Here is a 72,089-nt window from a genome sequence, read left to right as displayed (position 1 = left end):
AGTGACCTCCAATAACATCTTGGTGAGGCTTCTTCCATGACCATATCCTTTTCCATAGATAGAACCACACATTGTAGCACTCCAGACAATGTTCTATGGTAGAGCTAGACTCGGATGGATTCAAAACACTGACTCCAAAGAGGAAATTGCTTGAGCTAGTCCATAGGAATGTGATCTGAGACTTGCTCAAAGTCCACAAAGATGAACAGTTCTTCATACCACATCTAGGGAGGATTGGGTGGGCTAGGTTCTAAATTCTTAGTAACTGCATGGAATAATTGGGCATCTAGAAAGTCATCATCTACTCTAATCAAAGATTTTCTAGAAAGAAGCCGAGAGAAGAAGTCAGCATGGCTGGAGGTCTATGGATGACCTTGAAATCAAATTTTTATAGTAATAGAATCCATTAGGCTAATCTTTTTATGACATTTTGCTACTTGGCTACTAGATAGACCAAAGCAGAGTGATCCACATGGAAGGCAAAGGAATGTCCAAGTAACTAATGACATAATTTCTTAACAAAATAAATCATTTTGAGGCATTCCCTTTTGGTCATAGAGGAATTTTTGTCACTAGTGGAGAGCCATCTTCTAGCATAGAAAGGTGGATGAAACCAGTCATTTGCATCCTATTGCATAAGTATACTACCTATTGCCATATTGGAGCCTGAGAGTGAGTTTTGAGCCCGGGATGTACCTAAAATTTGCCAAAAAATCCAGAATTTAGGGGAAAAATATTTAACATCGAAGGCGGCGGCTCCAGCTAGGATGATTTTAAGCACCAAGTGAAATACGACTCTTAAAAGGCACCCGAGCGATACTTGTGGATTTTTGATAATTTTTCAGACTGCCTTGCAAGTTTTTAGGAGTTGCTAGTCAATGCGAGATGTCAAGATGGATGCCCAGGATTTTTCAGAGCTCGAATTGGAGTTAGGATGGGGAAATGGCCACAAAATGGTCAAGATATGAAAAGGTGGACACTTGGGAGGCCAAAATTGGGCATGCCTTTTGAGTTTGGAACAGCCCCCCCCCCCCCCCCCCCCCCTTCAAAATTTTTAGCATATAAGATGAAAAAATGTGGAGAGAGAAGATGAAGAAGGAGGAGATGGAGGCGCCAACATCACGCCAAATTTTGTGCCCTCTCTCCTCTCTCTCATGATTGGGGGGTTGCATACAACCCATGGAACAGATCTTGGGCCTTGATTCCCCCCTGTGGGCCGAGCATATCACTGTCCTTTGCTCATCCAATGGTGGCCTGAATGGAGAATTTTGATTTTAGTCTTTCTCTCTCCTCCCTCTCTCTCCCTTAAGGGGTTGTTCTTGTGTGCAAGAGGAAAATGAAGAATGGTGGAGGAAAGCTTGTTCGGTTGGAACCGGATTGCTTCCAGATCGATGTAGACATGAAGATTGCTGATTTTAAGATGCTGGACATTGAATGAGGGCTGACACATAGTCCTGTAGAAAAATCGAGATTCCGAGACATGAAGCCTAAGTGGTAAATCAATTTTTATGAAGAAAAAATGAGTTTTTATGCCATTTGGTTGATGAAATGTTGTTCCCATGGGCTGAATATTCATTATTATGTTGTTTGCTATGAATTTCAATAGTTAATAATCAGAAAATCAAAAAATTATAAGTGATATGGCTGAAATTAATGTTATAAAACCCGTAAAACACGCGTTTAAGGGGTAAAATGGGGTTTTTGCAAAATAAAGGGGAAATATGAGACATAACATCAATAAAAACATGAAATTTTGCTTTCAAGGAACCTAAGGGCCACAGCCCATAATCAATCTTAATTTCTAATCATTTTTTACTAAATAAAATAGAGGAGAAATACCAGAATATGGTGAAAAATGGGTTTCAAATGGGAGAAAATTAGGAAACGATAAAAGAAAAATTCCAAAAAATTACATAAGTATTTGTGCAATGTATAATGAAGGTAGAGCACGAGGTTGTCCTCAGTTGACCCTCATTTCTATGTTTTGGTCCGTGTTTATCGCTTTCTTTATAAAGAAATACACATAAAATGACCTTTACACCTATCAACAAATGCAAAACATTAAACGGTAGGGTGAGAGGGGATTTTGAGCATCAAAGTACAATCTTAAATATGATTTATGTGTTGCATCATGCCTATACGACGTTGTCTTAAAATAAAGGAAAAGGCAGTATGAGCGTAAGGCTCGATGTCTCTCCTCGTTTCAATACATAAATGTTAGTATGGAAATCATGAAAAGATTGGTTTCGCACGATGCACAATGCTGATTTTCTTTTGTTTGTGCACTAAACCATTCACATTATGTACTATGCATGGTTCATGGTATTAAAGGAAAATCTCCTGAACTGCATAGCAATTGTTTTCTTAGGACTTTGACCCGCAATTGAGAGTGTGAGGTTATCCCTTATCGTAGGATAGAGGGGTGGTTTCCTAAGGGATTGTTAAGTGAGGACACATGGTATATATCTTGAATACGATAAATATAAAAGAGAGGAGTTTGTGTTTGTATGTGTTATATGTTGAGCAGTGCATCAAGGGGCCAATTCCTGTGATGTAGGAGAGCTGCAATGGGGCCGTGGTGTTTCTACCGTGAGGTTGCCTCCATATGTGTGTGATCGTGGCATTGCCAATAAGTATGGGTTCTCCCTCTGAGGAGTTTAAGGGAAACGTTGGACTATAAACTATAAACACATGAATTAAGCTTTAGGGCAGTGTGTCCTTTAGCGTTAGATTGACGCTTCTAGTCCGTGAGGCCGTGAGGGTGTTTGTGTGTTATGAGCATGAGGTCCGGCTAGTGCCATAGCTAGTGCCAGCCCATTTCAGGTCCCATCAGAGGCATATGCAAAGACATGAAAGCACTTTGTCTAATTTAGTGGAATTAGGATTAGGACCTTGGATAGCACGAGCTAGAGACATCAAAATGCAAGGTTAGTTGCCTCATTCCAATTAAAAGCTATCTTGGGAGTGTGTGCTAGCTAATTGAGGGGAATAACTATGTGGGCTAGAAGGCACAAGTGCCATCCATGCGATTGGACTTGCCATTGAAATCATAGCACTACAATCAAGGAATTGAGAATAGGGGCTTGCATTATGGTAGCTACCTTGTTGGGGTGGGTCCACAACAATGCCATTGACTGAGATTATGTGATCCAATAGAATACAACATTTTTATTGTAAATACATGTTTCATGGGATTTAGACTTAGACTAACTTCCCTGAAGAAACAAAGGTGAAGATGATGCAAGTGAAGTAGTAGGGTACCAAATACACTAAATTCATCCAAGAAGACCTGCATATGAAGTCCATTTTCTAGGGCCAAAATGTTTTCTACATATCATATTGAAAAGAAATAGGGGCATTCTTCAAGCTGAGCCACATTACTACACAGAGACACACCTTATGATAAAAGTAGTTTTAGCTTGATCCTTTCAAGCAAGTCTAATTTGGTTATAACCACTAAATCCATCCAAATCTAAGTACATCTCATGACCAACAACCTCATCAAGAATGTTGTCATGGTACAAGGTGGGAAGCAGATTTGGAATTGTTGCAACATTCAATTTTCTATAATCAAGAGAGATTCTAAGCTTCTTATTTTCCTTGTTAATAATGACAATGGGTGAGATCCACTTTGCCCGATCCAGTGGACCAATGAAGCCAACCCAGAGAATTTGGTCCAGATCTTCTTTTACTAGGTTTTCCATGTGGGGATTCATTTAGTATCTCTACATGCACACTTGCATAGCATTTGGTTTGAGAGTAATTCAGTACTAGTAAAATCTAGGATCCAATCCCTTCATTTCAAAGTAATCCCAAGTGAAAATATCTTTGAAATCAATCAAGAGGGCAATCAATTGATCGCAAAAGTCAAGCTACATGTGAGGAGGGATTTGGATTTGACTTTGTTTCTTCTAGGCCAAGGTAAATTGTGGTGAGAGGAGGGTGAGAGTATCATCTTAGACTCTTGTGACTTTATGCATTTGAGCTTAAAATTCTCTTTCTTGTTGGAGCACATCCAAAATTTTAAAACTGGTTTTATCCTTAGATTGAACAACTTTTGCCTTGGAATCTAGATTCTAGATTTTTGGGTCATCAAGATTCTAGTCTTTCATTGATTCTAGCTCCTAGGCAAGGTTGTGTGGGGAGTGTGGATCTAGGTACTAATGACTATTTTGGAGCACACCCACTAAACAAAAGGGTTCCAAGTGGGCATTAGCTACCAAGAATATATCTTCCTCATCATCATCTAAGCCATCCACCATGTTGATAGTCTCTACGAGATAACTACTCAGCAAGCTACTGATGGAGACAAAATCTTGTTTGAGAAGATCCAGATTTTATGGTGATCACTTTGGCAAATGGCAAGACAGTTATTATGACTGGCCCATGCTTGCTACAACCATGGCTATCTAAGCAAGATGTGGTAATCTTCACTTGCATGCTCCATGTTGAGAGCTACTAAAGAGATCAATAATGGCACATTGGTAACCTTCACGAGGATTGATTGGATAAAGCCAAGTTGCCACACTCTTTGTTGGTTTGCCATTCAGACTAGAATGAAGCTTACTCCTAGTTCATTAGCTGAAAATCTCTGCAAGTGGCCAGCATAATGGTGTTGACTCTGAACCCACTATCCAATAGGATATTATTCATTATCTAATTTTGAAATTGAAGAGAGATGACTAGAATGGTAGGATTGGGTCCTAACAGGACAGGCTCCTACTACACCTTCAAAACTTCTTCTTCTAATGAAAATGTAGTCAGCACCACCACATTGTGCTTCAATAGAAAAACCCAATCTAGTTAGATCATCTTTAGCAAGTGGTTCTTGAGTGTCGATACTAGACTAAGTAGGTCTTTTAGTGTAATATCCGCCCACAAATGAACTACCATCCCCCCTTTTAATAATTGAATTTTTTTATTGCATCCCCCCTATCAATGTTGTGGTGGAGATGATGTTGAAGGTGGAGATGACGATGCCGATGAAATTGATGGGGGGATGAGCACATGTGTGCTACCTTTTCTACCCCACTATCTTCTCCCCCTCCCCCCCCCCCCCCCAAATATATAAACCCCCTCTAAATCATAAGAAAAAAAGGGATATATGAATCCTTAAAGGAGGGGTTAGCAGGTCGTTGCAGGGAAGAAGAGGGGAGAGAGAGGAGAAGAAGGGAACAAGAACAGGCAGAGAGAGAGGAGGAGAGGAAGAAGAAGAAGAGGGAGAGAGAGAGAGGAGGAGGAGGAGAAGAAGAGAAGAAGAGAAGAAGAGAAGAAGAGAAGAAGAAGAGAAGGGAGAGAGAGAAGAAGAAGAAGAAGAGAATAGGGAGAGAGAGAGGAGAAGAGGAGGAGGAGGAGAAGAAGAAGAGAAGAAGAGGAGGGGGAGAGAGAGAGGAGAAGAAGAGGGAGAGAAGAAGAAGATGAAGAAGAGGGAGAGAAGAAGAAGAAGAAGAAGAAGAAGAAGAAAAAGAAGAAGAAAAAGAAGAAGAAGAAGAGGGAGAGATAGAAGAAGAAGAAGAATAAGAGGGGGAGAGAGAGAGAGGAGAAGAAGAGAGAGGGAAGAAGAAGAAGAGAAGAAGAAGCAGAAGAAGAAGAGAGAGAGAGAGAGAGAGAGAGAGACTCTCTGAGGGTTTTGAGAGAGAGGGAGAGAGAAGAAGAAGAAGAAGAGAGAGAGAGAGAAAAAGAGGGAGATAAGAAGAAGAAGAAGAAGAAGAAGAAGAAGAAGAAGAGGGGGAGAGAGAGAGGGAAGAAGAAGAGAAAAAGAAGAAGAAGAAGAAGAAGAGGGGGAGAGAGAGAGAGAGGAGAAGAAGACAGAGGGAAGGAGTAGAAGAAGAAGAGGGAGAGAGAGAGGAGAAGAAGAAGAAGAAGAAAAAGAGGGGGAGAGAGAGAGACACACACACACATAGAGAGAGAGAGAGAGAGAGAGAGACAGAGAGAGAGAGAGAGAGAGTCTCTGAGGGTTCTCTTCCTTTCCCCTCCTTAGAGGGTGACCACATGTGTTTACCCCCTCCTATTCGCAAGCCTAACCCTTCCCATCATGGTAGAAGGAAGTTGCCTCGCATGCCATCTCTCCAACAAGAGAAGGGGAGAAGGGGATTTACAAGCTGAAGTATGGCCCCAAAATGGAGGATGACACGCACTAATGGAAATCCCGCATCCCACACTGGAGCCATTGGTTTGGACAATACCAACAATTCCAATGCAATGTTGGGTATGGTTAAGCCATCTCCAAACACCTAGGTATTAACTGCCTTCTTCCCTATTCGTAAGTCATAGGCTATATCACTTTGATATGCGCAAATCACTTGAATCTATTCCTATCATTATAATTGGCATTGTGATTGTTCCTTTTTAACCCAACTTAGCTGCATACGGCCTATTTGTTAATAGCGCAATTGCAAGGAGGAACTAGTCAAGGGTTATGAACAATATAGCCGCTAAAAGAACGACACTAGAAGATTGTGCATACAAGTGCTAAGTTAAAGCATAGTCAAGGTTTACAACTAGCAGAATTGAAAAAGGAATATGACATTAAGATTAGAGAAATATAAGGTTCTAGTTTAAAGCTTGGATACTTCAAAAGTACCTAGCCTAAGGGCCCAAACAACAAGGAACCCTAGATTCCCGTTCAATGCAAGGCCTATTAGAGTCGAGTTTACCTGAGATTATCTAGCACTTATCTTATCAAGTATTTACATATTATGCCTAAACATGTTTGATTTATGGGAATAATTTCCTATTGCTTCATGGCTTGACTAGAGGCTACTACAAAAAAATAATCACAAGGGATTGGAACTCAGATGTCTTAAGATCCATTTGTTAACTATGACCCCCACTAATCCAATTCAGGGTTTGGTTATCAAACAATGCAAGTTACCTATAGAACTTACGTCATGTACAATGTTAAAACCCCTAACATATGCCTTAGCCTAAAGAAGGGTGTGTTAAGTAAATTTTATGTAAAACTACTCTTGATCCCAAGGGGGAGAGTAAATACACGATGGAAAGGCTTTCACAACTATTTCTACAATGTTGGAAAAGGATACCATTGTTTTTGTTGAGTGATTGAATAGTGTCTTGAATGCTTTTGCATTAAACCGATGGTAGGATGTGATTTTGATGATTATTCCAAGTGTTTGTATTTGATGGTAAATGCATGGTAGGGGTCTGTGATGACAAGTTGCCATGGGAATAGAGGAATGTTTTCTTAAAGGATGATAATAGGCTCATTGCCTTGTTTGTGCTTGGTTCTTAATTGGATTAATTAAGGAAGGATATTTTGAACGGGTAGATCATCTCCAAAGGTCACACCACGTTTCAACCCGAGAGGGCACTACTTGATTCACGTGCCGAAGGTCAAGTCGTGAAAAGGTCAACCACGAAAGTGTGTCTCAATCCTAGGTCATTTGGGGTCAGTGGAGCTTCGGACACCCCTTGCCAAAACTAGAATGGAGTTGTAGACCCCACCGTGAGCCCAATGTCTAGAGCATTGGAAGATCCTATTCTAGATATTGGATGTAAATTATGGTGCCATGTGATTTGGACCATTTACTTTTGTAGGGCAGAAGGGTACTTTTATTGGACAGAAGGGGATATATAATTCTCTTGTATGGGCAGGAGACAAATATTAACTTGAAGATAAGTTAAGGAACTTGTTTGTCAAGAGAACTACTTGCATTGTTTTCCTGTTTGTGCTATAAGTTACAGAAACAAACCCTGTTCCCTAAAGGGATTAATTAATGAAGTTGATTTTCAAATTTCACACATAAATGTGATAGGACCCAAGTAGAAAACTAAAGCTATGAAGGGAAGTGGGCGGGCAGAACCCCAACTGGTCTGCCCTATGACAGGGTGGTCCTAAAGAACTGGGAGGCTTCTCACAAGGTTTCACTGTCATTTGACCTTTGGGTATGGTTAGGTTAGAACCTGATTCATGTCATTTTAGGGGACCAGAATGGGACTATGCCCTATGAGCAGAGAGGTTGAGCAGCACATCCCTCTCATTTCCCATTCTCTTTGAACCAAGACCGGCATGGGTCTGCTTCGGATTGGGTATCTCTACGTAAAGTGGGATGTCTAGAATCCAACGCTAGAATACAGTCAAGAGACCTTGATCCTAGGAGCCAAGATTTTGGGTTGATCCTAGTGGGTTCATCCATGAATGTTCTGTTGCAAGGCAGACTCGGGAAACCCTAGGCAACAAACCTCCGAACATTCCATGGGAGTTCCGCGTGGTGACACTTAGATCTATTTCTCATTGGACCGCTAAAAACGTGTTTGGACAAGGCATGTTATAGTTGGTATCAAAGTAAAAACTTTGTAATGTGATTGATTAATGTATGGTTCGTATACATAACCTAAGCGGAAATAACCTAAGTGGTATGACTTGATTATCAGGTACCTTTTGCACCCACGAATGCTTGGCATGCAACAGAAGAAATTTCTTCTTATAGGCACCCGAGTTTGGTGGAGAAGGGATAGATGTCGTAGCAGAGGCACAGATATGGATTGAGTCAATGGATGACTATTTCTCTACTTTGGAAACTTCCTCTACCAATCAAGCAATGATAGCCAAACTTAAGCTAATTGGCCAAGCTCGATTATGGTGGAAGCAATGGTGCAAGGATCAAGGTATTTCTAAAGCCGCTGTCACTTGGGCTTAGTTGAAAGATGCTATACGCAGATGATACCTTCCGCCAACCTACTAGACTTTGAAGACGAATGAATTCTTCAAGCTCAAGTAGTTGGAATTAACCTTGGAAGCTTACTACTCAAAGTTTGTGACCCTACTAAAATACATACTGCCTATGGATCATAGCAAGTATCCAAGTTTTGCCATGGCTTGAACACTCCTCTGAACCACCGTCTTGAAGCAATGTATCCAATAGACTTGCAAGATGCATTATTTCGAGGAAAGCCAATCATCCAAGAACTTAATTTGTGAAATTGTGACAAAGGTAATTCCTGATATCAAAACAAGAGATGCCACAGGTGGGAGAGATAGGGCACATCCATAGGAGAAGTCCCTACCATCAATGCTTCTATTGCAATGAGCTATGGCACCGCATGTCCAAGTAGACTGCCTTAACTTATGTCCGGAAGACATTGAGCCTCCAAGAAAATGAAGCTACATAGGCATAGTCTATGGATATATAGAGGAATCAAATGAAGACAAAGACAAAGACCTAGAGCCTACTGCACCTTTCCAGGATGATTAGCAATCCTAGAAATTTTATCAACATGTAATACAAGTTATATTGGAAATAAATGAGAAATAAACATTTCTCTTGTAACTACAGTTAACCCGAGTAATATGAGTTGCATCTATTTTAAGCCTAGAACTTGCAAATGTTAGAGGTACTCTAGCAAGGAATGGCAGCTATAACTTGCAATGAATTTTCCTTAAGTGTTCTTCTCGACTAATATAGATTTGATATTGCTAGAATGACAAAGTTTGGGAGTATTCTTTAATACTACAAGCAAAGCCAATTGACCATGGACCTCAATCCAAGTCTAAAAAGAGGACAATTCAAAAACAAAGTTTTCGCGATAAAGGACCACTTCAGTCTGCAAAAAGGATCCTAGGATAATTTGGCCTAAAGAAGAAAATATTACAAAAAATGACCAGAATTCTTGTGACTCCAAGTGATAAAGCTTCGCACTACTTCTATTGTATGGAGTTAGGTCATTTCAAAAGGGAATGTCCAAAGCATCCTAAACACCGATGCTTTGAGTGCCACAACATTGGACATAACTACACCAATTATCCCAACACAACTCAATGAGAACTTGAGCCAAGAAGAAATGAAGTTGTACAAGCTTCAGTGATCCAGAATTTACCAAGAAAATTATCAGATACTTAGGAAAAACCTAGAAGATATCCATGAGATGTAACTAAATAAACTTTTCTCTTGTAATCTAGACTCAGATATATCAAATACAATAAATTGTGTTCCAAAAGACCACATGCTTATGAGTGATCAGAGTAGCGCAACGGATGCTTGTCTTCCCCAGTTCTTACAAGATGAGGACATCTCGAGTTCTCTGAGGGGGAGATGATGTAATATCCACTCGCGAATAAACTACCACCCGCTCCCTTTTAATAATTGAATTTTTTAATTACATTCCCCATCAATGGCGACGACTAGCAAAGGGAGGGGCAAACAACGCAATGATGTGGGAAAGAAGATGACGATTGAAATGATGCAAACCACGACGAGTGGTGGAGATGACGTTGAAGGCAGAGATGACAATGCCAATGAAGTTGATGGGGGAAGGAGTACACGTGTGCTACATTTCCCCCCCCATAATAAACCTCCCCCCCATTATATAAATTCTCTCCCCCCCAATCATCAGAAAAAAAGGGATATATGAAGCCTTAGAGGAGGGACCAGGCCGCTACATGGAAGAAGAGGGGGAGAGATAGAGGAGAAGAAGAGAAAAAGAAGAGGAAGAGAGAGAGAGGAGAGAAGAACACGAAGAGAGAGAGATGAGGAGAGGAAGAAGAAGAAGAAGAAGAAGAAGAAGAAGAAGAAGAAGAAGAAGAGAAGAAGAAGAAGAGGGAGAGAGAGAGAGAGAGAGAGAGAGAGAGAGAGAGAGAGAGAGAGAGAGAGAGAGAGAGAGAGAGAGAGAGAGAGAGAGAGAGAGAGAGAGAGAGAGAGAGAGAGAGAGAGAGAGAGAGAGAGAAGAAGAGGAGGAGAAGAAGAGAAGAAGAAGAGGGAGAGAGAGAGAGGAGAGAAGAACAGAAGAAGAGGAGGAGAGAAAGAGGAGAAGAAGAGAGAGGGAGAGAGAGGGAAAAATAAGAAGAAGAAGAAGAAGAAGAAGAAGAAGAAGAAGAAGAGGAGGGAGAGAGAGGAGAAGAAGAAGAAGAAGAAGAAGAAGAAGAGGGGGAGAGAAGAAGAAGAAGAAGAAGAAGAGAGAGAGAGAGAGAGAGAGAGAGAGAGAGAGAGAGAGAGAGACTCTCACGGTTTTCTTTCCATTCCCCTCCTTAGAGAGTGACCACACGTGTTTATCCCACCCTATCCACAAGCCTAACCCTTCCCATCACGGTAGAAGAAAGTTTCCCTACATGCCATCTCTCCAACGAGAGAAGGGGAGAAGAGGATTTACAAGCCAAAGTATGGCCCCAAAACAAAGGATGACATGCACTAATGGAAATCCCACGTCCGGTAGTGAAGCCATCAGTCTGAGCAATACCATCAATTTGAATGCAATGTTGGGTATGGTTAAGCCATCTCCGAACACCCAGGTATTAATTGCCTTCTTCCCTATTCATGAGTCATAGGCTATATTACTTTGGTATGTGCAAATGGCTTGAACCTATTCCTATCATTATGATTTGGCATTTTGGTTGTTCCTTTTAAACCTAACTTAATTGCATACCTCCTATTTGTTGATAGGGCTATTGCAAGGAGGAACTAGTCAAGGGTTATGAATGGTATAGCTGCTAAAAGAATGATCCACTAGAAGATTGTGTATACAAGTGCTAAGTTAAAGCATAGTCAAGGTTTTCAACTAGCATAATTGACAAAAGAATATGAGATTAAGATTCGGGAAATAAAAGGTTCTAGCTTAAAGTTTGGATACTTCAAAAGTACCTAGCCTAAGGGCCCGAATAACAAGGAACCCTAGATTCCAGTTCAATGCAAGGTGTATTGGAGTCCAATTTACCTGAGATTATCTAGCACTTATCTTATCAAGTATTTACACATTATGCCTAAACATGTTCGATTTATGGGAATAATTTCCTATTGCTTCATGGCTTGACTAGGGGCTACTACAAGAAATTATTCAGGAGGGATTGGAACTGAGATGTCTTAAGATCCATTTGTTAGCTATGTCACGTACAATGTTAAAACCCCAAACATATGCCTTAGCTGAAAGAAGGGTGTGTTAAGTAAATTTTATGTAAAACTACTCTTGATCCCAAGGGGGAGACGTAATACACAATGGAAAGGTTATCACGACTATTCTTGCAATGTTGGAAAAGGATACCATTGTTTTTGTTGAATGATTGAATAGTGTCCTAAATGCTTTTGCATTAAACTGATGGTGAAATGTGATCTCGATTATTAATCCAAGTGTTTGTATTTGATGGTAAATGCATGGTAGGGGTCTGTGATGACAAGTTGCCATGGGAATAAAGGAATGTTTTCTTGAAGGATGATAATAGGCTCATTACCTTGTTTGTGCCTAGTTCTTAATTGGATTAATTAAGGAAGGATATTTTGCACGGGTAGTGTTAGATATGATCAATGCCCCACCCTCATTAGGTGCTACCAATGATCCATGGTGCTCAAAGTTGTAAGGCCCCCATTATGAGGAGAAGCCAAATGTGAGCCCGGGCATTGGTTGAGTCCTGCCTTGTATATAAGATGAGGTCTATGTGAGCGGATGGCAAAAAGGTGACCATTGTGGGTCTAATCTTTGGATTAGACAGAGTGGTTAAGTTGGTAGCAACTCGAGGCACATTGCATCGAGGGGGGCCAGCGGCCCCCCTGGCGGGGGTCCGGGGGCAGTGCCCCTGGCCCGATGGTAAAGGGAATATTCCCTGGAATATTCCCTAGCCAACTAGTGGAGGCTCATATGGTAGGTCGGTCAGGCCGACCTAACAGCCTTCGCGGGCTATAAAAGCTAAGCCCCTTCACAGCCGTCGATCACTCATCTTTCACCCAGTCAGAGTTGTTGTTCCAGCTAGCCTTAAGCTCTTCACCTATCTTTTGTCTAGATCGCCATCTAAGCTTCACACAGTGGAAGTGCATGGGTGGACAGAGCCATCTTTGTATCAGTTGTTTGGAGTTAAAGAATTTACTAATTCTCCTCTTTTCTGTTGTGTGCTCTCTATCTCTTTCTCAGATTCTGTTCGCTGCACTGTGTAATATTTTACAGGTAGATCATCTCCAAGGTCACACCACATTTCAACCCGAGAGGGCACTACTCGATTCATGGGCTGAAGTTCAAGTCGTGAAAAGGCCAACCACGAAAGTGTGTCTCACTCCTAGGTCATTTGGGGTTAGTGGAGCTTCGGGCACCCCTTGTCAAGACTAGAACGGAGTTGTAGACCCTACCCTGAGCCCAATGTCTAGGGAGTTGGAAGATCCTATTCTAGATACTGGATGTAAATTATGGTGTCATGTGATTTGGACCAGTTACTTCTGCAGGGCAGAAAAGTACTTCTGTTGGATAGAAGGGGATATATAATTTTCTTGTATGGGTAGGAGAAAAACATTAACCTGAAGATAAGTTAAGGAACGTGTTTGTCAAGAGGACTGCTTGCACTATTTTTGTGTCTATGCTATACGTTACATGAACAAACCCTGTTCCCTAAACGGAAAAATTAATGAAGTTGATTTTTAAATGTCACACATAAATGTTATAGGACCCAATTAGAAAACTAAAGTTATCAAGGGAAGCGGGTGGGCAGAACCCGAACGGCTTTGTCCTACGACATAGTGGTCTCAGAGAACTGGGAGGCTTCTCACAAGGTTTTACAATCGTTTAAGTGTGGTTAGGTTAGAACCCGATTCATGTCATTTTAGGGGACCGGAATGGGACTATGCCCTACGGGTAGAGAGGTTGAGCGACACATCCCTCTCATTTCCCATTCTCTTTGAACCAAGTGCAACATGGGTCTACTTAGAATTGGGTATCTGTACGTAAAGTGGAATGTCCAGAATCCAATGCTAGAATGTTGTTAGGAGACCTTGACCCTAGGAGCCGAGACTTCAGGTTGATCCTAGTGGGTTTAGTTGTGAACGTTTTGTTGTAAGAGGCGGACTTAGGAAACCCTCAGCGACAAACCTCAAAACATTCCATGGGAGTGCCAAGCAGTGATGCTTAGATCCGTTTCTTGTTTGACCGCTAAAAACCTACTTTGACAAATGATAGGTAGGCATGTTACATTTAGAGAAAAAGAATGAAGATTGGACCCATGACATTTGGATGCCTGATTCTTTTGGAACCACCATTGCTCATGTCAACACCTTGGCTTGGAAAATTGACTAATTTGCTTTCAGCCTTGTGGATTGTGTGGGACTAGAGTCAACTTCTATGGACATTGCATTGGAGTGGTTCTCCAATGATTGCTTCTAGTATTGGATGTGTTGGTGTCAAATCTAGGACCAGTGATAGTCAGTACTAGGATATCGATATTCATGCAATCCCTTCCACACCTATGGATCTTAAATCTAAGGCATGCAACAACTATAGATCTCTCAACACTACTAGTTCTTTTGCCATCCAACCATTGATACTATGTGTAGCTATATGGCAAATGTCATATCATTATTGATTTAGACCACATTTGGTAACCAAGTGACCCAGATTACTACACTTGGTACACCATACGGTTTTCATGGTAGGTTTTTGAGCAATCTGTGACGGTTTGTGGGCCTTATCTTTTCTCTTGGAATTATTTGGCTTACAATATTCCTCTTCCTCAGAGTCCTCCTCATTGCTACTTTCTTCCTCTATAATTGAGTCCGTATCAGAGTCTCTAGGTTCCATTTGACAGGGTTTCTCAGTGGGATTGGCCAATTTTCTTCCTTTTACAGACTTGTCTTTGGCAAGGAACATCTCAACGTGAAGTGCACACTGGTAAAAATAATCTAGATCATTAACACAGATAGGTCTTCCATAGCTAAGGCTTTATGTAATTCCCCATTCAAGCCTTGTACATACAAAGAATACATCATTTCGACATTGGGTTGGGCATGGTAGGACATTCATCTCCCCTCAAGAGTTTAAAGCAAGCTATATATCTTTGGACTATGGTAGTACATGTTTTAGCCTATGCAATTGTTCTAGTTTCTGGCATTGATTAGCTAGAACTACAAATGGAATGCCATCTGAGCATCATTAAATGTTTCTTAGTTGTTTTCTGTTGTGAGCCAATTTGGTGCCTCTTTTCACATCAATGACTCAAATACCACCACCTTATGGATGGGATCCGCTTAGCCAAGAAAATTGACTATGCATGCCACCTTGAATTCCTAGGGAAGGCATATGAGTCCTCATTGATAAGCTAGCAAAATTTGGAAACAAAACCTATGTGGCTGAGTAGCCATTCAAGTATTAATTAAAATATCACAAGGAAGAATGGGTAAAACCACTATATTAAACATTTTTTCTACTAGCTTTTGCGGCATGATAGGGTTGATTAGTGGATCAAGATGCACATCCATAGGTCTAGGGATAGATTGCAAGTGTTGTTTGTTGGGATACGAAGTGGATCGTTCACTTGGAAATCATTCATCACTAAGAAAGGAAGTTCCCTTAGGTGAAAAAATCTAACTCCATTACTCATTCCTAGACAACCATGAGAACACACTCTGCATGTCAGTCCAGTGGACCTTGCAAGCACATGTGCATGCAAATTGACACAATGGGAAAGATCAGCATGGTTTCCATGTGTAATTGGATCCAAGTTCTAGATTTGGTTGCCAGGTGCAAAATGTTTGCACTAGCTCTATGAAACAACAAAGCCTTATCATATCTAGACTCTACTATAGGGGTATGCTAGCATTTTAGACTTAATAAAAATGTGTTGTCATGTCCCTATATGAACACAGTGTGAAAAACCCTTAAGTGCATCATCATCCAACTTTCTTATTGATTTAGGGAGTCAATGTTATATAAGTCATTAGTGTTAGTATCCATAGTATGGATAGTTTCAAAATATGGGATTTTTGGACAAGTTCAACATATTTTTGATATTTTGGATACTAGTTCTTGTAAATACCCTAAAAGAGGTGTAGAAAACTTCTAGAATAGGGTGACATGCAAAAAACAAGTGGCTTTTCAGCTAGTTTTGGGAGATCTCATGCAAAGAGAGGAGCTTTTGAATTTGCATAGCATGCGATCACAGTCTTTAGGTAGCAAACAACACTCCCAATGGGGGGAGAAGGAGTGATCTGGGAGAATTCTAAGCACATGTCCATAAGTTTACCCCCCTTTTTCGAAGTCAACAGAACCATCAAATTTACGGTTTGAGCAGTAGCAGAGAAGAAGTTAGTGTTTGGTGCACATTTTTGGTCTACCAAGGAGCTCCGAGAAATCTAATGCTTGGAGATTGCTTCGGAGTAGTCCCCTACAAGGATTTTGTTTATTATCTCAAGTTCTATCAATACTAGTCCTTTGAATCTCATCTCTAGTGGGTACAACCTTTTGACTAAAACCCCTCTAACATTGGTGAACCCGACGTTGTCAAAGAGTTTGGGGTCAAAAGTCTACCATGGGGGTAAGAGACCGTAGGGTGAAGGGAGATTAAGATATAAGCCCGATTGGCATTGGTTGGACAGTGGGTTAGGATGATGCTGATGGGAATAGATATGCCATTCGATTTAGAGCAAAGGTCCTCAATAAGCAGTAACGGCGGTATTCTCAAGTCAAAAGAGAGCTTTGGGATGTAGTGACAGCCCTTAAGTGTGAAAGGGAGTATTTAATGGGAGCTCATGTAGTGGTAGAGACTGATTGTCTACCTCTATTGGGCATGATAATAAATTGCTCAACTCTTGATATTGCCATGCTACGGTGGATTGCATATATAGAGTCACTTAACCCTTATTTTCAGCATATTGTAGGTAGAGAAAACCCTTGGCTAACATGCTTTCACGAGCAAGGTTTGAAGATGAATAGGAGCTAAAGGAAGATGAAGAGAACGATGTGATAGGTGCTGAAAATGACTTTATGATAGCAAGGAATGAGTATGCAGCTACTGTTACAGGGATTTTAGTAATAAGAAAAGAGTTTACAGCCATAGAGAAGAGATGGGAGTAGAGAGAAAGCATCATCAGTGTTATGCTTCAGAGAGAATACAATTTTTGGAAGAGTTGTATGAGGATGATTTGCTAAAAATAGGCCAATATCTTAGCCTCATCGCAAAGAAGGCTCAGTGGTCTGAAGCTGAATTCAAAAGGATTAAAAGAAAATCTTATGGGTTTTTCTTGAAAGATGGATATTTATAGAAGCATGCAAAGAAAAAGAGAGGAGCTCCATGACTTGTATTGGGAGATAGGGCTTCTCAACAACAAGTGATGCAAGAGTTTCATGAAAGCTTATGGGCTAGACAAAGAGGAGTTTGGGGCACATTTATCAAGATCAAAGAGAAGTATTGGTGGAAAAACATGTATAAAGATGTGGAGCATTATGTGGAATCATGCAGTGTTTGTCAGATGTATTCCATGGTAAAGCACATAGAGATGGGTTGCAACCGACCTATCCATTGTCTATGCATTACATATGGATAGTTGATTTGGTTACCATGCCTATAGATTTATGGAATATGAGATATCTTATGCTTGCACGAGAAGGCTTGACAAATCAAGTGGAAGGTCGAGCTCTTAGTACAAAGGCTACTCAAGCAGCTTGCATATTCTTATTGGAAGAAGTCTTTTGTAGGTATGGTTGTATTGGTAAAGTGGTTGCAAATAGAGGAGAATTGGATGTAGATGAGGCTCGTGACTTCTTTTCATGATTGGATGTCAAGATGACTTTAACTCAGCCTAAAATCCTAAAGCAAATGGCAGAAGTGAAAGAGATCATTAGTCTATCATTAAGGCATTCGGAAAGTCATGCAAGGACAGGATGAGAGAGTGGCCAAGAATGTTACCCTTTTCTTTGTGGGTTGATAGGACCACTCATAGTGCAGTTACAGAGGGTATATGTGTGCTGAATCAATAGCCAATCATGTCTATTGAGGAGACTATTGCTACTTGGATTGTTCTACCATGGGAAGAGGGTTTGAATAGAGAAGAGTTGATGGTCCTATGCATTAGATAGTTAGAAAGAAGGCTTGAAGACATTGAGACATCCATGAAAAAGCTAAAGACTACAATAATCAAGAACAAGAAGAGGTTTAACAAGCGACACAAACTTCAACCATGAGCTATACAAGAAGGGGAATAGGTGCTAGTTTATGACAGCAGCTTGGAAAATCAGCATGGTGCCAATTGGAAGATGGCAAAGTAGTGGTTTGGTCCATATGTGGTAAGGTTTGTTTTTGACAATGCTACCTATGCATTAAATGAGATGGATGGGATAACTCTAAGGATTCCAATGACTGGAAAATGTATCAAGCTCTTTAAACCTAGGGATTCTTTAGCATATGAGTTGAAGGAGTTGGACACTGAGCATGAACATGAGAATATGGAAGAAGAAGAGGTAGAAGATAAAGACATTGATATGGTAGAGGATACTTCTTCTGATACTGCAAATCCATAAGACTTTGGCACATGCTGAAGGATGTGCAGGTTAAGAGGGGGTGGATCTCATGCCACTATGTGCACACAATGTGAAAAACTCTAGATTGCATTGTCATTAGGATTTCTTATTGATCTATAGAGTCAATGTCATATTGGTCATTAGTCTCAGTGTCTGTAGTGTGGATGGTTCAAAAATACTAGATTTTTGGACAAGTTTAGCATATTTTTTATATTATTTCTTTTAAATATCCAAAGTTTTTAGACAAATTCTAGAATAGGATGACATGTAAAAAAAGCAAGGGGCTTTCAGCCATTTTTGAGGGATTTTATGGAAAAAGAAGGATTGGCAAAATCGCATGACACACAATCGCAGTTTACAAGTAGCAAACAACACTCCGAAGAACTAGGAGAAGGAGTGATCCAGGAGAATTTTGACCACACGTCCTGGTATTTAACCCACTTTTGGAGCTAACAGAAGCATCAGATTCACGGTCTGAGCAACAAAGAGGAAGCTATTGTTTTATGCACGTTTTTGGTATACAAGAGATTTATCTTCTCATGATGCAAAAATAAATTGGCAAGCTTCACCTCTATGAGTATTCTTCTACATTTTCTATTTCTTTAAGCCCCTTATCTTCTATCTCATAATTTTCTCTCTTTAGTGTTGGGGTTGAAATCAATAAGCTCTTTAACTTCTGAATTGCCTTCATATGCTGTTTACCCCACCAAAACTTTTTTCCTTTTCTTAAGAGTTGATATAAACTTTCAACCACATGAGAAAAATGTGGAATCCATATCAAGTAAAAGACAAAAGCACCCAAAAATCTTCTCACCTCAGATACGTTCGAGCACATCTCCCACATCCTACTTATGGCATCAATCTTTACTAGTGAGGACTTTCTCCCATATGGTCCGCACATGTGCCCAACAACTAATACTTCCTCCACTCCAAAAACCAACTTTTCTCCCGATAGAGTCAAATGTACTTCTTCAAGATGGCTCAAAATCCTGTCACAATCAGTAATATGATCAGCCACAAATCTTCTACATCCATGCTCATTCAACTCTTTATTCTTCTCATAGATATCACATCCTTTGATCAGCACATCATCAAGAAAGGGTAAGGTCAAATGAGGAATATACTCCCTCAAAAATTTATGCATATCATTAATCATATGCGCCATTACTCCCTCTAGAAGTATACACATCATAACCAATCCAAGCCATGTCTTCATGATAGTGATATTCTAGCTTTCTAATGCAACTTGGAACTGGTCATATCCTGAATATAAATCACCCATAGAGTAAATTGCCTTGCCTGCAAATGCTTCTGCAAATTCATCCACTATCAGGCCTGATCCAACATTCCTTATGGTGACTTTATTAAATGGTTGTAAATCCTGTATTAAACTCAAAGCACCATTCTTCTTTAGAACAGTAAACCATCGATTTGAATATGGAGCTAAAGAAGGCTCCAAAATTTGCATTTTGATTTTCTCGTTCAAAATCTCTAGCAGCTTAGGCAAATATGCCCGAGGCAATGGATTAGGCTTTAAATCCCATGGCACATGTGGTACTATAAAGATCACTATAGGTGTAACCATGGTGAGATAAACACATCCAATTTCATCTGGTTGAAACACAAAGGCTTTGCCATTCCTTGCCAACATTTGCAAGAAACAAGCTCTTTCTGTAGGCAAAAGGAAGCTTATATCACCAATTTTTAGCTCTTTTAAAGTTTCATGTGTAAATTTATGCTCTACTCCATGTGCATCCCATAAACTAGGCTATTGGGTCACTTTATTATCCAACCCATCACTTTCAAGTGGTTAAGAAAAAGCCATTGGCTTAACCTTCTTTATAGTTGTTTTGTACTTTGTATCCACCCTTACTTCAGCCCTGTCTTGTAGCCCATATTGCAGCCTATAACATTCATGCTCATCAAACTCTTGAATGACTTCATACATCTCTAAAGTTTCAACATAAATAACCTATTTTTCTACCCTACTTTCAACATTAATTGATGTAGAAATTTCAACCATTGTATCAACATCAACTAGCCCTAAAATACCTTCATTTGCAACCATCAAACCATATGTTTTTAGCTCTTTTTTGGCCCATCCTACCTATTTCTTTTTACCCTTGCACATAGTTGAAATATTCTTAAAACTGCTAAGACTATGTGATGTCCATTCCTGCAGTCCACACATAAACACAGTTTCCCCTTTCTTGGAGGCATAATTATCTTCCAAGAGGCATTGCCATAGCCTCCATTTATAGCAGTGCTGTCTAAAAACCCTTAAACTCTCATGCATTAGGTGGCATAGGATTATCCCGCAGCCTATCCCAATTGTAGGGATGATTCACACAAACAGTGAGAAACTGTATCGCCTTTGTATTGTCTTTACTCCGGGCTTGAGAGCATATGAAGAACCATCATCCAAGGTTTTTATTTCCAGCCTTGATTCTAAAATATAGGGCTACCCCAAAATCATCCTATAACTATATGAATTGTGCATAAAAAAATGATTTTCATTCATAATATCTCCAATAGTCACAGGTACATTCAAAAAAGCCACATAAAGATCCCCTAACAAATTGTTTGCTGCTCTCATGCGCCATTCCGGATCTATATCAATTGGCCAACCTCCATTCTCATACAAGCTGCATGCCATAACATTGATCTTGGAACCATGATCGAAGAGAGATATGCAAGGCGTCTCTCTTTCTCCCACTTTAACAATTGTATCTGTTGTAGCATGAGCCTAATACGTTTGTGAATAATGAATTCTTGGAATAAAATGAGCATCTTCTTCTTCATGTACTTGTTGATGGACATCCCTATCATACACAGTCTTCTCTCTATGCTTACTGCAGCCCATAAGACCAATTTCAAACACAAGCTTGATGTGTACATTCTCATTTAACCCATTTTCAACACCAGTCTCCTCCAAATCAGTAGTACATGCAACATCATATTCCCTCTAAAGTTGTTTCTCTATGTCTTTGTCAACCTGCATCGATGCTTGCAAAAATTTACCATCAAATTATCTTTTTCATTTCAACATATCAATGATTGCATCATGAAATTTACACTTTGCGATTCCAAGAACTTTGCCAAGTGTGAATTCCACTCTACTACCAAGTATGTGATATTTCAAGACCTTTTTAAGATTTGTGGTAGTCTCAAGATCCTATTGTAATCTATAAACCCAAGCTGCTTGCCCCTTTTCGTCCCTTCCTATTTCTTCTCTTGAGATACATCCTCCATAACATGCTTAGGTATGGCTTTTTCAACCTCTTTTTGCTGCTCCATTTTACTTCGTGTTATGCGTTTAGATGGGTCTAAAGAGGAAGGACTAGCAGTGTCCTCATCTCTTCTTCTCTTTTGTTCCACAAGAGTTTCTTGATTATGAACCTTAGCCAAATAAGCAAAGGCTAAAAATGAATCCACTAGTGCACTCCATCCTGTTCTCCCTCTATACTCTGACAACTTACATCAAGCAATTCAAACTTTGATTTTTTTTCCTTTTCCATGCAATGTAATGCTTGCATCCAAACGTGAGATTTTGCTTCAACCATGCCTCCTTTACAAGCTTCATCTATCCTTTCAATTCTCAACCCTTATGTGGCTGCATCTATGGCAACAAATGCTTCATTGCATCCATATCTTCCAACCTCTTCTACATGTCACTATTTCCAAAATTTGGCTCTATTAGAAGACCAATTTTTGTTGCATGTATTTTGCCATCTTTCCAAAAGACTAACATTTTCTCTTTTGCTTCATAGTAGGCTATATAATCTCACTCTTCATGTTGTAAATTGTCACACCAAATGCATCTCCTCTTGTATTCTTCTTTGTATAGTCCATAGACACAGGCGCCTTGGCTGCAATTTCAACCCCCTTTTGAGCACTAATAGCTGTAGTACTTGTATCCCATCTTAATTTCATCCTCTCTCTCTTTACCAATATATACATTGCCTCAGTTAGATTAGCCCAATCTAATTTTAACCCCATTTCAAGAGAGGCATCTTCTAAATGATCAGTCACTTTTTCCTGCAAAATAGGATTCCCAGCCTTTAGAAACAAATCAATTTTTTGACTCTCCAATGATTGCTACTCATCGGCATCCAATTGTGCATACCGACTTTCAAATTCACAAAGCAAAGCTATAGAAGCTAACCCTTTATTAGGCTTTTCAATCCAATTTTTAAATGTCTTTTTAGTTACCAATCCTGCATCTTCCAAGAAAAACTCTTCTCTCAAAGCTTTCTTAAAAGCTGCCCAATCAACATCTCTTCTATGTAACTCATCAATTGGATCATGTAATGCATGCATGGCCAAATGGAGGAAATACTGACTCTATGCATACTGCGGTACCCCATGAAACAACACCTTTTCTTCATACAACTGGATAAAAGGTAAAGAATTTTTTACCCTTAGGTTTCTTCAATTCATTTCCCATTGCTTGCAATGCATTCACAGCTAAGGAATCAATTCTTTCTACTTCCTACCAAGTTTACATCTGTTGTTGTTACAACAATTGCTACTATTGTTGTTGCTACATCAAATAAATCATCTATTGTTAAGTATCACCACCACTTGAACATGTAAGATCCCCTATATTTACACACCTATTGCTAACTTTCACATCAAATTTACCACCGTCGAAGCATTTGGGGTCAAAAATCTACCATGGGAGTAAGAGACAATAGGGTGAAGGGAGATTCAGGGAGAGGGGTAGACGGAAAAGAAGGGGCTTAAAGATATAAAAGATATAGAAGAATACTCATAGAGGTGAAGCCTATCAATTTATTTCTGCATTCTGAGAATATAAATCTCTTGTAGACCAAAAACATGCATAAAGCAATAACTTCCTCTCTACTGCTTATACTACCAATCTGATGCTTCCATTGACTCTAAAAGGGGGGTAAAATACTAGGACACTTGGTGAGAATTCTTCTAGATCACTTCTTCTTTTTCTCCCAGTTCGGAGTGTTGTTTTCTGCCTGTAAACTGCAATCATGTATTGTGCGATTTCATTGGTCCTTTTTGCATAAAATTCCCCAAAAATGGCTAAAAGCCCCTTGATTTTTTTAAACATATCATCCTAATCTAAAAGTTGTCTACAACTTTTGGATATTTACAAGAAATAATATCTAAAATATAAAAAATAGACTAAACTTGTCAAAAAATCTAGTATTTTTGAACCATCCATACTACAGACACTGACACTAATGACTAATATGGCATTGACTCTCTATATCAATAAGAAAGCTGAATGATGATGCACTCTAGAGTTTTTCACATTGTGTGCGCATAGTAGCGGCACGACAACGTGAAAGGTCATCGGAAGGAAAGACTAGATGGGAGAACCTTCAAGAACAATTTTTAGTTATGTTTTGTAGTAGTTAGTGCAGAAAATGAACATGCTTATGTAGCATATACAACAACAACAATAGATTATGTAGGCCTCTGCTCAAATAGAAATTGTTGTGTTGAATGCTCTGCAAGTAGTAGAGTGTGAGATGAAGATGTTTAATGAGAGAAATATATATGTATATTTGCATACCTATACTCAAAAAATGGGGTTCTTTGGGGTGACTCAACCTGTATGGAGCTAGTATTTTTTATATGTCAATGTACATGAATTGAAAGCCCGAGTTACTGAATTTTACATGCTAACTAGGTAGTTTTCAAGAAGAAACTTAGGGAAGAATTTTACATTGAAGATACCAATTTGATTACCACAAGACTCTCCAGGTGTGGGTTCTAAAATCCATTAAGGGTCTTATGTGTGGCTACAGAGTTACAAAGAGAATTTGAAAGTTAGTTTGAGTAGTTAGATCTTGCATAACAACAAGCTCTTGCAAGTTAGAAAATTGAATTGTTTCTACAAGTAGTAGATCCTAGGCTTCAAGAGAAGCTTGATGATTTGTTAGAGGATCATACTACAAAGACAAGGCTTAAAACAAAGTGGAGGCATGTTAAGGAAGTTGTTACTACATTGGTGAAAAAACATAGAAGAAGAGAAAGATTGTATGTATCTAGCTTGTCCAATGTTACGAGCAAAACAATTGACATATGCAGTAAGCCACCTGCTTGTGTGGCTAACCCTATGGCTACACCTACTTTTTCCATTGTTAGGGAAGATGTATTAGATGAATTGGTTAAAGGCATGTGGGATCTTCACTTGTTGAAGGTCCCAAAATTGGATGAGAAAAGACAAGAGAAAATGGGATGGGCAGCAACCTCTAAACCAAGGAAAAATGTATGTGGTGTGATAGTTTACAGCATGAAAATAAGAATTGTGCTGCTTATGAGGAGACCTTGGCATGACAGCTCATCTTTTGGAAAGATGGCAAGATCCATGCACAAGAAATAAGATTGCCTGTTGCTTTGAATTTTGGAAAGGGAGGTATGTAAAAGTGATTGGAAGACTTAGCTGTCCAAAATGTTTACTCACCTACATGTGCTGCTACTTTTGGTCTACAATTGGATATAATGCTTGGCCATTGGTGCGAAGGTTGCAATGTGGACACATGCTTTACATGCAGCTAAAAAGAGGAAAGCTAATGATAGTAAAATATCTCATATAGGGCAAGATATTCTAATATAACTAGCTGGGAATCACCAGTAGATGCATATTTAATGGATGCATATTTATCAAAGGTGCTAAACACAAATATACTTGTGGAAGAGAAATGGAAGAGAGATGAAGATAATGTAGGGACATCTAAGAGAGTGACAAGAGTGCATCATCATCCAGCTTTCTTATTGATCTAGAGAGTCTATGTCATATTAGTCATTAGTGTTAGTGTGCATAGTATGGATATTTCTAAAATATGGGATTTTTGGACAATTTGGCCTATTTTTTATATTTTGGATATTATTTCTTGTAAATATCCTTTAAAAAGTGTAGAAAAATTCTAAAATAGGGTGATATGTAAAAAAAAAGTGGCTTTTCAGCCAGTTTTGGGAGATCTCATGCAAAAAAAGGGACTTCTAAATTCATGCAACGTGATTGTAGTCTTTAGGCAACAAACAACACTCCAAACTGGGAGAAGAAGAAGGAGCGATCCAAGTGTCTCAAGGTTTTACCCCCCTTTCGCAACCAACAGAACCATCAGATTTGTAGTCTAGGTAGTAGGGAAGAAGCTAGTATTTGGTGCATAGTTTTGGTCTATTAGGGAGCTTCATGATATCTAATGCTTGGAGATTTCTTCCCAGTAGTCCAAGACAAAGATTTTGTTTATTATCTTAGGTTCTATAAATATATAGTGCTTTGAATAATTGATCTTTGTCTTTATCGTGTGTTGCTATGGATGTTCAAGGGATAACATAGCCATGCCTCAAGGGGTACACCTATAATAATCTCGAGGCCTAGGAATATGATAATCAAGATCATACCTAGTTGCCAACTATCCACATGATAGAAATCACAAATCTCTATGAGGAAAAAATAAATGTGGTTACCCATTCAGGCAAGAAGACAAAAGGAAAAGTAGACAAGCTCATAGGAGTCTCTTGGGTTGAACAAGAGAAAGTCCCCCACTAGGTGGTTGCATGGATGGCAAAAGAACTAGTAGAATTGAACAATGTCCAATAGAATGGGCATGACACTAGCTATAGGCACTAGAGGGGCCTCTATAACACTCAAGACAACCCCACATAGCCTTGTAGCCAAGAGCATTCAAGGGACACACTGCCGTAATTGCTTCTATAGATATCACACTTATAGTACAACATAGTCCAAAGATTGCCCTTTCTTAATCAGAGGGAGATTCCATACATCCTGGTATAATATACCATGTAACACAAACATAGGAGGCAACCCCTACGCTAAATGTCGTGGCCCCATTGTAGCTCTCCTACACCAAGAGGATTGGCCCCTTAATGCGCTACTCTAACAAAAAGAACATACAAACAATTTCCACTCCTATATGTTTTGAACTGTCAAGAATTGCGTGGTAGGGAGACTTGCTTGAGCTGCTGTCCAAAACACACACTGTATGCACAAGAACATAAGAAGAGAGATGGAGGCCAAAACCTTTTCTTGCTGATTTTTTCTTCTTCTTCCACACACTATACAATGTACACAAAGTATAGATAAGATACAACATAAAGGAAAATGGCCTACTAAGTCAAACATTGCATAACAGCCTACACTAATCGATTGGTGCTATATCTTTGCCAGCTGTAGGTAGGTGTAACAAACTAAATATAATAAGTGATAAGTCAGTGGCCATGTGAGTATCATAATGATCACCAACATGCTAAGTGTAGATGTGCAGATCCATCTAGCTATGTGGTCCATCATCAATATCCACATGTGTTGAGCTTGTCATCTCAACACTCCCCCTCAATCTGAACTCTATCTTTGCAACTCCAAGTAAGTTTCGAAACTTTCAAAGCTTCTCTACACCCAATGCCTTTATGAAAATTTCAGCTATCTAATCCTATGTGTTGACATATACCAAGTCAATCTCTCCTGCAAGTACCTTCTCTCTCTGAATTCTCTCTCACAAAGTGGTAGTGCAAATCAATGTGTTTTGTCCTAGCATGGAACACTGAATTCCTAGCTAATTGTATGCTACTCATGTTGTCACAATGAATGACAAAATTGAACCATCTCCTTGCACATCCAAATCACCTAATAACTTTTGCAACCATACCATCTTGCATGTTGCCATAGCAGCACCTCTATCCTCAGCCTCCATACTCGATAAAGCAACTATAGGTTGCTTTTTGCTGCTCCATGTAACTATTGCACTACCAAGGGAAAACATGAATCCACTAGTAGATCTTCTGTCTGACATGCTACCAGCCCAATCTGCATCTGTGTGTCTAAAGACCTGTACATCCTTACCTGCCTCATAAAAAGTCCATAATGTAAAGTGGACTTCACATATCTCAATATGCGCCTTACTGCATCCAAATGAGGCCTTCTAGGCAACTGCATAAACTGACTGACAAGGCCAAGAACATAGCTCAAGTCTGGCCTTGTCATAGTCATGTAAATCAAACTCCCTACTATCCTCTTGAACATAGTAGGATCTTCTATCTCATCCCCAACGTCGGCACTCAACTTCACATTTTTCTCCAATGGTACTGAAAGAGGCTTACATGCTGTCATACCATACTTGGACAAGATATCCAAGCCATATTGTCTTTGTGATAGCCATATACCATCATCACATCTGATCACCTCAATACCAAGAAAGTATCTCAACTTACCCAAATCCTTCATCTCAAACTTCTTCTTTGAGAAGTCCTTAACTTCAGCAATCCCATTATCACTGTCACCTGTAATAATCAAGTCATCCACATAGATGACTATGATGACCAAACCTGCATCTCCCTTTCTCACATAAGGTGAGTGATCAACATCAAAAATACAAAATCCAATATTGACAAGATACTCTCCAATCTTGTCAGACCATGCTCTAGGTGCTTTCTTAAGTCCATAGAGTACCTTCTTTAACTTGCACACATATGTGGGATGCTCTAAATCCTCATAACTTGCTAGCTGCTCCATATACATTTTCTTCTTGAAATTCACCATACAAGAAGGCATTCTTAACATCCATTTGTTGCAAACTCCAACCTTTGGCTGATGCCAAGGCTAACAATTGCCATCTTAGCAACTAGATTGAATGTCTCTTCATAATCTATGCCATATGCTTGAGCATAGCCTTTTGCAACCAACCTAGCCTTATACCTACTAACTGAACCATTTGCATTATGCTTGACTTTGAAAACCCACTTACAACCAATAGCTTTCTTACTCTTAGGTAAGGGTATCAAATCCCAAGTCTTATTGGCTTCTAATGTAGCCATCTCCTTATCCATTGTTGCATCCCAATGAGCATGACCAACAACATCCGCAAAACTGTGATACATTAGGCTTCTTGCCAGTAAAGCATTCTTCGGGAGTCATCCCATGAACTGTAGCTATGGGGGTTCTCTTTATAATATAGACAACATTATGAACAGCTTTAGAACAAAAATATTTTTGCATATTCTTTTCAGCCATTAACGCGTATGCAACTTCTGCAATATGCCTATTTTTTCTTTTTGCAACCCCATTTTGTTGTGGGTTATACCTACAAGTGAACTACCGCTTTATCCATGAGTCCTCAAGAAGCCACTAAACTCATTAGAGAGTACTCTCCCCTCCATTTGATCTCAAGCGCTTTGCTTTCAAGACTATTTCTGTTTCAAAAGCTACCTTGAAAGATTTGAAGTGCTCAAATACATCACTGTTTTCCTTCATAAAATATATCCATAGCTTCCTTGAACAATCATCATTAAATGTGACAAAGTATTTGTTGCCACCAAGAGATACACTTTGTGTATGCCCCCAAACATCTGCATGCACTACATCAAGTATATTTTTTCTCACTTCTCTGTCATGCGAGAAGGATTGTCTTGCCTACTTTTACCAAATTGGCATGCTTCACAGACTTTATGCAATTCTGCAACTCTAAAAGAAGGCAACCCTGTAACCAATCCTTTGGACTGCATTATTTCAGCCTTTGCACATTTGAATATCCAATATGTTTATGTCATATTTCAATATCTGCAACTACTCATTTTCCTTTAGTATACATAGCAACATCCATTGTAGAAATTCCAGCATCTAAAGTGAACATGCAACCAACTCTACTTCCTTTTATGACCAACCTGCACTTATCATTAAAGTCTTCCATAAAACAACCTTTTGCATTGAATCGGACCTGCAACCCTTGCTCTACCAATTGGCCAACAGATACTAGATTCTTTGTGATTGATGGCACATATACATCTGTCAGACTCTTTGTCTGGCCATCATACAAGGATAAGGGAACCTTTCGAATATGTGAGATTGGGTGGCATAAATCATCACCCGTCTATACATAACCTGGATTTTGTAAGTCTTCCATCTCTCTAAACCATTCAACATGAATGGTCATATGATTAGATGCACCTGAATCAACATACCATACATCATCATGTGTCCCCTTTCCTGTAACTGCATTCATCATATGCTGCAGAACAAGCACACACTCATTTTGGTCTTTATTCTGTTGTGAAGACGATGCATAGTTTCCTTGCTGCAATTTACCACTGTGAATATCATCCTTCTTAGCATAACAATGGGCTGCAATATGACATGTTTTGCCACAATAATGGCAAACAATAGCAGAATTTCCAAAACCTATGTTTTGCCATCCACCTCTTCCTCTAGAGCCCCCCTGCCTCTAAATATTTATCGGCCTCCTCAAACCTGCATTTCACCAAATTGGTGATTGAACATGTTTTGCTAGTTATCGCTAGTACGTCCCATACCATGCCCTCTCAAAGAGGATCTACCATGTCCCCTTCTTGAACTTGAGTAAAATGCTTGGATGTGTTCACCATTTATTTCAAATGAGTCACCTTACATATTGATCTCTTCGGTAATCATGAGAGAGACCAAGTCATCAAAATCCAGAAATGGCTTCCGTATGTATACTGAAGTAATAAATGGTTTCCATATCTTCTCATTATTGAGTCCATTCAAAGTGGATGAAACCAAATCGTCATCATCAAGCATTGCATCAATTGTTGCTAAAGCATCTGCAATGCTCCTCACCTTCAACACATACTCATTAACATACATTTTCCATTTCTTCAATGTATTCAACTCTTGCTTAAGTTGAATATTTTGTGCCTTTGTATTTACTAAAAACATGTTCTAAAAATTTGTCCAAGCTGCATGTGAAGTTTTTGCATTCCTAATATGTCCCAACATAGTATTATCAATGATTGTAGATAGCTAGTACATCACATTTTTTTCTTTTTCATTCCACTCTTTCCATGCCTTTAATTCATCTATAGTCAGAGGGATACCCAGCTCTCGCTCCTTTTCCCACCTGAAACAAACTCATAAAGGCCCTTTCCAATATGGAAGTTCATCACACAGAACTTCCATGAAGGGTAGTTGTTCTTGTTGAGCTTCTCAATAATGGGATTTTTACTATTCTCTGCCATTATCACAAAAAAGGATACAACATAACAAGCTAGTCTTCTACAGCCTTTCACAACAAGTGCACTGCAATACATCAAGTAACCTTTTTCCCTGATTGCTCAATAGTACATGTCATTTGCAACTTGTTTGCATATAAACTTATGTTTTCTTCCTAACAAACACCTCAAAAATTACAGATTCAAAATCTATAACCTATATACCCACTTTCGGTCAATACAACCGAAATCATAGTGTACCCTAAAACTACTGTCCGCAACTTTGCGGCTCTAAAATAGGACTTGAAACGGTCTCAGATGCCCAAAAAAACCTATGTAATGGCTTATCTACAGAATATATAGTGCTTTTCTTGCACACCAAATCTCACAGCAATTTGAGACTTTCACTCTACCCTGCTTTTGGTGCCTCCACAGGCACTATCCAATAGAGAGAGTGGAAGAATGTGAGAGCTTCTTACCCATTGCTTGCTTGCTCTAGCCTTGCTTCTTCTCCTTCACTTCAGCCTTCAAAATCAGCCTCTCTCAGTGGCGCAACTACGATACCATGTCAAGAATCGTGTGGTGGGGAGACTTGCTTGAGCTGCTGCGCCAAACACACATTGTATGCACAAGAGGAAGCTCACTCAAGAACCAAGAAGAGAGATGGGGGCCAAAATGTTTTCTTGCTGATTTTTTCTTCTTCTTCCACACACTATACAATGTACACAAAGTATAGATAAGATACAACATAAAGAAAAATGATCTACTAAGTCAAATAGTGCATAACAGACTACACTAATCGACTGGTGCTATAACTTTGCCAACTGTAGGTAAGTGTAATAAACTAAATATAATAAGTGATAAGTCAGTGGCCATGTGAGTATTATAACGACTACCAACGTGCTAAGTGTAGATGTGCGAACCCATCTAGCTAGGCACTCCATCATCAATGTCCGCATGTGTTGAGCTTGCCATCTCAACAGAATGATCCACGACATTTGATATTTCCTTACCAAGCTTGCCCCAAGAAATCATTCATCTACCTTGCAACTTGGGTTTCCTTACACACTCCACGTAGGTCAATGTTTGAAAAACAATTGCAATGCGTCCACGTTTGATACTATGTTATGATCAATGTAAATGTGTATTACCATTGTGCTCAAGCATTTTATCATTAGAAACCAGCTAGGTGAAGTGCGAAAACAACCCTTCAATGATTTTTTGACTAAGTGTACATACAACGTTGATAGAGACTAACACCCAATTTCTTCATGCTACTAGTCTCCTTAATTCAAATGATAATTTGTCGTATATGTTATGCATAGACAAATAAATTAGATTTTGAATTTTTTTTCAGCAACTAACCACTTTCACAAACTCTTCTCCCTCCTACTGTTTAGGTTTTGCATTCATTGGGTAGGTGTAGGTTCATTTTTATGTAAATTTTCATATAAAAATCAATAAAATCATTCTATAACATAGAGACAAGGCTTTGATCCTCATTCTCCCATTTTTTTATACGTTCATGGACATAAAATGTATTTTTTCCTAAATTTTTAGGCATAAAAACTAAAATTTTTCTTATTTTTTCTAGTTTTTTCCATTTATTTCTTCATAAAAATGTGATATTTCAAAATTATGAGTTCTTACTGATCAAGAACACTTAGTATCATTTTCATATCCATTTCTATCCCATATGACCCCAAAACACTCAACAAAAACCCCAAGTTCCATCTTTTCCATAAAAACTGCACGGGTTTTGCGTGTTTTGCGAAAAATTATTATATAATTGTATTTTATGGTTTTCTTTCATATTTTAGAGAGAATGAAACATGGGAAATCAAGAACAAATAAAATCAAACACTTCAATAATTTTTCATTAAAAAAAAGAATTGCTCACTTACGCATAGAAACCGTGATTTCAAGGGTCATATCTCGTAGACGGAAAGTCGCTAACGCTTCTTCTTTGCTGTGATGCACTCTCTTAGTCTGAACTACATCCTCCATCACTCCAACATCATCATTTGGTTTGGATTCTTCATCACAACCCTCCCCCTTCTCTCTTGAATTCATACATATGAACAGCCAGCAAGAGGAGAGAGAAGAAAGAAATACTAAAAAATTAGATTTCTTATTTCTCCATGAAAATCAACAAGATTATATCCATCTCCTTCCTCTCTCTGCCTAGATGAGGAATGTCTCTCTCTCTCTAGAAGATTGCTAATTGAAGCGGCACTAAGTACATTTGAAGAGGGCACAAAAAAATTTGCCCCCCTCCCCCGGTCGTCAGTTTTTTAATTTTGTTTTTGGTTTCTTTTAATAAGACTAAGGTTAATAATCTTTAAAATAGCTGGTTTTGTCTTAGCATGTTCACACTGCATCGCAAATGGATATTTCAATTTTGGGTGGGCAAACAGACTCAGATTTGAGATTCGTCTGGACAGCTGGCTCCACAATATTGAAATCCATCAAGTTGACCTCCGTTGTGCACTTTTCAGCTCCCGGATCCAGTAGCTTCTTTTTAATGTCGAACCTTGCAATGATTAAATGGGGGGACAAATGATCTCCAACCGATGAATCGAGACTTGCGTTGGATTCCTAATGTTGAAATGCATGTAGAAAAACTCCAGCTTTGCCATTTCCCATCATTTGATTTTTCATAAAAATTTGGTATTTAGTGGCACTTCTTGCTCCAAAAACGGCCTCAAATGCTTCAAGCACAACTCAAAATAGGCTCCTAGAATCCATCTCTCATTGGCAGGGAATAGAGTGACTCAAGCCATCAAATCCCATGAACAAATCTACACATGCATAACCATAGAGAGCATCAAACTAACACAAAACTTATGATCAACAAAGCACAATAATAGCTCTCACCCTACCCCTTGATAGAATCAAGGAATGAAAATCCACCAAAGGATAGGCCCAACATAATCGGAAAGAAATCCAGAGCAAGTCTTTAACCAACTTTTCGACTAAAAGGCCTATCAAAGAGGTCATCCTAGTGGAGGTCTAAACTACCTACCTAACTTAGGACAACTGGACCAGGACATCCTATGAGGCAAGGACTCCTATAGCCTGGTCATCATATTTTCATATGATACCACATTTTCCATTCAAGGTTTTCATACTTGGGCTTGTAAAAACAAGGGAGGTGAGCATAGAGTGACGACCCAAGGACAACAGGGCATCGATCTTAGGCCTTGACTCGGTACCCAAGCACCTACCAAGCTCTTGAAAGGTGACACTTAATCCTTTTCTAACGCTCATGTTTATTTTCACTCCAACCTTGCTTTTTTTTTTTTGGGATAAATGCTATCCCTAGGAAGACAAGGTATCGGCCCCAAGTCACTCAGCCTCAAGAACCTATCACACCTTTACAAGGAGATAATCAACTACTTATAGGAATTTGTTCTTTCTTTTCTTCTTGAGGGGTTAGAAACCTTTTTATACACCTCTGTAATTTTTATTTTTTTGATATATTTAAAACTTTCTCTTCTTTTGAGATTTTGACAAGCTGCTCTAATTGCCTTACACTAACAGGGACTCCTCAGACAACTACCTAGCACTAAGCAGGCAAGATAGGGCCACAAGAACTACTTTCTATTACAGGTCTTTATCACCTGACAATGTCATAATAGGAGGTAGACAACCACTCAAAGCTCCCCTAGATATACTTGGCTAAGCCCTAGGACTTCATGCTTGATTGTTGGTCCCCAACAAACAAAAAGAGATTAACCCTTACATACACATATAACATTATTTGCTTAAGGAAAAAGCTCAGAAAGGGGACAATACCACCTGGAATGGCCAAAAGAAGCTCCTTTGTAGCAAAGGCTCCCGCCTAGTGACTTCTCAACCTGTGTGATGCAATCACTAAAATAGAAACCCATTAAACATACCTGCATCAAACAAACAAATGGCCCTCTTGGCCTAAGGAAATCAAGCATTAATACCCTAAAAAGAACTAGTCCTCTTGGCCTAATGGATTAAACAAAACAGCTTGTATATATTACCCCCCTTTGAAGTCTTGCTAATATACAATAAGATGATGCATCCCAAGGAGAAAATAGGGCTCCTACCCTAAACTACATGCATCAAATTGTAACCCATGCCTCCTGCATAAATGGCAAGAGTGTACACATAATTTGTCATCTGACCGACCTATGGGTCAATAATAAAGGCAAATGGATCTCGATCACTCTTTGCATCACCCACACTAAACATCACCTGCCATTAGGGCATGTTCAAATAAAAGGCCGCATAATCCACCGGGTCCCATCTCATCATTAATAGAGATATCCAAACTAGGTTCATAGTTGAAGAAAATGTTTTCTTCATGAGCAAAGTTGGCTAATGAATTTGCAAACTAATTCCAATATCATGGAACCAACTAAAGAGACACTCTCAAACCCATCAAGCATGGTCATAGTAATGCAAGAATACATAAAAAGAATGGGATTTTGTATTGTGTAAGCCCCATTTAGTTGGTTCAATACCAATTGGGAATCCCCCATTACTAACAACTAATGGATATCTCCCTGCTTAGCAATATTCAGGCCCATAATTAAAGCTTTGTATTTTGCCATGTTATTGGTAAATCCATCCCTGAGTTAAATAGCGAATTTCATCATGACTCTATGATGGGAATCTCTAATAACTACCCCTGTACTCCCTTTCTTGTTGAGACCCCTGGATGCTCCATCAAAATACAATGTGTATATCCACAATGGGTTCACATAGCCAACACCTCTACTCATAATTATGATAGTGAAAAATTAGCATATTTAGAGGATGTACTGAAGGCTCCATCCCACCTTCTTTAGTGAATATAATAGGGATGCTTGTTAGACTTCGGAAGTAGTGATGACAGAAAACTTTGATTTCCAAAATGAATGATCTATCATATTTCTCAATTACTTTAAACCATGTACTTGCTCAATCACTTTATACTCTTTACTCCACCAAATAAGCTTCCCTTGATGATATCTTTACTCCAAGTATGGGTGTTCCAAATAAGGAATCAGCCGCCCCATCAACCAATATTTTCTCTTGAAGGTTTCTAATTAGCCCCGCATTGACCTGCAAGGCATTTATTTCATTATTGCATTTAGAGATAGGATTTAATATTATTAAGATTAACATTATTGTTAAAATCCACTCTCTCAAGTTCAGTCAGTAATGCCATGGACTTATTTTTCCTCATTCTCACAATCTTGTAGGGACCATCCCAATTGGGCTCAAGTTTTCCTGAAAATAGTTCTCTACATGCATCATAATATAGAACTAACTGTTGAGATATCGAGCTCCACTCGTGATATGCCAGGGTGACCGTTGTGCATTTATGTCACAAACGTGTTAGTTGCAGATGCGGTTGGTACACCGCCCATGAATAATAGCTACATGACAGCTATCCTTATCTACTCTAGTTTGTGGCTCAGTTAGTATGCCACCTTAGTTAGTTGAGTTTGGTTTGAGATCCATATATAGAGTTCTTCTATTTCTTTGTACTAGAGTTCTTTTGGCTTACATAACTAAGAAGAGGAAAATTGTTTTCAACCTCCACCTGTGTGTGTATTCCCCCATTGTACAAGTAAGAAAGCTACAAGTGAGACTCCTTCCTTCTCTCCCACAATCTTGACATGGTATCAGAGCCTTATTCGTGGTAAGGAGCTCAAGAAAGCAAGCCAAGCTCGCGGTGTTCTAGTAAGAGGAGCAGTGTTGCTTTCATTTTCTGTTTTGGGAGTAGATCTCTACAGGTAGCATAGTCGGAAATTGCAAGAGTGCATTGTCTCAGGTTGAGACGCCCTTCGCAATTGAGACCCTGTTTTTTTTATTTGAGGCCATTTCGGGGCCTGTTTTGGAGGCGGAAGTTTTTTCACGCACTCAGGAAAAGGCCTAGTTGTATGCTGTGCAACCACTATTCTACAGGTCGGTGAAAAGTTACTGTAGAAATTGCATCGTATGCTTGTGTGCAGAGACATTGGGAGTTACAGAATCATCCTTGTTGCCTGTTGATGAAAAATCGTCACTAGGAAGTAACTATGTGGTTAAATACCACTTTCGTCAGTTTTACAGATTTGCCCTTGTGAGGCTGAAGCTGTGTTCTCTGTAGTGACAGAATTTTTTGCAGTATTCTGTAATGGCGTCTGATTCTCTTTCACAGATTGTAACTGAAAGGCTTGACAAGAACAACTTCCAAGCATGGAAGTTTAGAATGACGAATTTCCTTATGGGAAAAGGATATTGGGAATTTGTTACAGGAAATGAAGAAGAACCAGTTCTTCCTGATGTTCCCAATCAACAGCAAATGCAGGCATTCAAAGCATGGCATGAGAGAGCCAGGAAAGTTATGTATTGACTGTCTATCAGCATTTCAGACTCTATGATTGTGCATATTCAGGATGCAAGTATGCCAAAGGAGGCATGGGATACTTTGTCAAAAATATATAGCATAAATACGCAAGCCAGGAAAATGCAGCTCAAGCAAGAGTTTCATAATGTGCAAAGAGAAAATATGAGCATCAATGACTACCACATGAAGGTGAAGAAGATTGCAGATGCACTTGCTTCCATTGGGTCACTAATGGAAGATGATGATTTAGTTTCTGTGACCTTGAATGGTCTAGGAAAGGTTTATGCACAGTTCCGAACATCCATTTCCGTCCGTGAAAGATTTCTTAATTTTGAGGAGTTGATTGCTCTTCTAATTTCTAAGGAGCAAAGAAATGGTGGTGCATCTTCTTCAGGAGGAACTTCAAAAGAAGCTGTCTTCTACTCAAATGCTAGAAGAGGTAGAGGCAGAGGTAGAGGGGGCCGATTTGGAGGCCGTGGTAGAAATCAGAATATGCAGCAAACTCAAGAAAACCAGTCCTATGGAGGAGGACGTGGTAACTCTAGAGGCAGGGGGAGCCAAAGAGGTCGTGGTGGATGGCAAAGAGGCCAAAATGCAAACAGCAATGTTGAATGCTACTACTGTGGTAAAATGGGTCATATGGCTAAAGATTGCTATAAAAAGCAGAATGACATCATGAATGGGAAATCGCAACAAGGGAATTATGCATCTTCTAGTAGACAAGGTGATGACAAAAATGAGCATTTGTTTATGGTGCAGCACATGAACAATTCTATGACAAGTGCAGAAGAAAGCAACGATGTGTAGTATGTTGACTCAGGTGCATGAAACCACATGACAGGTCATGCAGAATGGATGGAGGATGCAAGGAAAATGGAAAAACCAGGATTTGTGGAGACTGGTGATGATACTGCACATCCTATTGTGCAGATTGGAAAAATTCCTTTGTCTATGCAGGATGGGAAAAAGAAATACATGTCCAATGTATTTCATGTCCCAAATATCACCAAGAATCTGGTTTCTATTGGTCAAATAGTTGAGCAAGGCTTGCAGGTCAGATTTAATCCTCATAGATGCTTTGTTGAGGATATGAAAAATAAAGGTCGCTTGATAGCAAAAGGAAAGAAGAAGGGTAGAATGTTTACGTTGGATGCAGACATGTCTGAATTGAGTGTAGCAATGTTTGCACATGGGACCGGTGTAGTTGCAGATATTGATATCTGACATAAACGCATTGGTCATGTTAATGTACAGCGACTTAAATCAATGCATGCCCAAAATATTGTTGCAGGATTGCCTAAATTCAAGGTTGTAGAAATGCATAAGGTATGTGAAGCCTGTCAATTTGGAAAACATGCAAGGAAACCATTTCCTAGACATGTTCAAGAGAGTGAGACGCCATTGGAATTAATCCACTCTGATGTGTGGACTACTAAAGCTGCATCTCTTGGAGGCTGTCATTATTTTTTCACTTTTATTAATGACTATAATAGAAAAGTTTGGGTGTATTTTATGAAAAAGAAAAGTGAAGTTTTTGGGCATTTCAAAACTCTTAAAGCTATGGTTGAAAAAGAAAGAGGCCTGCAAATAAAATGCCTAAGGTCAGATGGAGGTGGAGAGTACCTCTCAAATGAGTTTGCAAGGTTCCTGCAGGAGCATGGCATAAAGTAGCAATATTCATGCAGTCATACCCCACAACAAAATGGAATTGCAGAAAGGAAAAACATGCATATTGGAGAGGTATTTCGTGCCATGCTCAACGAAAAAGACTTGCTAGATTTTTACTGGGCTGAAGCAATTGCTACAATAGTCTATATAATGAACAGGACTCCCACTGCAGCAATACTGTCAAGAATCACGTGGTGGAGGGGGTTGCCCAAGATGCTGCGCCGAACACACACAGAATGCACAAGGAGAAGCTTACTCAAGAGACAAGAAGAGAGATGGAGGCCAAAACGTTTTCTTGCTGATTTCTTCTTCTTCTTCACACTCTTCACAATGTACACAAAGTATAGATAAGATACAAGATAAAAGGAAAGTGGCCTACTAAGTCAAACAATGCATAACCAACTACACTAGTCGACTGGCGCTATAACTATGCCAGCTGTAAATAAGTGTAACAACCTGAATATAATAAGTAATGAGTCAGTGGCCATGTGAGAGTCATAATGACCATTGACATGCTAAGTGTAGACATGTGGACCCATCTAACCAGGCGGTCCATCATCAATGTCCACATGTGTTGAGCTTGTCATCTCAACACTCCCCCTCAAGCTCAACTGCATCTCTGCAACTCCAAGTAAGCTTCGAAAATTTTGAAGCTTCTCTATACCCAATGCCTTTGTGAAGATGTCAGCTATCTGATCCTGTGTGCTGACATACACCAAGTCAATCTCACCTGCTAGTACTCTCACCTGCTAGTACCTTCTCTCTCACAAAGTGGTAGTGTACCTCAATATGTTTTGTCCTGGCATGGAACACATGGTTCCTAGCCAACTGTATACTGCTCATGTTGTCACAATAAATGACAACTGGACCTTCCACCTGCACATCCAAATCAGCCAATAACTTTTGCAGCCATACTACCTCACATGCTGCAACAGCAACACCTCTATACTCAGCCTCTGTACTCGACAAAGCAACTGTAGATTGCTTTTTGCTGCTCCAAGCAACTGCTGCACTACCAAGAGAGAACATGTATCCGCTGGTAGATCTTCTATCCGACATACTACCAGCCCAATCTGCATCTATGTATCCAATCACATGTACATCTGTACCTGCCTCATAGAAAAGTCCATAATGTAATGTGGACTTGACATATCTCAATATGCGTCTCACTGCATCCAAGTGTGGTTTTCTAGGTACTTGCATAAATTAACTCACAAGACCAACATCGTAGCTCAAGTCTGGCCTTGTAATGGTCATGTAGATCAAACTCCCCACTATCCTCCTGAACATAGTAGGGTCTTCTATCTCATCCCCAACATTAGCACTCAGCTTTACATTCTGCTCCAACGGGACTGAAAGTGGTTTGCATGCTGTCATACCATACTTGGACAACATATCCAAGCCATACTGTCTTTGGGACAGCCATATACCATCATCACATCTGATCACCTCAATGCCAAGGAAGTACCTTAGCTCACCTAGATCCTTCATCTCAAACTTCATCTTCAAACAACCCTTGACTTCAACAATCCCACTATCACTATCACCTGTAATAATCAAGTCATCCACATAGATGACTATGATGACCAAACCTGCATCTCCTTTTCTCACATAAAGTGAGTGATCAGCATCAGAAACATAAAAACCAATATTGACAAGATACTCTCTAATCTTGTCAGACCATGCTCTAGGTGCTTGCTTGAGCCCATAGAGTACCTTCTTCAATCTGCACACATACGTGGGATGCTCTAAATCTTCATAACCTGCTGGCTGATCCATATACACTTCTTCCTGCAAATCACCATGCAAGAAGGCATTCTTCACATCCATTTGCTGCAACCTCCAACCTTTGGCTGCTGCCAAAGCAATCACACATCTGACAATTGTCATCCTAGCAACTAGACTGAAGGTTTCATCATAATCTATGCCATATGTCTAAGCATAGCCTTTTGCAACCAGCCTAGCTTTGTACCTGCTAATAGAACCATCTGCATTGTGCTTAATCTTATAAACCCACTTACATCCAATAGCTTTCTTTCCCTTTGGCAATGATACTAGATCCCAAGTCTTATTGGCCTCTAATGCAGCCATCTCCTCATCCATTGCTGCATCCCAATGAGCATGAACAATAGCCTCCTCAAAACATGTAGGCTCAACATTCTCAACTAATTTCACCATATAAGCATAATGGTGAGCTGCATAACCTTCAAAACCAAATCTTTTAACAGGGTATCTCACCCTACTAGACCTGCGTACCACTGGATCACTCAATGGAGTCTTTGCATTAGCACCTACTCTCTGCACACCTAGAGTCCTCACTGAAGGAATGCCAACCTCATCATCTAAGCTCTCTGAGCCACTGGAGTCTCCATCAAGAACTGAATCAATGCCTTTTGACACTTTATTCTTTCCTTTGTCTTTACCTGTAGTGCTACTAGATGCACCTGAAGATGTAGAGGTACTCCTTAGTCTCCCAGACCAAGGACTACTAGATGATATCTCTGGTCCACTAAGAGTCCATGATTCTTGCTTTTCAGCCTGCACATGAGTGTCATGATCATCATCAACATCCAATGCATCACCACTAGATGCATACCAGCTGCTCATTTCATCAAAGATGACATCCCTGCTCACTCTGAACTTACATGTGACAGGGTTGTAACAGCGATACCCTTTCTGCTCTAAAGAGTATCCAATAAAGACACACTTTTCAGCCTTTGGATCCAGTTTCTTCCGCAACTCATCTGGCACATGAACATACGCAATGAAGCCAAATACTTTCAAGTGTGAAACATCAGGCTTCTTACCTGTAAAACATTCTTCGGGGGTCATACCATGAACTGCAGCTGTGGGAGTTCTGTTCATAATATAAACAGCAGTATGAACAGCCTCAGACAAAAAATGCTTAGGCATATTCTTTTTAGCCATCAAGGCGCGTGCAACTTCTGCAATATGCCTGTTTTTCCTTTCTGCAACCCCATTTTGTTGTGGGGTATACCTACATGTGAACTGTCTCTTTATCCCATGAGACTTCAGAAAATCACTGAACTCATTTGAGAGGTACTCTCCCCCTCCATCTGACCTCAAGCACTTTACTTTCAAGCATGTTTCTCTTTCAACTGCAGCCTTGAAAGTTCTAAAGTGCTCAAACGCTTCACTCTTTTCCTTCATAAAATATACCCACAGCTTTCTAGAACAATCATCAATGAATGTGACAAAGTATGAACTGCCTCCAAGAGATACATTTTGTGTAGGCCCCCAAATGTCTGTATGTACAACATTAAGAATATTTCTGCTTACATCTCTATCATGTGAAAAAGGTTGCCTTGACTGCTTACCAAACTAACATGCTTCACATACCTTTTGAAATTCTGCAACTTTAAATGTAGGCAAACCTGTAACCAATCCTTTGGATTGCATTAGTTTCAGCCTTTGTGCATTTGCATGTCCAATGCGTTTGTGCCAAATTTCAATGTCTGCAACAACACCTTTTCCTTTGGCATACATAGCAGCATTCATAGTAGGAATTCCAGCATCTAGAGTGAACATATGTCCAACTCTACTTCCCTTTGCTACCAACCTGCACTTGTCATTGAAATCTTTACAAAGCAGCCCTTTGTATTAAATCTGACTTGCAGCCCTTGCTCTACCATTTGACCGACTAATACCAAATTCTTGGTAATAGATGGCACATGTAATACATCTGAAAGACTCTTTGTCTTACCATCATGCAAGGACAAGGGAGCTTTTCCAATGTGTGAAATTGGGTGGCATGAGTCATCACCCGTCTGCACATAACCTGCATTCTGCAAATCCTGCATCTCTCCAAACCATTCTGCATGGCTGGTCATATGATTGGATGCACCTGAATCAACATACCAAACATCTTTATGTGTTCCCTTTCCTGTAACAGCATTCAGCATATGCTGCATAACAAACAGACGTTCATTTTTGTCTTCATTCAGTCGTGAAGACAATGCATAGTTTCCTTGGTGCAACTTACCACTCCAAATATCATCTTTCTTGGCATAACATTGGGCTGCAATATGACCTGTTTTGCCACAGTAGTGGCACACAATACCAGAGTTGTTAGAACTTCTATTCTGCCATCCACCTCTTCCTCTAAAGTTTCCCCTGCCTCTAAAGTTACCACGACCTCCTGAAACCTGCATATCGCCAAATTGCTGATTCAATCTGTTTTGCTGGTTGTCACTACCACGTCCTGTACCACGGCCTCTTGAAGAGAACCTGCCACGTCCCCTTCCTGAACTGGAGTAGAAAGCTTGGACTTGTTTACCGCTTCTTTCAGATGTCTCACTCTGCATGTTGATCTCTTCAGTGATCATAAGGGAGACCAACTCATCGAAATCTGGAAATGTCTTTCTGACATATACGGAAGTTACAAAAGACTTCCAAGCCTTTTCATTGTTAAGTCCACCCAAGGTAGACGACACCAAATCATCATCATCGGGCATTGCATCAATTGCTGCCAAGGCATCTGCAATGCTCCTTACCTTCAGTGCATACTCATTGATAGACATATTCCCTTTCTTTAATGTATTCAACTCTTGCTTGAGTTGAATCTTCCGTGCCTTTGTATTTACAGAAAACATACTTTCAAGTATGGTCCAAGCTGCATATGCATTCTCTGCATTTCTAATGTGTCCCAGCATATTATTGTCAATTACTGCAGACAACCAATACATGACCTTTTTATCCTTTGCATTCCATTCCTTCCGTGCCTTTATCTCTTCTGCAGTTGGAGGATCACTCACCTCCGGCTCCTTTTCTTCACCTGAAACGAACTCGTAGAGGCCTTTTCCAATAAGAAAGTTCGTGACACGGAACTTCCATGAAGGGTAGTTGTTCTTGTCGAGCTTCTCAATGATGGGGCTTCCACTATTCTCTGCCATTATCACAAGAATAATACCAAATGGCAAGCAAATCTTCTGCAATCCTTGACCTGTAGTGCACAACAATACACTAGACAGCCTTTTTCGCTGTCTGCTCAACAATACATGCAATCTGCAACCTATTTGCAGATAAACCTTGTGTTTACTCACTGGTAAACACCTTTAATCTTACAGATCTAAAATCTATAACCTGCGCACCCACTGTCGGTCAATACAGCTGAAGTCACAGCGTACCCTGAAACTGATGTTCGCAACCTTGCGACTCTAAAACGGGCCCTGAAACGGCCTCAAATGCCCAAAACAACTGCGGGAAAGCCTTGAAGGGCAAATCTGCAGAATACACAGTGCTCTTCGCACACACCAAATCTCACTGCAATCTGAGATTTTTGCTCTGCTCTGCTTCCGGTGCCTCCATACGCACTATCCAAGAGAAAGAGTGGAAGGATGGGAGAGCTTCTTACCCATGGCTTTCTTGCTCGAACCTTGCTTCTTCTCCTTTGCTTCAACCTTCGAAATCAGCCTCTCTCAGTGGTGCGGCTCTGATACCATGTCAAGAATCGCGTGGTGGAGGGGGTTGCCCAAGATGCTGCGTCGAACACACACAGAATGCACAAGGAGAAGCTTACTCAAGAGACAAGAAGAGAGATGGAGGCCAAAACGTTTTCTTGCTGATTTCTTCTTCTTCTTCACACTCTTCACAATGTACACAAAGTATAGATAAGATACAAGATAAAAGGAAAGTGGCCTACTAAGTCAAACAATGCATAACCGACTACACTAGTCGACTGGCGCTATAACTATGCCAGCTGTAAATAGGTGTAACAACTTGAATATAATAAGTAATGAGTCAGTGGCCATGTGAGAGTCATAATGACCACTGACATGCTAAGTGTAGACGTGTGGACCCATCTAACCAGGTGGTCCATCATCAATGTCCACATGTGTTGAGCTTGTCATCTCAACAAATACATGGGATGACTCCAGAGGAGAGGTATACTGGTAGGAAACCAGATATTTCTCATTTGAAAATTTTTGGCTGCATTGCCTATGTACATGTGCCATATGAGTTGAGATCCAAGTTGGATCCAAAAGCTGAGAAGTGCATCTTTATTGGTTACTCTTTGCAGCAAAAAGGGTATAGATGCTATAACCCTTCTACTCGTAAGTTTACAGTGAGCAGAGATGTTGTTTTTGATGAGATGAGTAGCTGGTATAAACCAGTAAATGTGATTGATGATGTAGATGCACAAAATGGTAATGCTGCATAGAATTAACAACAACAGTCACAAAATATTAGTGGACCTGGAGCATCCTCTAGCAGTGGTTCACATTCTTCGCCATGGACAGGCAGATTGAGATCAGGAGAATCTTCTCAAAGCAATGCAGATAGTGGTATGCAAGTATCACTAAAAGGAAAAGAGAAGGTTGATCAGCCCATGTTTGATGTGAATGCAGGTCACTCTTATGTGGTTGGTGAATCCAGTGGCTCAGAACAGAGCATTGATAATGAGTTGGGTATTCCTTCTATCATTACACCTGGAGTAAGGAAGACCAGGGATGTTTTGAGAGCACCTGGAATGAACCTATTTTGCATAGGTCTACGAGGGCTAGGTATCCTGTGGATAGGCTAAAATATGATGGATTTACAGCCATTCACTATGCATATATGGTCAAAGTGATACAGGAACCAGAACCCACTTCTTTTGAGCAAGCCATGGGAAAAGAAAAATGGGAGAAAGCCATGGATGAAGAAATGGATGCCTTGGAAGCAAATGCTACATGGGAATTGGTACCTTTGCCTAAAGATAAGAATGCAATTGGCTGTAAGTGGATTTATAAGGTGAAGCACAATGCAGATGGTTCTATGAACAGATACAAGGCAAGATTAGTAGTCAAGGGGTATGCACAAACATATGGCATTGACTATGAAGAAACATTCAGTCCGGTTGCAAGGATGGCAACCGTAAGAGCAGTCATTGCTATGGGTGCATCAAAGGGATGGTCTTTACATTAGATGGATGTAAAGAATACCTTCTTGCATGGTGATTTGCAAGAAGAGGTCTATATGGAGCAGCCACCAGGTTATGTGCATGTTGTTCATCCTGAGTTTGTTTGCAGGTTGAAGAAAGCCTTGTATGGCTTGAAGCACACACTTAGAGCATGGTCTGACAAGATACGACAGTTTCTTGTCACTATTGGCTTTCAGATTTCCAAGGCAGATTTCTCACTTTATGTGAGAAAAACAAAGAAAGGTATTATACTACTTGTCATTTATGTTGATGATTTGATTATGACAGGTGGCAGTGATGAAGATATCCTTCATGTGAAAATGCTATTGAAGCAGAAGTTTGAGATGAAGGATTTGGGAGAGCTGCATTATTTCTTGGGCATTGAGGTGATTAGATCACCAAGTGGGATACAGCTCTTGTAGAGGCAGTATGGATTGGACATGCTGTCCAAATATGGGATGATAGACTGTAAGCCTATTTCAGTTCCTTTGGAGCAGAATGTGAAGCTGAGCACAGATGCAGGTGAGCTTCTGGAAGACCCTACTATGTACAGACGCATAGTAGGAAGTTTAATTTATTTAACTATTACCAGGCCAGATTTGAGCTATGCTTTTGGATTGGTAAGTCAGTTTATGCAGGCTCCAAGGAAACCGCATTTGGATGCAGCTAAACGCATACTCAAGTATGTGAAGTCCACATTGCAGTATGGACTATTTTATGAGACTGGGGTTCAGATACAGTTGCATGGATACACTAATGCTGATTGGGCTGGCAGTATTTCTAATAGACAATCTACTAGTGGATATGTGTTCTCTTTTGGGAATGCTGTAGTCACTTGGAGCAGTAAGAAATAGCCTAGAGTTGCCTTGTCGAGCACAAAGGTCGAGTACAGGGGTGCAGCAATGGCTTCATGTGAGGTAGCTTGGTTGCATAAGCTACTTTATGATATGCATCAGCCTATAGATGGGCCAATTGTCATTTATTGTGACAACATGAGCAGTATACACTTGGCAAATAACCCAGTCTATCATGCTAGAACAAAGCACATTGAGGTGCATTATCACTATGTGCAGGAGAGGGTTTTACTAGGTCTTATTGATCTAGTTTATGTCAGCACAGAGGATCAGGTAGCTGACATATTTACGAAGGCATTGGGCGCAGAGAAGCTGCGCAAGTTCAGAGACCTGCTTGGTGTGCAAGAATTGGGATTGAGCTCGAGGAGGAGTGTTGAGATATCGAGCTCCACTCGTGATATGCTAGGGTGACCATTGTGCATTTATGTCACCAACGTGTTAGTTGCAGATGCGGTTGGTACACTGCCCATGAATAATAGCTACATGACAGCTATCCTTATCTACTCTAGTTTGTGGCTCAGTTAGTATGCCACCTTAGTTAGTTGAGTTTGGTTTGAGACCCATATATAGGGTTTTTCTATTTCTTTGTACTAGGGTTCTTTTGGCTTACACAACTAAGAAGAGGAAAACTGTTTTCAGCCTCCACCTGTGTGTGTATTTTACCACATGGCCTCGCAGGCCAGGAGCGTCTAAGACTCACTTTGCACTAAATGCTTATGACAATTTTGCAATTGTGTCCAATATGTAGTCCAACGTTCACCTTCCCATCTCCTTAGAGGGAGATCCCATAACATATAGACATAATGCCTCGTAATACATACATAGGGAAGCACCTCTTGGCTGATTGTCACGGCTCCACTACGACTCTCCTACACCTCATGGATTAGCCCCAAGGTGCGTCGCTAACACATATAACATTCGCACAAAATCTACTCTTTCCTAATTCAGCATTGCAGGAGATTTTGAATTGCTTCACAAAATATTCCCCAACGGAAACACCCATCTAACCTACAGCTTAGGTTTCATGTCCTCTCAGCATTGATCAAAGTTTAGCAAATAAGTACAATGCATTCCAGGAGATACCACATGGTATGCTTGATGCAAGGTGTATGGAAATTGTGCACAACCATTTTAGGATTAAAAAACCAGCCATGTGAGGTGCGAAAAATAGCCCTTTCATGAATCTTAACCAAGCGTTATGTGCTGCGTTGCTTTGGGGACTAGCACCGGGACTTTCGTGCTACTAGTCACCTCTATTTAATTATGGAACGAGATCTAAATACTATTAAAAAAAATAAAATCACAATTTGTATCTTTTCAACAATTAGATTGTCACACAACCTTCATCCCTCCCTCACCGTTTAGGTGTTGCTGCGGTGCATAGGTGTAAATGGTTGTTTTGTAACATTTTTGTATGTAAAAAGTGATAAAAACGGACTCTAAACTAAGGCTTGACCTCATGCTTTAACCTTGCCACACATTCACACACACCAATCTTATTTTTTTATAAATTTTTAACGTAAAAATTCTAATTTTTTTAAATTTTTACTATTTTTCTCTATTTATTATTCATGGAAAATAGGAATTTTTTGATTTATTTGTATTGAATCATTTTTTTTACTAAGATTCAACATTTTCTTTGGTTTTATCCCACTTTCTTCCCTTTTCTCCAACTCAAAAACCCAAAAAAACCACTAATTTCCACTAAAAATGCCATTTTAGGGGTTTTAAAGAATTAATAATGACTCTAAATCATTATGGGTTCTATATTTCTGTAATTCCAGCCCTCAATCATGATGTAAAAAATGTTCAAAAAAAGATTCATTGCATATGAACAATATTTGGACCATGAAACAACAAAAATAATCAATTTTCTTTGTAAAATTGAAGCATACCGCGTGTCTTGCGTGTTGCAGGTTTTTTAATCATTATTCTGAGTAGCCCACAAACTGACCAGCAACCATTCTTCAGTGCTGAACCTCTTTTCTTAGCCCCCTCTTCATCTTGAAGCAATCCGACAAGCATTCTTCAGCCCCTCTTCTTCTTGACTTCTTCCATACGAATTCTCTCTATGCAGGAGAGAGAGGGAGGTGAGAGAAAGACTGGTTTTTGTTCTCTTCACTTAGTGCATCATTCTTCAATCGGTTTGTGGCGATGGAGGGCGAAGGATAGATGCATTCCAAGCCCAAGAGCACTCCTCTTGATTCCTCTGATCAACAAATCACCATCTTGGGAGAAAAGAGGGGCGCAAAAAACTGATGTGCCCTCCCTCCCCCCATCGTTTCAAATCGTGGCCTTTTGGGCCTTAAGCTCTTTTAATTAGAGCTTCTAAACTCTAATGAACTTAACTAGTTCATGACTTTGCATTCACACCCACGGTCAAGTGGTTTTTTCATATTTGAGGGGGCAAAAGGCATCAGATTCGAGATCCATCTGGACGGGTGGCTCTGTGGTGTCAAAATCTACAAAGTTGGGTCTCGTCACACTCTTCTTAGCTTCCAGATCTAGTAGATGCTTCATAATCCCAAACCTTGCGGGGATTAAAGGGGGGATCAAACGACCTCGAAATCGAGATCCGACCCTTGCGTTGGATTCGTGGCATCGTTTTACATCTAGATAAACTCTAGGTCGACCATCCGCCACGTTTGATTTTCCATGAAAATAAGCACTAACGGTTTCGAGACTTGCCGCTTAAAATCATCCTGATTGCCACCACCACCTTCGAGGAAGTCTGTTTTTCCCTTGATATTCGTAATTTTTGGCTATTTTTAAGCACTTCTTGGCATAAAAAATCATCTGTCATTGGTGACCACGGGATAGTGAGAGCGGAATTTTGGTGCCGACAATTGCTTAAAAATAGCTAAAAATTACGAATATCAAGGGAAAAATATTCACCGTCAAAGGCGGCGGCTCGATCTAGGATGATTTTAAGTGTCAAAGTGCTTTAAAGGCGCCCGAGCGACACTTGTTGATTTTGCATAATTTTTCAGACAGTCGTGCGGGTTGACACAAGCTACTGGCCAATGCGGGATGCTAAGCCGGATGCCCAGGATTTTTCAGAGCTCAATTCCGAGCCCGAACGGGGAAATGACCAAGAAGTCGGTCATGATACGAAAAGGTGGACAAAAAACTTGGACAAAGTTTGAGTGTGCCTTTTGGAGGCTTGGGCCCCCTTAAAAATTTTATGCCACAAGAAGCAAAAAATCGTGATCAAGAAGAGGGTGATGTGTGTAGACATGGCGCCGAAATTTGCGCTAGGAAGAGAGAGAGGCATCATGCATGTTCAATACAACCCCCATCACTGATCATTGCCCTTGCTTCCCTCCTGGATGCTGACTCTATCACCGCCTCTCGCCCGTCAAATGATGCTCTCTTTGAAGATCTCTGATTTCAGTTTTTCTCTCTCCTCCCTCTCTCTCTTCTAAGGGGGAATTCATGTGGGAAGAAGAAGGAAGAAGAAATAATGATGGAGGCTTGTCCGGCATGGATCGGATTGCTCCACGGGCTAGAAATGGTGATTTGTGATCGTGCTGAGCATGAAGTGCTGCTGATTTTCAAATTTGCAGCCATGGACATGAAACCCAAAACATGCAAATAAGCGATAATTCAATTTTTTCAAAGGAAATTTGAGATTTTATGGCTTTTGATTGATGAAATGTTGTTCATGTGGGCTAAAAATTGCTTATGTTGCTGTTTTCCATGAGTACTTGCTGTTCATAATCAAAAAATCAGAAAAAACATGCATCTGGCATCTCAAAATAATACATTAAAACACGTAAAATATGGAAAATCAAGGAAAAATGATGTTTTTGGGCATAAAAAATGGAGGAATAAATAGGAAAACCAACTAAATTTTCATTTTTGTTGCAAGAAGGAACTAAGGGCCATAGCCCATAACCTATTTTGAATTTTCAGTAATTAAATAATGCAAAAAATAAGGGAAAATACAAGGAAAATAGAGGAAAATCACAAAAAATAGGGGAAAAATGCATTTTGGGTGCGGAAAATTAATGAAAATTAAGAACAATGTTTGTGAATGTTTGTGGGGACTGAAGCATGAGGATTTGCCTTAGTTCAGCTCCACCTTCTTGTTCTAGTGTGTCTTTTTCCGCTCTTTACACATAAAATGATGGCAAAATGCCTTATAAAGCTATACAACAATGCAACATTTGATCGATGGGAGGGCAGAGTAGTTAAAATGTGTCTAAATGCAGAGTAAAATGATGAAAAGATTGCTGTTTTTGTTTGCATGCCATATAGGTCAGTGAATAATTATAAAATAAGGGCCTAGTAGCACGTGGGTTTCCTTGGTGCTAGGTTCGTGCAACGCTGCATAATGATGGTAGTTGAAAATCATTGAAAGGATGTTTTTCACATGTGCACAATATTGATTTTATAATTGCTTGAGCACTTAGCATCCACAATATGCATAAATCATGGAAATATTTAAAGGTATCAGAAATCCTGGATGCACAGCAATTGCTTTCATTAGGACCTTGACCCACGTTGAGTGAGAGACAGGATACCCTAAGCCATAGGCTAGTCATGGGGTCTAGGGGAAAGAGAAGTAAGGACAATGGTACATTCCTGTATACAATTAAATGGTACCTTGAGTGGATTTTGTACGAAATGTTTATATGTTGAGCGACGCATCGAGGGGCCAATCCCCAAGGTGTAGGAGAGTCGCAGAGGGGTGGCAGCACTCAGCCGTTGGAGGACCCCCTATGTCTGTGCTTCGTGCCATTAGGCAATGTGTAAGGGACTCCCTCTGAGGAGTAGTGGGTGAGAGAAGAGTGGACTAGAAACGACGCAATTCAAACACAAGATGTCTAGGGAGGCAATGTATGTGCCATCAACGCTCCTGGCCGCGAGGCCGTGGGGTTTTTTGAGCGTGAGAGATAGAGGTCGGCTAGTGCACGAGCCAGTGCCGGCCCGCCGTTCTAGGTTCCATCAGATAGGGCGACTCAACCCGTCGCATCCCATGAATAGATCTGCACAGAAACAACAAAAAGGAGCATTAAGCTGATACAAAGTAGTTATACAACACAATACATCACAGCTCATACCCTACTCTTTGACAAAACCAAGGCATGAAATCTACGAGGAGTAGGCCTAGCATAATCTGATAAAAGGCCCAAAGCCAGTCACTAAGCAACTGCTGCAACACAACCAAGCTAAAAAGAACTATCAAAGAGGTCACCCTAAGTGGTGGTCTGAACTACCTATCTAACTAAGGACAACTCAACCAAGAGCTCCTACTAGGCAAGGACTCCTATAGCCTAATCAAAAGGTATTATTTTTTAGCATAGTTTTTCTTTTAGGATTTCATTTTTCCATATTCGGACGTGTAAAAAGGAGGGAGCTGAGCATAGTGACCCAAGGAGAACAGGGCATCGGCCTCAGGTCCTGTATGGATACCCAAGAGCCTACCAAGTCCTCGCAAGGAGACACTTAATCCTTTTCTAATGCTCACTTTTATTTTCACTCCAACCTTCTTTTATTTTCTTGCTTTTTAGCTAGTTGCCACCCCTAGGCAGACAAGGCATCGGCCCCAGGTCTTGTCTCATCCCCAAGAACCTACCAGGCCTTTGCAAGGCGATAAACAACAGCTCAAGGAGTTTTCTTTCCTTCCTTTTCTATTTTTATAGGGGGTTAAAACCCCTTTTTACACACCTCCGTATATTCATATATGGTCTTTCAAATCTTTAGAGTTTTGTCTCTTTCCATCATTATTTTAATAGGCTTCTCTAACTACCTCACAACTAACACAAACTCCTAGAACGGCTGTCTAGCAGGTCAACACAACAAGGTTACTAAAACTCCCATCTAAAACATGTCTTTCAATGCCTAACAATCACTACAAGATATATACCTTATACCGACATTTAAAGCGACAAAAATGCAAATAACAAAATTTTTCCCCGTCATCGCAAAAAGTGTCGTTGTTGGCGATGCCATAGAACAGTCGGTATCACTGTCGCTATCAACGTCGGTATTGGCGTCCGTATCAGCATCGAAACGAGGCTAATACTGACGCCAATACCGATGCTGATAGCAACGGTTTGTGATGTATATAACGACGCGAGTAGTAAAATTTGTGATGCTAATAGCGACGGTAACAGGGAAAAAAAAAATTGTGGTAGGGTAGCCACATAAAGCACTGTGTGCTTTATGAGAGCCATACAAAATAGTTTCTGTACTACTGTGTACAATGCGCTTGTAAACAAAAATAATGTATACTGAAATCATAACATTAATACATGAAATAAATACATGATTGCATAATAAGCGATTGGTACAATCATGACAAGATATCACTAATACATAGAAAATGTCTACATAGATCAGGCAACTCAAAAATAAAGGTGTGTGAGTTCCAGGGATCCAAGGGCGAGCTATATATCCTCGTTCCCCGAAAGCTTGTCCCGTTGCAAAGGAGCATCGAACGGACTCTGCAGAAAAAGAAACAACACATCAATCCACCATACAATAATGCATTCAAATATCTCATGGTAACTACGGACAAGAAAGATGAGTGACTTACAAGGCAGCCGCATCTATATCATTGGTCGATCAATGAAGTGAGACCATGCCTCTTTGCATATCGAGTCTCAAGGCTAGTCGGATCATGATTTGTAATGGAGTGCTGCAAAGAAAACAAAGTGCTAACTGTTAGAAACATGATTGTCAGTACAAAGAATATTTCAAAAAAATAAACAAGCAAAACAAAAGAAAAACTTACAAAGTCCTCCAAATATGTCCTATGGCCGCCACTCCCAAGATGATGGACCACCCCGGCCTCGAGTTGTGCCCTCGCCGCCTCGCGTTGCTGACTTCAATGTCCTAGAGAGTTTGTAGCCTCCTCCCTCAGTCGGCGCCAGTCATCTGCATCTAACCACTCGGGCTTTGCACCCCCACTCTTTATTGCCTTGCGTGTGTCGGATCATCTATGTGACATGTATGCACGCATGCAATCCATCATCCAGCCTATAGAGAATCTATCTACTAAGGCTGGCACCGGAAACTCCTCGTACAAGGATGCTACTATGTAGTCATTGCTCCCCTCCGATATGTTCTTCCAATGATCCAAGACATTGTGCCGAAAAACTTGTTGGCACAACTCTCTCATGTGAGCCATCACCCTCCTCCCCTCATCATTCATGATGATGGCTCCTGACCTACTATCGACTAGATATCCATAACCCCTTGGAGTCTGCCTAAGATGGGTCCTCTCACATCTGCGTCCACGCTCCTGGGCATATCTAGTAGACCCCTGTGCATTCGGTGTACCAACCGGGGTAATATCTCTTGCAGTGGCACCCATAAGGGTGCCACCTGCTGACGGCTGAGCAAAAGCTAGAGTAACTGGAGTAGACATCCCGACAGGTGTGACAAATCCCTGAGGTGACGTAGCTCCAGCTGAATGATGAGATGGAGACACTGTGTTCATGCCTCCACAGCATCCACTTGAGCCTAAGCCATGCTCCATGGAAGGGCCACCAGAGTGAGGAGTCGCACCTATATCCCGTGTCGACCGCGGGCTCACTACCTCTGTATCTCTGCAGGATCCCCTTGATCCCGATGCACTCCCTCCCTTTGGCTCAAGTCGTGAGCGTCAAGCTCGTTTGCTCGAAGCCGAAGCATCCGATCGCGCTAAAGTAGATCTAGCAGAGCGCCCTGATGAAGACCGAGATAGCTCTTGGTCTGCCATCTCTCTGAATCTCGCGATCTGGTCTGGAGACATGCATGTGAAGATGTCTTGTAACTCCTCATTGCTCATCCCTTGACTCATCCTGAAAATGTCACCTACACATACAAAAAATGATGTTAGAATAATCAATTTAAATCATACAAAGCACAGTAATATAAATTATTTAAAAAAAATCTCACTTAAAATGCATATCTTACGTATCCTTATAAGCGATTGGTCAACGAGTTGAGTAACTGGATGCTCCAAGTATGAAGTATTCTATGGTCCCACGTTAATCTCCTGACACAACTCCGCATACACTAGAAGGTCGATAGATATGTCACCACAAAATAATGAGTCCACCTCGTTCTCAAAGAATTCTTGGACTCCTATATTTCCATCATTGTTAGCTGATACTGGCTCCAAGCTTTCGACAGCCTCCACCCTTTGCAATATCGACCCCTCTATTTGCATATTATCTTTATCTATGCTCATAACATCTCTTTGATCATATACTCTCGCACTTCGGGGAGTTGAAGGTATAACATACCACCATCGAGGTTGTCGGGGTTTTGGATAGAAGATTACATGTTCACAAACACGTACAAGAGAGTTCAAACCATTGTGATATAAACCATATCGTAATACAATCAGCAAGCAAATGAGTCCATGCACCTGTTCACAATGGGCCGGCAACACAAAGGTGTCACGCAAATCCGTCCTATTTTTTTGGAATCTATTTCGAGAAATCCAGATGGATCTCATCGAACTGTTGCTCCAGCTCCTCAAAGTACCACTTTGAACCACTGTACATCGAATAGTATCATGGAGAAGCTACGGTAATCCACAGTAACAATACTTTGCAAGTTCCCAAAATACTCCATCTCATCCACAATCGTGTTTGGATCTGTTGCTCGTCACCTGCTCTCTTGCTTGAACCTTGCCATGATACCACAGTCCATTGTGGAGCACATTTTGTCAATATGCTCCACACGAAAATGCCGTCCGTACGACCATGCTGCACTATATATTTTATGTTGTACATTGAAATACTAAAATTAGATGTCGCATATAAATTTTAGATACGATAGATTCTAAACCCCTCATCACCTTTGGACTACATCCCCTCGAGAATTCCCACTCCTCCATTGAGACCTCTATCCCTTCCCGAGACCCTGCGGTCAAAGCTCCATGCAACCATCGCGTTGACATGAATCGCGACATCTCCTCCATGCCTTCAGGATATCGAATCGGTTGATGACGCATACTACGTCAGAATTTAGCTCGTGCTTCCTATTGATCTTGCTTAGCGATCTGGTACTTGGGGAGCCACGTCTCCATAGAGGCATGGTGTAACATACAAAAGTGATTCACCTTCTCTTCCATTGAGGCATCCATTCTTTTTTCTACCCCATTTTCAACCACCACATCTCTAGTCAGTCTATCATCATCCTTCAGCAACCATAGCATTTCATTGTTTAGTTCCACCGTTGGTAGCCATTGTGAAATATGCACTAGCGCCTAAGACACCAACCAACCTTCAGCCATGCTACCTTTTGGCCGAGTTTTCGCACAAAGCCTTTTAGGGTTTTCATGAAGTGCTCCAAGAAGAACATCCATCGTGTATGGACATGTCCAGCAATCTACACTTCATCTACAAGATGCACAAGAAGGTGGATTTGTATCATGAGCATGCTGGTGGGCAGGTATTTCTCAAAGAGACAGACCGTCTCCACTGCTCCCCGCCTTCGCGGATTCAATAGAGGACGTCTTAATATCCTTCTGTGAGATCCATTGCACGAAAGTCGACAACCTCTAAATGGCCCCGTGTATTTCTGGAGTAAGACATCCTGCGATCGCGATCGGTAGTACAAGCTGCCACAAATGAGAAAGCATTATGAATAATGGCTACATTCCAAATAGCAAAATGCCCACGCCAATTACAATCCATTCGCAGTACAAACCTGACATATCTTATGCCAGTCATGGGATTTTAGCCCTAATAATTGGTCATCTTTAGAAAATGCACACCTGAGAGAACGCATCATACCCGTCGGAGTGAGGATAGACTTGATTACTTGCTTCACAATATGCTCTTATTTCATGGACAAAACCCAATGGAGCGTGAGGAAGCTGCATGCGACCATTAGCACACTCGACTGCGGCCAAAGCGCCTCCATCTTACCTACCTCCTTCAAATCCATTCGTGCCCCTATAGTGTCTCTCTTTCCTGTGATGTGGTCCCATAACAAGCTGCCCACATTCTTGAAAATATGCATGGGATCCAACAAGTGGTTGACTTGTAAGTGGGTCCAATATGGCAACTTGTAAAAAATTGAGAACCGTCACATTCCATTTGGATGTGATTCCGCGTGGGCAATTTTCAGCTTGTACTAGCTTGCGGCATTCATACGTGTTGGAGGTCATCCAAGGAAACCTTCCCTGAGTTCATGAACCTTTAGCAAGAAAGCAGCGTGTCCTTGATATACCATCTTCTTCATGGTTCGTGACCTTCGGGAGTCTAACTCTGGCCTGCACAATGGACATGCATGATAACCTGAGGTAACTAGACCTATTCCAACACCACGACCTAGTGAATACTTGCTTGAACGAGATAAAATATAGATATTACCAGCGAGAATGAAGGCCTATTACCTGAGCACTCTTCGAATCCCGAAAAGTCATGCATTGTCCACATGAGAATGGCTCGAATATTGGCTGATTGCTGACCATTGCGCTTGCTCATATCTTGCACGGTGACCCCCTTCTCCCACAAAATCTTAAGCTCATCTACTAATGGATGAAGATACACGTCCATATTTTTGACTTTGTAGTGGCCAAGGACGAGCAAGCTAAGGATGAGATGTCCTTTCTTCATAGAAAACCATGGAGGGATATTGTGGTTGACAAGGACTATAGGCCACACACTGTAAGAAGTTGAGCACAGACCGAATGGGTTCACGCCATCCATTGCAAGACCGAGCGGAAGATTCCTTGGCTCTCGAGAAAAGCCTGGGAAGGTAGAGTCATTGTGGCTCCATGCGTCTGAATGCATTGACATTCGTTGAACTCCATCCATTGACCTATTTTGCGCATGCCACGTTGTCAAGATCGCCATGCTGGACATAGGAAACATGTGGTTTATGAGGGGGATAAGCGGAAAGTGTCTGAGAACTTTTTGAGGGATGGTTTGCCCTTGCAAGTCCTGTCGATACCTGTGAGCACCACACTTTGGACATGTCTCCATAGTCTCGTATTCTCCTTGAAACAGTATGCAATCGTTGATACATGCATGGATGTTATTGTAGTCCATGCCAAGCTTCCATAAAACATGTTGTGCATCATCACAAGACTCAAGCATGGTATTTGCAGGTGGTAATATATGATATTTTAATAACTTGAAAAAAATCATAAAACACCTTGAAAAATCACAAATGTTTGTAATAATAGTGCCGAAAAATAAAATCAATGAAGCGTATGTACAAGGTACCTGAACAACTCGGTCACACTCGTATTGCTCCATCCATATTTTGCTTGCACACTTAAGAGTGCAAGTAGTGTCTTCAGTCGAGATATTCGGCACCCATCATATAATGGTATGGATGCTTCCTCTCTAAGCGGATCAAAAGTCTCAACATCCATGGGAATCAATGCATTGATCATTGCCTCCATCTCAGGCTCCAAGATTGTAGGTAGGTCTAGAAGGTTGCCTGTCTCCTCCGGCATTGACAGTATAGATTGGCCTTGCGAGTGGTGGATTGGCTCCTGCACTCCATCCATCACACGCCCATGTACTCTTCTCATTGGCCGCAAAGGGTGCACTCCCCCTTGGGACGAGACATCACCTCCCTGGATAGAAAATTTGCCAACGAGACCCAATCTTATTGTATATGGTATTCAATTAGCTTGCGAGTACAATGCATGATTGATATTAACTTCAAATTACCGTTTGCTAAAAATCCGCAATCGCCTGATCAATGATCTCATATTGAAACTCGCTAAATCGTCGTGCGTGTTCTATAGACAATCGGCGTTTTCGTCTAATTGCCAGCTTGCATTGAGAGCAAGGACATGGGACATGCTGATTAAGATACGCCTCGCGACCTTGAACAACAGGACCTTCTTCGTTTTCCATTTTGTCTACGTTACAACAAGCAATTTGTTTTTGTTATCATTCTTTTCTTTTCTTAGATTGTTACCCTCTCCTTCCATCTCTTTCTTTTTCTATGACCTAGCATATAGTATCATAGAACACTAGTATTTAGTACCTATGAGAGTGGAATTTTGATGTCGAGAAGTGCTTAAAAATAGCTAAAAATTATGAATATCAAGGGAAAAATATTCAACGTCGAAGGCGGCGGCTCGATCTAGGACGATTTTAAGCGTCAAAGTGCTTTAAAGGCGCCCGAGCGACACTTGTTGCTTTTTTCATAATTTTTCAGACTATCGTGCGAGTTGACAAGAGTTACCGGCCAATGCGGGATGACGAGTGGGACACCCATGATTTTTCAGAGCTCAATTCAGAGTCCGGACGGGGAAATGGCCAAGAAACCGGGCAAGATGCGAAGAGGTGGACAAAATTTGGCCAAAATGGGAAAGTGACCCTTGGGAGCCCAAAATTTAAATGTAGCATGAAACTTTTGAGGAAGGAGAGAGCAAAAAACATGGAGGAGGGCGTGAGCAGGAAGGTGCCGATTTTCATGCTTGATGCATGAAGATGCATCATGCAACCCCCCTCAATGATTATTGGCAGTGAATCCCCTCTAGATTTTGATCATATCGCCGTGCTTCACTCCTCCAATGGCGGTCTCTATGAAGATCTCTGATTTTAGTCTTTCTCTTTCCTTCCTCTCTCTCTTCTAAGGGCAGATTCATGTGCTGAAGAAGAAGAAGAAGAATGGATGATGGATGCTTGTCCAATGAAGACCGAATTGCTCCGTGGTTCAAGAGGAATGAAGATTGCTGATTCTGGATTGTCATGAGCATTGATGGTTGTTCGAAATCAGTCCCGAGACATGGCAAATAAAAACCCGCAACCCGCAAAGAACGGTAATCTCATTTTGACAAAGGAAATTGATGTTTTATGCAATTTGCTTCATGAATATTTGTTACCATGGGATGATTATGCATTATGATGTTGCTTGCTATGAGTTTGATCAGTTTATGCTCAGAAAATCAAAAAATCATAAGTGATGTGACTGAAATTAATGGTGTAAAACCCATAAAACATGCGAAATATGGAAAAATTGAGTGTTTTTTATATATAAATGGAAAATGTAATAAGACACACCAACTAAATTTGTGTTTTTGCTGCAAATGAACCTAAGGGCCATAGCCCACAACTCATTTTGTATTTTCAGTCATTTAATATTGCAAAAAATACAAATAAAATGGGAAAAAATAGGGAAAAATGGATTTTGAGTGCCGAAAATTAAGAAAAAATAAGATTCATGTTTGTGGATGTATGGGGGGTTTGAAGTATGAGGTTTAGCCTCATTCAGCCCTATCTTTATGTTTTAGTGAGTTTTTATTGCTTTTTATACAATAAACACATGAAAAATGAACCCTAAACTGGTTAATAATGCACAACCTAAAAGGGTGAGGGGGTAGAGTGTATAAAAGGTGTTTAAATGTTGAATGAAATGATGAAAAGCTTGCTGGTTTTTTTTCATACCATTTAGGTTGGTCGATACTTTAAAAATTAAGAACCTACTAGCACGACGAGGGTTTCTCGGTGCTAGGTTCATGCAACACCGTATATGAGCGATAGTCAAATTCATTGAAAGAATGTTTTTGCACTAAGCACAAATGCTGATTTTCTTAATTGTTTAAGCACATGGACATTCACAATTTACATGAAGCATAAAATGATAAAAGGTATTAGACAATACCTCCTGGATGCATGGCAATTGTTTTCTAGAGGAACATGACCAACGTTGAGTGAGAGATAGGATATCTCAAGCTATAGGCTAGGCGTTGGGTCTAGGGGAAAGAAAGTGAGGTATGGTACATTCCTGGGACGATTAATTGGTACCTTGAGTGGAAATATGTGCAAAGTGTTATATATGTTTAGCGACGCATCGAGGGGCCAATTCCCAAGATATAGGAGAGTCGTAGTGAGGTAGCGGCAGTCAGCCGTGGGAGGACCTCCTATGTTTGTACTTCGTGCTATTTGGCAATGTGTTGGGACTCCCTCTGATGAGTGTTAATTGGGTTAGAGTTGGACTACGAGACGTGATACAAATGCAAGATATTTAGGAAGGCAATGTATGATGTATGTATCATCCACGCTCCTGGCCGCGAGGCTGTGGGGTTGTTGAGCGCATGATAGAGGTCCGGCTAGTGCATGAGCCAGTGCCGGCCCGTTTTAGGTCCCATCAACCTAGTACTCAGTACCTAGCACATAATATTTTGTTTTCTCTCTTCCTCTCCCTCCCTCGCCCTCACCCTCTCTTTCTCTCTTTCCCTATTAGGTTTAATGATTTCTCTCTTTTTCTCTCTCATTTTCTTTTCTCTCTCCTCTCCCTCTCATTCCTGTCCCTCCCTCTCTATTTTTCTCTCTCCTCTCTCTCTCTCATCCCTCTCCCTCCGTCGCCCTTTCTCATTCCTTTTTGTCTCTCCTCTCCCTCTCTCATTTCCTCTCCTTCCGCCTCCCTCACCCTCTCTTTCTCTCTTTCCCCGCTTCTGAAAATATATAGAACATTTCACCCCTTTTTGGTGCTTTTAAAATAGGTGCATTGGCAAGCTCTTGCTTCACATCATCAAAAGACACTTTGCAAGCATTACTCCATGCAAAGTGACAATTAAAGGACAATAGGTCATCAACAGCAACGTTCTTTTTGTCAAGGCATTGATAAACCTCCGATAATACCCTACTGATGATAGAAAGCTATGACTTCCTTTGGAGTAGGTGGCGGACTCATGACGATTATGACCTTGATCTTTTCAAGATCACTCGCAATCCCTACAGAACTGATCACATGGCCTAACAAGACCCATAATGAACTCGGAAGACACACTTCTGTGGGTTAAGAGCTATGCAAAATTGTCTGCAATGCTCAAAGCACTTCTACAAAATGATCAACTATCTATCCCTTACAGTAGCTGCCCCCAGATCGTCAATGAATACTTTCAGCTCCTCTGGGGAGATATCACCAAAGGTCTTGTCGGTTGTTCTTTGCCACGAACCAAGTGTATTACACGACCCAAATGCCATTATGAGAGCGGAATTTTGGTGGTGGAAAGTGCTTAAAAATAGCTAAAAATTATGAATATCAAGGGAAAAATATTCACCGTCAAAGGCGGCGGCTCGATCTAGGACGATTTTAAGCGACAAAGTGCTTTAAAGGCGCCCGAGCGACACTTGTTGATTTTTCATAATTTTTCAGACAGTCGTGCGGGTTGACACGAGCTACTGGCCAATGCGGGATGCTAAGCCGGACGCCCAGGATTTTTCAAAGCTCGATTCCGAATCCGGACGGGGAAATGGCCACTAAGTGGACAAGATTCGAAAAGGTGGACATGAGTTTGGCCAAAGGAGTGGTGACCTTTGGGGCCTAGGAGGCATAAAATGCCAAACTTATAGTTAGCATGAAATCGTGGTGTGAGAAGAAGGAAAGAAACGTGATCAGAGGGCGCCGAAATGGGCGCCCTCTATGTTGGTCTTGAGGGATGGAGGTTGCATACAACCCCTACAGATGATGATTGCCCTTCATTCCCCTCCGAATCCTAACTCTATGGCCGCCCTTCGCTCGCGCAATGATGCCCTCTTTGAAGATCTCTGATTTCAGTCTTTCTCTCTCCTCCCTCTCTCTCTTCTAAAGGCAAGTTCATGTGGGAAGAAGAAAGAATGGTGGAGGCTTGTCCGGCATGGATCGGATTGCTCCACGGGCTGGAAATGGTGATTTGTGATTGTGCTGGACATGAAGGGCTGCTAATTTTCAGATTTGCAGCCATGGACACGAAACCCGAAACACGCAAATAAGCGGTAATTCAAAAATTTCAAAGGAAATTTGAGATTTCATGGCTTTTGATTGATAAAATGTTGTTCATGTGGGCTAAAAATTGTTTATGTTGCCGTTTTCCATGAGTAGTTGCTGATCATAATCAAAAAATCAGAAAAATATGCATCTTGTGGCTCAAAATAATACACTAAAACACGTAAAATATGGAAAATCAAGGGAAAATGATGTTTTTTTTGGCATAAAAATGGAAAAATGAATAGGAACACCAACTAAATTTTCATTTTTGCTGCAAGAAGGAACTAAGGGCCATAGCCCATAACCTATCTTGAATTTTTAGTAATAAAATAATGCAGAAAATAAGGGAAAATACAAGGGAAATAGAGAAAAATCACTAAAAATAGGAGAAAAATGCATTTTGGGTGCGGAAAATTAATGAAAATTAAGAGCAATGTTTGTGAATGTTTGTGGGGACTGAAGCATGAGGATTTGCCTCAGTTCAACCCCACCTTCTTGTTCTAGTATGTCTTTTTCCGCTTTTTTTTTACATAAAATGATGGTAAAATGCCTCATAAATCTATCCAACGATGCAATATTTAAACGGGGAAGGGTAGAGGAGTTGAAATATGTCTAAATGCCGTGTGAGATGATGGGAAAGTGGCTGATTTCTATGCATAGCATTTAGGACGGATTATAATTAAAATTAAGAGCTTAGTAGCACGAGGATCACCTCGGTGCTAGGCCCATGCAACGAAGCACGAACGGTAGTTGGAAACCATTAAAAGAATGTTTTTGCACTTGTGCACGATACTGTTTTACTAAATGTTTGAGCACTAGGCATCCACCAAATGCATAGAGCATGAAAAAGAATTTAAAAGTATCAGTGACTAGCTCCTGGACATGCATTGCAATTGGTTTATTAGGACATGACCTACGATGAGAGGCAATGAGGTACCCATGCTATAGGTAGACGCGGGTCCCAAAGGGGAAAGAGAAGTAAGGACAATGGTACATTCCTGGACACGCTTATTTGGTACCTTGAGCTACTTTTGTGCGATGTGTCTATTTGTTGAGCGACGCATCGAGGGGCCAATCCCTAAGGTGTAGGAGAGTCGCAGAGGGTTGACGGCATTCAGCCGTAGGAGGAACCCCATGTGTGTGTGATTCGAGCCTTTTGGCTATGTGAAAGGGACTCCCTCTGAGGAGTAATATTGGGTTAGGATCAGTTGGACTACAACGTATTACAAACGCAATGTTTAGGAAGGCAGAGATTTTGATAGACACTCTTGGCCGCGAGGCCGAGGGGTTGTCTTGTGTATAGTGACGAGGCCCGGCTAGTGCATGAGCCAGTGCCGGCCTGTTTTTAGGTCCATCAGTGGTGCGTCTGTCGGGAGCCCCTTAAAAGTGGCGGTCCTCGAGTCCTAGTTGTCTAAGGACCAACTAGCAGTTTATGCCAAAGGATACTGAGATTGATCCGTTATTTATTGATAAGCATCGTCTAGCAGAAATCCAAAAGCAAGAAAGAGACGAAAGAGCTAGGCGACGTGCTGAAATTTTTAGGAGATATTCCCCTAAGCGTAGCGGTGCTGAACCCTTACGAGGGAGTGGATCTAGTGGTCTTGGGGCCACAAGCAGCAAGTTAGGAGAAGGTGGAAGCTCTAGTGCTCCCCTTTCTGCCATAAGCCAGTCCACGTCAATTGCGGGAGGTGTAACCCCACCGTCCCCTATTCCTAGTGCAAATCCAATCCACGTCATGGCGCAGCCTATTGCAATTCCAACAGGAACGACGGATTTGCCGGCTCTAGGTTACCCGCTACCCATTTTTAATGGGCTAGTTGAGGAAGATGTGGAACTCCACATTAGGGAGTTTCAAAAGCTGATGTTTAACTGTCGCATCCAAGAAGAAGGACATTTAATGATGTTCTTCAATATGACTCTCAAAGGAAGAGCCGCTATATGGTATCATGGTTTAGAAGCCGGAACCATATTGAACATTGATGCATTTTATGGAGCTTTTCGAAGGGAGTTTGCCCCTGAAAGGGGTGGGCAATATTGGTTGTGTGTACTCAATGTGACCCGCCAGGAACCACACGAGGATATTCGTGCTTATGCGAAGAAAATAAAAGAGGTTTTCCGTAAGTTGGACACCTCTATTCCTATCCCCGCAGCTGCCCAATTGCAATATTTCCTACATGGTTTGGACTTTAATATCCAATTGCAGTTGAGTAGTGTTCCCTTGGGGGATATAGATACTGCCATTACACGAGCACAAGAGGTGGAATCCTGACTACAAGCAGCCTATGCTTTTCGAGGCAATTCGAACATGGGTTTAGTATTGGGAAATAATGTGGCAATGGCCAATGGCAGTGGTGGTCAAGGGATATCGATGGCTAACCCTAATGGGAGAGGGAACATGATGCAGAATGTGCCTTTATTACCAGCTCCCCCTAGCATGTCGATGCCTACGAGTAGTCAAATGGCTCCAAGTGGTGGAGGCCAGGCGGTCAATTCTAACACCATGCCTGTGGCTCAACAACCAGTGCCTAATCGAATTGTTAGGCCGATGGAACGACATGATAATGACCAAGGCTATGAGTCGAGTTCTTCCAATGTTCTTGGCGAGGTTAAGGACATGATGAAGCATTATACCGACATGATTACGGAGCAGTATCGACAAATAGCCGTGGATGTCAACTTCCTTAAAAAACAACAAAATTTGATAGGAAGTAGATACCTAGAGGAGGGTGTACCTTCGAGGTTTAGTTGCAAATGGTGTGGCGGGCAACACTATCCAAGAAATTGCCCAAATGTTAAGTGCGACATTTGTGGAAAATCCGGCCATTTAGCAGCTACTTGCTGGAGTAAGATCAGTTCCCTCCAATGAGGTCGTCGACAACCAAGGCCTATTAATCATCGTGCCCAAGGAAATGATTCCCAGCGAGAAGATGGGACTAAACAAATACTTCAACGACCAAAGAGTATAGTGGAGGAGCTACCAAGTGGTAGTGGGGTTATTTTGATTGAGGCTGTACGCGTTAATGATGCTGAAACCTCTAATCTGCGAGCTGTCCTTACAAGAGGTCAAAAGGGTAGAGAAGTCGATAAGGATAAGCCTGTCGACGGAAACCCTAAACAAGGCGACAAAGGAACGCAAGTTTTGGACCCTTCCATGGAAGGGGGACCTTTGAAGCCTATAGAAAGTAAAGCCGATAAGGAACCACCAAAGAAGAAGGTGAAAGTTAAAAAAGAGGCAATAAAGCCGGTTCAGCGACCTAAAGAGCAGATGGTTTGGTGTGAAAAGCGAGCTCTATCAAACTATCATGAATTTGATTTGGCGAGCTCTCTTTGCGAAGTCAAGCCGGATGTGAATCTTTTACAGCTTATTAAGCTTTCCCCAGGAGTACATAAGGAATTTAGAAAGATTCTGCGTACCGGTTATATCGTAGAACCTTTGAGTATTGCGCGAGTCGGTGATGATTGGTTCGAGCATGCTGAGAAGCATTGCCCAAGGGTTGCAGCCTATGTCGATGGGATATTAGTAGATTATGCCATTGTCGACACGGGATCATCGATTAACATTATGAGTTCTGAACTGATGGAAAGGTTGGGTCTTGCGATCCACAAAGATACCTCCACAATTCTCAGAATGGCAGATGATAGTTTGAGACAGCCGGAAGGCTGCATTACTAAGGTCCATGTTATTGTTGCCAATGTAGAATGCTTGTTGGACTTTAGGGTGATTCGTTTTGCAGGCCGTCCAAGTTACCAAGTATTACTCGGACGACCTTGGATCTTGCAAGCGGACTGTCAAGTAGATATACCCGCTGGTCGGCTAATATTCGGCAGAGGTTCCCAGCGTGTGGTGGTTGATGCTTATCTTGAGTCCCCGTAGAGTGAGAGAGCTCCTCTATCTTCTACAGAATTGGAGACATTAGAAGATTTATCTGCCAGTGACACATCATCGAGTGATGAGTCCAAAGAAGGATCCACCACGGAAGACATCTATCAGATCACTTTGAATGAGCCGATAGAGGGCCAAGATCATATAAGAGATGCAGATGTTATCGAGCTAGACCTTGGTACGCTTGATGATTCGTGGCCAATCAAATTAGGTTCTATGCTCAGCACAGCAGAAAGGGAGGACTGTGTGGCCTTGATCCAGGAATTCCGTGATATCTTTGCCTGGAGTTATGATGAGTTGAGAGGCATCCCTCCTAGTCTTGCTGTTCATACAATTCCGTTGAAAGAGGGCAGTCGTCCTGTACGGCAAAAAGTAAGGCGTATGCCTTTCGAACTGAGGGACGGCCTGTTTGAAGAGTTACAGAAGCTTCGGAAAGCGGGTTTGATTTTTCCTGTGCAACACACGGTGTCGAAGGGTTTTCGAAAGCAAAGTCGCGTCTTCAGAAGACCTTGATATATGTCAAGATGGAAGATCAAATAAATAAATAATCCAATGTCAGAAATGGTTCTAGCATTCAACTCTGAGTCATATATTTTTAATAGCCATACAATAATTCCAGATTTCAATCAATAAATTCTGTTTTAGCTTCAGCATGTCATACAGGTAAAGTGTACCAATAACATTCTTGTAATCCACTGATGGTATATGACTCTCTTTATAGTGAGCTCAATCATCAAGTTTTCAGGGTTACTCCAAGCTGAATAGGATGAATAGGTGATACTATATTGTTATGATGGGCTGTTTCTGTAACCTTAAAAGAACCTTCAGTTTTCATACATGGCTTTTACCACCTCCTTATGTAAAACCTTGGAGTTTATCTTGTCCAAAAATTTGAGGTATGTGTCATGAAAATTGGGCTCAATACTTGCTCTTTTCATCACCATATATTGAGCAAACCAAGGGTAATACTGCTCCTTAAGAACCTCCCCAAACTCTTTAGCTTTTGCATCAAGGTTTGAGGTAGAGATGTTGTTGATTAAGAAAGCAACTTTGTCCTACATCTCGTCTCAATTGGGACATCCCGTCTCTCTGCTGCAGCAACTAGTGTTTCAATGTTCAAAGCATGACCAAAACCTGTAGTGGACGGAGGTTGCCGCCCAGGTACACTACTCCTTGACGAGCGCATAAAACCTGGACTCTACACTGAAGTTGTATTGCCACTACCTTGATAAAGTTGAGAGACCTTCTGAGTCTTTCCAAATCAAACAGCTGATTGGTGGATGCAGAATACTGCGATGTCAGGCTGGATGCTCCACCAGAAGGTTTTGAGAAGGCGGAACCTGTTGGCATAGAATTATTCTTCACCTTTTCATCACTAAAACCTGACAGTTAATTCTGGCTTTGTTGAAGCTGCAGTGACTGTTGATGCTGCAGTTCTGCACCATCAGTGAGCAGCTGAGTGTGACCTTCAGGAGCCTCCTGACTTTCTGAGCTTGAAACAGCTGTTGTTGTCTGCATAGAAGAGCTCAACTTGTGTGGGTTGATGACAACTAATACATCAAGAGTACGACCACCCTCATGAGCAGCAAAATCTATGAACCGTCTCTTCGATAGATGGAGGATTTTGAAATATTTTGGCCCTTCTCCGTTCTATACAGCTGCAGCACAAGGGGCTTTCTGGTCAAAATACTTGCGCCAGATCGTCTCTAGGCTGTGGCCCTACGAAGGACATGCTGGGTGCAACACACTCACAATGCCTGATAACTTCAGTGCTTTCCTCCTCCTGCAGCATCAGCATTGTCTCCTTCTATATATCCACTCTGTCACCTTTGTGGTTTGAAGCTTAATGTTGCACGGCATTTGGTGCTGTTAATTATTTATGCCCGTGTTCGCTCTGATAAACATGATGCTAAATTCTAGCTCCTCTCTTTCCTTCCAATTATGGAGTAATGGCTGACTCCATCACGGCCTTTCCTCCTATCACAGCTCTCCTCGATGGTGACCACGCATCCATGCACCAGCAATGTTACCGCCGTTTCCAAGTGAATCCTTCCTTGCCTGCAAGTCAAGAATAGTCCTCCTCACAAGTTGTTGTGCCTCCTATTGATTCCAAGTTCAGAAGCCGGCGTCAGGATGGTTCCTCTTCGTCATTGAACTCTGTTCTTTCTACTTGTAGTTTCTTCAATCCTTTCTTCCTATCCTTTAAAAGCTTCCTCCTTAATCAATGACATCCTTTTCCGTTTTCCCAGATTGCAGAGCTTTTTCCTTGCGTGTCAACTCCTCTCCTCCTCCGAATTCTGCGCCCCCATATTTTCTCCTTTCTCTATTTTAGATTAGCTTTTTCCCCCCCAAAATGGGCTCCTTTTCCCTAAAGCGTGGCTCCCCTGTTCCCTCTCTGAACTCCTCATAGTATTAGCCTCCTTTTCCCTCCTTCTTTAGCTTTTCGAAATCCCCTCTTTAGCCTCTTCATTCGTGTTTTCTTTTCCCCTTTTGTTTTCTTTTTATGAACCAGAAAAAGCCCATATCCACATATCTTTAGAAGGTGAGGAAGACATCATTTCTTGAATTCCCTCTGAAGTTCAACCAAACAAGTATAGTGATCTACTATGAGTGTAATGCCGTAATTATTTGTCGTCAACTTGAAAATATTTCGGCCCTCACATACCAAATTCGCATGACTGCATGCACCCAACAAGCATGTGAACATGACAACATCCCTTTTCTTGCATACACTTGAAGAGATCTATGGTTTGGTTACCATCTAAATTTGTGCCACATCCTTTTATCATTGCATTAAAAGATGCAACATCTTGGACTGGCAGACTGTCAAAAATGTTTAACGCCTTGGAAAGGGAATCACATTTGGCATACGTGTCAACCAAAGTGTTGCCAATAAAAATGTCATTCTCAAGATGTTTCATTACAATTTCCATATGGACTTCCTGGCCTTTATCAACAACCACCATGTTGCCACAAGCTTTTAAAGCACAGACAAGTGTGATACTATCCAAAGAGATATCCTCCTCATGCATTTGTTTGAATAATTGTAATGTCTTTTCTCCTTGACCATGTTCAACATAGACTGAAAGCAACCCTTCATACTCGCTACTATACTCATACGCAGAGAATAAATGTAATCACAACAACTAAATATGTACAAAGTATCAAATCACATGCACAACTTTTGGGTGGTTTACACACCTCGAATGCGCAGCAATACGACAACGGAATGGTGTTCGCCAGTTGTGATTAGAAAGAAGAAGAATAATCAAATCCGTTTATGTGTAGACTTTAGGGAGCTGAATAAGCAGACAGTTAAGGACTACTATCCATTGCCATTTGTTGACCAAATTTTGGATCAATTAGTGGGTAGGGAGATATATTCGTTTATGGATTGCTTTGCAGGATACAACCAAATGGCAATTGCAAAAGAGGATAAGTTGAAAACAACTTTTATCACTGTATTTGGTACTTTTGCGTACCATGTGATGGCCTTTGGTTTATGCAATGCGCCGGGTTTGTGGCAACGAACAGCAGATAAGACATTCGGTGACATATCCCCTGAAGAGTTGAAGGTGTTTATTGATGACTTAGGGGCTGCCACCGTGAGAGAGAGGCAGTTGATCATTTTAAGAAAATGCTTTGAGCGTTGTAGATAATTCTGCATCGCCTTAAACCCACGGAAGTGTGTTTTTGGAGTACCTTATGGACTATTGCTAGGTCATGTGGTTAGTTCAGTAGGAATTGCGATAGACCCCGAGAAGGTTAAAGTTATAGTTGCCATGGGTCCACCACGCACTCCGAAAGAGGTTCATAGCTTTCTGTCTTCGGTTGGTTACTATCATAGATTCATCAACGCCTTAGCAGAAAGAACGTTGCCGCTTACAAATTTATTGTCCTTTAGCTGTTCGTTTGTATGGGGTGACCCTTGTAAGGTAGCATTCGAGGATGTGAAACAGGAGCTAGCAAGAGCGCCCGTTTTAAAAGCACCTAAAAGAGGTGAGGCGTTCTATATATTTTTAGCAGCCACCATGTATAGTATCAACTCTGCTGTTTAGCCCAAATTTGGGAAGAGAAGTGGTACCATCCGATTGCTTTTGCTAGTCGGAAGCTGGGGGTATCCGAAATCAACTATATTTACATGGAGAAATTGTGTCTAGCGATGGTCTTTGGGACCAAGAAATTCAGGCATTATATTCTCTATGAGAAAGTCGTGCTTTATACGAAGGCGGAGGGGCTTCGGCTATTGATGAATAAGCTACAGCCGCCTAATCGTCTAGCGAAGTGGTTGATCACTTTGCAGGAATTTGATTATGAAATCAAGAGTAAGCCACCAAGGTTGCAAGGCATCGTGGAATGTCTTGTGGACTTTGGGGAGCCGAAAGAATCTGTGGCTGAAGGTAGTGACATGGAGATGTTATTTAAAATAGATACGGCATCTATTCCCTCCTAGTATGCTGCAATAACGCATTATTTATCGACGGGAGAGGCTGGATCTGAATAATCTAAAGCTGAGAAAAGGAAAATTAAGCAGCAAGCGTTAAAGTTTACTTTGATCGCAGGTACATTATATTGGCAATGGGTTGATGATATCTATTTCCGGTGTGTGATGCCTGACGAGGTGCCATTCATTTTGGAAGAGTGCCATGATTCTACTTGCGGTGGCCATTTTGCTGGACGGCTTATAGCACAAAAGTCTTTAAGAGCAGGTTATTGGTGGCCTGCCATCTTCCAGGATGCGTTTGCGTATGTTAAGGGATGCGATATTTGTCAACGACATGATAGTCGAGAGAATAGGAAACGACCACTCACCCCTATTATGGCGATACTTCCATTTGAGAAGTGGGGAATAGATTTTGTGGGTCCTATTACTCCGTCATCGACTACACAAAAGAAGTACATCATTGTAGCAACTGACTACTTCACAAAGTGGTCAGAAGCACGCGCAACAAGGAAAGATGATGCTAAAGAAACTGTTAGTTTCCTTTTAGAGCAGATAATATTCCGGTTTGGTCCGCCGAAAGAATTAGTGTCGGACCGCGGAACCCATTTCCTGAATAAGGTGATTAAAGGTTTGACAGAGATGTGGCAAATCAAGCATAACAAGACAACCCCATATAATCCGCAAGCCAATGGGCAAGTTGAAAGCACCAACAAGCAGCTTGTGGGCATCCTGTCCAAAATTGTGTCGGAAAAGAAACGGGATTGGGATAAAAAGTTATACATGGCAGTGTGGGCCTATAATATGACCTTCAAACGAGCCACTGGCCATACCCCGTTCAAGTTAGTATATGGGGAGGAGTGTGTCTTGCCTTTAGAAATTGAGCTGCCGACTATTCGGTTTGCCATCAATCATTCTTTGAGCGATGAAGACGCACTTTTTGAGCGCTTGACGACACTGGCACATTTAGATGAGCTTAAGTTGCAGAGCTTATTGCACCAAGAAGTGGCGAAGCACCGACTGAAGCAGCTATACAACCTTAAAGCCAAGAAATACACCTTCAAGAAAGGATAGCTTGTTCTGTATTATGACGCACGAAGAGAATTATTTCCAGGCAAGTTAGAGCCCAAATGGGATGGGCCCTATAGGATTGTTAGAATAGGGAAGAATAAATCCACAGTTTTGTTAGCTGACCTTGAGGGGATAGAATTTAAAAATAAGGTTAATCTTAATAAGATTAAACCTTATTACTTCTGATTGCATTAATACTATGACTGCCTTGCAAGTCTAAGAGAGATCGATCAAACATCTGCAAGGAAATCGTGATAGAGGTTGATGGGTCGTCTGATCCCTTATTTAGAACACCCATATTTAGAACAGAGGTATCATCAGGGAAAGCTCATTTGGTGGAGCAAAGGATACAAGGTGATTGAGCAAGAAGGTAGGACATTTATTTGGGAGATCAAGGTCTTCTGCCATCACTGCCTACAAATTTTGACGAGCATCCCTGTTGAATTCAATGATGATGGAGGGATGGAGCCTACAGTCCACCCATTGAATATGCTGAATTTCGATTACCATAATTACGAGTAGAGTTTCGGATGGCGGGATGTGTAAACCCTTTATGGACGTACACCTTGTACTTTGATGGGGTGTCCAGGGGTGCATGCAAAAAAGGGAGTGTAGGAGTTGTCATCCGAGACCCCCGACGACGCATTGTCATGAAGTTAGCTGCTTATCTCAGGGCGAATTTTACCAATAATATGGCACAATACAAAGCCCTAATTATGGGTTTGAATATTGCGAAGAAGGGTGGTATCCGCCAGTTGTTGGTGAAAGGGGACTCTCAATTGGTTTTAAATCAACTCAATGGGACATACATGGTACGGAACCCCATCCTTTGTATGTACCATCATACTGCCATAGCCTTGTTAGACGAATTTGATAGAGTGTCTTTTCAGCTGATTCCAAGGAATTGGAATCAATTTGTCGATTCTTTGGCTAATTTCGCGTATGAAGAAGATCTCTTCTTCAATTGTGGCCCTTGTCCCGATATATTTGTGGGGTATGCTTTCTGAACATGCCCTCTTTGGCAGACGATGGTTGATTTG

This window comes from Lygodium microphyllum, chromosome 1 (assembly GCF_053477565.2).
Source record: "Lygodium microphyllum isolate KBCC chromosome 1, Lygodium_microphyllum_v1.1.10, whole genome shotgun sequence".
NCBI lineage: Eukaryota > Viridiplantae > Streptophyta > Polypodiopsida > Schizaeales > Lygodiaceae > Lygodium > Lygodium microphyllum.
Note: the sequence above shows the minus strand (reverse complement) of the source record.